At 43.1% G+C, this 72089-nt stretch overlaps 1 protein-coding gene across 2 annotated transcripts; it reads right to left on the bottom strand.

Annotated features, from left to right (window-relative positions):
* Positions 1-29968: 29968 nt before the first annotated feature.
* On the bottom strand, positions 29969-62862 carry LOC147454141 (uncharacterized). 2 transcript variants are annotated; one of them, XM_086516168.1, is made up of 3 exons: positions 62706-62862; positions 30540-31700; positions 29969-30288 (listed from the first exon to the last, which is right to left on the bottom strand). In XM_086516168.1, exons 2-3 carry the CDS (start codon positions 31620-31622, stop codon positions 30208-30210), a joined length of 1164 nt encoding a protein of 387 aa, XP_086372294.1. In that variant the 5' UTR covers positions 31623-31700; positions 62706-62862; the 3' UTR covers positions 29969-30207. The 2 variants fall into 2 exon arrangements, with proteins under 2 accessions (XP_086372294.1, XP_086372295.1); XM_086516169.1 differs by having other exon boundaries at positions 29969-30282.
* Between the last annotated feature and the right edge of the window lie 9227 nt (positions 62863-72089).

The following is a 72089-nucleotide window of genomic DNA, read 5'->3' as shown; positions in this document are numbered from 1 at the left end:
ATTGATAAGTTCAACGGAAAAAACTACCAACATTGGAAGATGCAGATTGAAGACTATCTCTACCAGAAGGACCTCTATTTGCCACTAGGCGGTCTTGCGAAGAAGCCCGCAACGATGGCAGATGAAGCATGGATTGTCCTTGATCGAAAGGCACTGGGAACAATCCGGTTAAGCTTGGCGTCAACGGTGGCCTTCAATGTTTCGGAGATGAAGACCATGGAGGACTTGATGAAGTCACTTGACGACTTCTACGAGAAACCATCGGCATCCAATAAGGTATTTCTTATGAAGCGCTTGTTCAATCTAAAGATGGCAGAGAATGGTTCAGTTGCAAAACACCTAAATGACTTTAACACAAACATAAGTCAACTTCGATCAGTGAAAATCAATTTCGATGACGAAGTGCGAGCTGTCCTTATACTATCATCTCTACCGGATAGTTGGGACAGCCTTGTTATGGCTGTAAGTAATTCTATCTCTGGCACAAATACTCTTAAGTTTGATGATGTTGTGGGTGTTCTCCTAAGCGAGGAAATGCGAAGGAGAAGCACAGGAGAATCATCAAGTGCTGCACTATCAGTGGAAACAAGAGGAAGGCTTAAGGAGAGGTTCAAAAACCAAAAGGGTCGTGATCGCTCAAGGCGGAGCAAGTCACGCACAAAGTCAGTTCTTGAATGTTGGAACTGCGGCAAGAAGGGCCACGTCAAGAAGGATTGCTGGTCCAAGAAGAAGAAGGAGACAGAGTCTCAAGACAACAAGCCAACATCGGAGGCCAATGTGGCAGGTAAAGTAGAGAAAGATGCTCTAATTCTCTCATTAGACAATGTGTCTAATTCCTGGATAGTAGATTCCGGGGCTTCATTCCATGCGACACCACACAAGCAACATTTCCAAGACTACACCAAAGGTAATTTTGGGTATGTATACTTGGGAGATGATGAAGCTTGTGAGATTGTCGGCAAAGGTACAATTTCTGTCAAAACTGCTAACGGAAATGAATGGAAGCTTAAAGATGTTAGGCATGTTCCTTCTCTTCGCAAAAATTTGATCTCTACAGGACAATTGGACGATGAAGGTCACAACATTGCATTCGGAAACAAACGGTGGAAGATCTCAAAGGGATCTTTGATGGTTGCCAAGGGTGAAAAAGTCGGTACACTTTACTTGTGTACTGTTAGCACGCAACCTTCAGCTTGTGCAGCAACTACAGAAGTTGACAGTGCGGTGTGGCACTACCGACTTGGGCATATGAGTGCCGAAGGAATGCAAATCCTTCAAACAAAGAAGCTTCTACCAGGTTTGAAAGAAGTGGACTTAGAGTTCTGTGAAGATTGTGTTTATGGTAAACAAAAGAGGGTAAAATTTCAAAAATCAAGAAATGAAAGAAAAAATAAAAAACTTGAGTTGGTTCATTCTGATGTTTGGGGTCCTGCAAGTACACCATCACTTGGTGGCTCATTGTACTATGTAACATTCATAGACGATGCGACTAGAAAAACATGGGTTTATGTCATGAAGAATAAATCCGATGTATTTTCCATATTTCAAAGGTGGAAAGCCTTTGTGGAGAATGAAACAGGTACCAAGGTTAAATGCCTCAGATCCGACAATGGAGACGAATATTGCAGCCAAGCTTTTAAAAGCTTTTGTGCTAGCAATGGCATTCGGAGGCAAAGGACAACCCCAAGGACACCTCAACAAAATGGGATTTCGGAAAGGATGAACAGGACAATCATGGAACGAGCACGAAGCATGCGGCTACATGCAAGCCTACCGCTTGAGCTTTGGGCGGAAGCTATAAGTACGTCTGTGTACTTAATCAATCGGTCACCCTCAACGGCATTGGATGGGGGAGTTCCAGAAGAGGCATGGACAGGTAAACCGGTGAATTATGCATTTCTTAAAGTGTTTGGGTGTGAGGCTTTCATGCACATAGATAGAAGCCTAAGATCAAAGTTAGATGCAAAGTCCAAAAAGTGTTTCTTCATTGGCTATGGAGAAGGAGACTTTGGGTATCGCCTATGGAATCCTGAAGATGGTAAAATCTTAAGGAGTAGGGATGTAATTTTTAACGAACAAAATATGTACAAAGATTACTTGGAAAGAAAACAAACAAAAGAAACAGGTGATGAGTACATGGAGCTTGAGGACGGTGAAGACTCAAGGACTGCAAACGGTGACAATGTGCAACAACGTCAACCAAATGAGGAGCCTCAACCTATTCTCCGAAGATCTACAAGAGCAAGTAGACCTCCAGAAAGGTTTGTTCCTTCCTTCAACCATCTCTTGATCTCAGATTCTGGAGAGTCGGAATCATATAAAGAAGCTATGCAACATGAATCCAAAGAAGAATGGACGAAGAGCATGCAAGTGGAGATGGACTCACTACATTGCAACCAAACATGGGAGTTGGTTGAGTTGCCTAAAGGTAAGAGGGCACTTCAAAACAAATGGGTGTACAAGCTAAAGGAAGAAGAAGGTGCGAAGAAAAGGTACAAGTCTAGGCTTGTGGTAAAAGGTTTTTCTCAAAAGAAAGGTATTGACTTCAATGAAATATTTTCTCCTGTTGTAAAAATGAACTCAATTAGGCTTGTCTTAAGCCTTGTGGCTGCTCATGATCTAAATCTCGAGCAAATGGATGTAAATACGGCATTCCCTCATGGTGACTTAGAGGAGGAAATCTACATGCTTCAACCAAAGGGGTATGAAGTAAAAGGTAAGGAGAAAATGGTTTACAGATTAAAGAAGAGCTTGTATGGTTTAAAGCAAGCATCAAGACAATGGTACTTGAAGTTTGATCGATGGATGTTGGATCATGGATTCACAAGATGCAACTCGGATCACTGCGTCTACACGAAGAATTTGGGAGATGGGAAATTCATCATCCTAATGTTGTATGTTGATGACATGTTGATTGCAAGTGCTAACATGCAGGACATCAAAGACCTAAAAGAGGAGCTGTCCAAATCTTTTTCAATGAAAGAATTAGGTGCTGCAAAGAGGATCCTTGGTATGAAAATATCAAGGGACAGGACGAAGAAGACAATAAAGCTATCTCAAGAAGATTACATCAAGAAGGTACTAGAAAGGTTTGCAATGCAAAATGCAAAACCAGTTTCTACACCTTTGGCTGGTCATTTTAAACTAACGAAGGATATGTGTCCAAAGACACAAGAGGAGATAGCCTATATGTCTAAAGTTCCATATGCTGCAGCGGTAGGTTCTCTAATGTATGCTATGGTCTGGGCAAGGCCAGACATTGCACATGCAATGGGAGTTGTGATTAGGTTCATGGACAACCCAGGTAAAGAGCATTGACAAGCTGTGAAGTGGATACTTAGGTATCTAAAAGGGACAACAACAAATGCTTTGTATTTTGGAGGAACTGATATTTTTCTAGAAGGGTATGCTGATGCAGATATGGCAGGTGACAAAGATACTCGAAGGAGCACTACTGGCTATGTGTTCACGGTTGGAGGCACAGCAATAAGCTAGGCTTCAAAGCTGCAGAAAGTGGTTTCACTTTTTACCACGGAAGCAGATTATGTAGCAATGACGGAGGCAAGCAAAGAAATTCTGTGGCTTCACAGATTCTTAGAAGAGCTTGGATTCAAACAAGACAATTGTGTCTTGTACAGTGATAGCCAAAGCGCTATCCATCTTGCGAAGAACTCAGCCTTTCATTCAAGGACAAAGCACATTGAGGTGAGATATCACTTCATACGCACTCTTTTGGAAGAGGGACAACTAAAGCTAGGAAAGGTGCATATAAGTAAAAATCCTGCAGACATGTTTACAAAGGTGGTCAACAAGGAGAAGTTGAGCTTTTGCTCATCTTCAATCGGCATTCAAGGATAAGAAGCCAGAATGGAAAGCAGTCACAGGTTTGGTTTGGAGATCAGTCTCCAAGTGGGAGATTGTTAAGTATGGAGCCTGATTTACCCTTGTAATTTTCTGTGGTAAAAACGCACATTTGTAAGGCCCCCATTATGAGGAGAAGCCATCGTGCGTGAAGAAAAATCACTCACCGGAAACCAAAATTTTCACGGACAAGAATCAGAGGCAACTTTAAAGGCCTCGGGGGCGGAGGCCCCCGAGACTTTTTTTTCGCCGGAATATTATGGCCGGACGGCGGCCGGAAAGTGGTCGGAAAACAACCGGTCGGTTGGCCGGTGGCCGGTAGTCAATGGCCGATGGCCGGTGGTCGGAAGTCAATGGCCGGTGGCCGGTGGTCGGAAGTCAATGGCCGGTGGCCGAATTCAATGGCCGGTGGCCGAATTCAAAAGCGGACTTGTCTTCTCAAGGGAGGCCACACATGGGCGGATTGGAGGGTCCGATTTGGACTTATTCGCACAAGGGCGGCTACAAATGGCTGTCTCTCATAAGAGAGGGCAGCCCTTTTGGCCTATAAAAGGAGGCCATTTCTACACACATTTCATAGTGTGAAGTTGATGCAACAAGGTGAGTGTGAGGTGGTGAGAGTGAAGCAAGGAGGGAGCTCCATTAAGGGTATAATCCCTTTTTAAACTACTTCTTGTTTTGAAATACTAAATCCATTGAGTGGCTGCTTTCCCGTGGACGTAGCCCACATTGGGTGAACCACGTATATCGTGTGTACTCTCTCTCTCTCTCTCTCTCTCTCTCTCCCTCTCTCTCTCTCTCTCTCTCTATACTCTATAATCTCGTGTATATAAATCTGTCTCTCTCCATTAAGTAATCTACTCAATTATCTATTTAGCTACGTTTTATTTCCTAACACTTAGTGTGCAATGGAAAGATAAGATAGTGTTCACACACATCACTACCACTTGTAAATGGTAACAAATCCCCCTGGGAGTGATGTGGTGAACAAGAGCTAGCACATAGAGTATAGGGAAGTGCCATGCCCTGAGGACATGATCAATCCACAAAGGGGAGTAAGCCCAAATCTTTGAAGAAAGATTCAAACTTTTCACGAGACAATGCCTTTGTAAAAAAATCTGCAAGGTTGTCCTGTGTTGACACATAAGCCATGTTGATCTCTCTTGCTGAGAGCCTCTCCCTGACAAAGTGGTAATTAACCTCAATGTGCTTTGTCTGAGCATGAAAGATTGGGTTCCTTGCAACTACCAATGCATTCTAGCTGTCAGTGTAGATAGTGTTGGCAATGTCTTGTCCAACACCCAAATCATCCATAAGGCGTCTGAGCCCCTATACTCAGCCTTACAATTGGAAGTGGCCACAGTAGGTTGCTTCTTGCTCAACCATGATATACATGAGCTGCCAAGCATGAAACAAAACCACTTGTGGACACTCGTGTGTAACAACCAGCCCAATGAGTCCAAAAAAGCATGTAAATATGGTGGCAATGATCTCCCCTTGGGATAAAACAAGCCAACATGTAAAGTGCCACTCAAGTAGCGAAAAATCCTCTTGACAGCCTACCAATGCTTAGACCCTGGGCTATGCATGAATCTGCTGACATGTGAGACTGCAAACTAAACATTCGGCCTCGTGTTGCATACATGCATGAGGCACAGCCAACATCAATTTGCTAAAGAGTGACATTGGCAGGATCACCAGCATCATGAAGACTCAATTTCATACATGTTTCCATGGGAGTGGCAATAGGTTTGCAATCCTCAAGTCCAAACTTACATAGCAATGTCTCTATATAACTATTCTGACACAAGGAAATACCATCATCACACTGCTTAAATTGTATACCCAAGTAATGATGCAACAGTCCCAAATCTTTCATCTTGAAAGTAGCATTCAAATCAGCCTTAAATTCATCAATATGTCTCTCATTTGGTCTAGTGATCAGCAAATCATCTACATAGAGAACCACAATGAGAAGTATATCACCCTCACGCTTTACATACAATATGATTTCTGTTGGTGGACTGTTACAAAAGCCTCGTTTGACCAAATGAGTGCCACCCTTCTCATACCAAGCACGAGGAGATTTCTTCAACCCATACAAAGCTTTTTTACATTTGCACACTTTATCCTCATTCCCTTTAATAACAAAACCGCGAGGCTGCGTTACATGAACTTCCTCAAATTTGTCACCATTCAAGAAAGTAGTAACAATGTCTCACTGATGTACATCCCAAGCAAAATGAGTTGCCAATGCACATAGAAAATGCACAATAGTCATATGATAAGTGGGAGCAAAAGTCTCTTCATAATCTATGCCTTCTTGGTTTGCATAACCTTTTACAACAAGTTGAGCCTTATAGCGATCAATCTCACCATCCAGCTTGCATTTCAACTTGTGAACCCACTTTGTACCAATGGTCTTTTTGCCAGGAGGAAAATCACATAAGGCCATGTGTCATTTTATATAAGTTCATCATATTCAGATTGCATGGCAACCATCACATTTTTTGAATTATGTGCTCCATCAAAAGACAGAGATTCTTCAACATCATGTAAGCTAGACACAGCCAAAGCATAACAATCTGATGCATAAGATGCATGGCGAGAACCTGAACGAGTACGACAACAAAGGTGCATCCAATTTATTGTCATGCAAAGTATGCACCAATCATTTAGGCGTACCTCTAGCCTACTCATTCTCAGCCCTTTTCTCATCAAGTACATCATGTAGATCTGTATCAGTAATAGGATGATCTGTAACATAGGTCGTATATTTACCTCATTGGAATTTAGATTCGAACTTCCACCACTGAAAAGAGGCAACAAAGTGTCATAAATGTCTGGTGAGCTTACATTACTGTCTCTAGTACATGACAGCAAGGACTGAACAGAATATTTCACAAACACAACATCTCCTGAGACAAAGGTACACTTTGTTTGCGAATGATACAACCTGTAACCTTTGCTTTCAACACTATAACCAACAAATATACATTTGACAGTTGTGTTTGTGGCACCAAATCATATACCAAACAGCCAAAAACACGCATGTGCTCAATAGAAGGCTTTCTATCATGCCATGCTTCATATGGAGTCATAGACTGAAAACATTTCGTAGGACACCTGTTAAGTACATAAGTGGCACACATGATGGCCTCAATGTTGGAATTAGGGTTGCAGAGAAACGCACACATCTTGGAGAAGATGAAGGAAGCTCAAGGCACACAATAGAGAGTACGTTACTTAGTGTGCAATGGAAAGATAGATAGCCCTAGAGTGATGGGCATATATACAATGCTCGGGGGAGAAAACCTCCTAAAGAGGGAAAAAATGCCCCGGCGGTCCTAGTGTGTTCACACACATCACTACCACATGTATATGGTAACAAATCTCCCCTGGAGTGATGCGGTGAACAAGAGCTGGCACATGAGTGAAGGGAAGTGCCATGCCCTGAGGACATGATCAATCCACAAAGGGGAGTAAGCCCAAAGCTTTGCGGAAAGCTTCAAGCTTCTCACGAGACAATGCCTTTGTGAAAAGTGTTAAGTATGGAGCCTGATTTACCCTTGTAATTTTCTGTGGTAAAAGCGCACATTTGTAAGGCCCCCATTATGAGGAGAAGCCATCGTGCGTGAAGGATCATCACTCACCGGAAACCAAATTTTTCACGGACAAGAATCAAGGGCAACTTTAGAGGCCTCGGGGGCGGAGGCCCCCGAGACTTTTTTTCGCCGGAATATTATGGCCGGACGGCGACCGGAAAGTGGTCGGAAAACAACCGGTCAGTTGGCCAGTGGCCGGTAGTCAATGGCCGATGGCCGGTGGTCGGAAGTCAATGGCCGGTGGCCGGTGGTCGGAAGTCAATGGCCGGTGGCCGGTGGCCGAATTCAAAAGCGGACTTGTCTTCTCAAGGGCGGCCACACATGGGCGGATTGGAGGGTCCGATTTAGACTTATTCGCACAAGGGCGGCTACACATGGCTGTCTCTCATTAGAGAGGGCAACCCTTTTGGCCTATAAAAGGAGGCCATTTCTACACACATTTCATAGTGTGAAGTTGATGCAACAAGGTGAGTGTGAGGTGGTGAGAGTGAAGCAAGGCGGGAGCTCTATCAAGGGTTTAATCCCTTTGTAAACTACTTCTTCTTTTGAAGTGCTAAAGCCATCGAGTGGCTGCTTTCCCGTGGACGTAACCCACATTGGGTGAACCACGTATATCGTGTGTACTCTCTCTCTCTCTCTCTACTCTATAATCTCTTGTGTGTGAAATCTATCTCTCTCCATTAAGTAATCTACTCAAAAATCTATTTAGCTAAGTCTTATTTTCTAACAAAAAGATCTGCAAAATGTCCTGTGTTGGCACATAAGCCAAGCTTATCTCTCCTGTTGAGAGCCTCTCCCTGACATAGTGGTAATGCACCTCAATGAGCTTTGTGCGAGCATGAAAAACTGGGTTCCTTGCAACTGCCAATGAGCTCTGACTGTCATGGTAGATAGTGTTGGCAATGTCCTATTCGACACCCAAATCAGACCATAAGGCGTCTGAGCCATACACACTCAACCGTAGATGTGAAGACTGCCCTGTACTCAGCCTGACAACTCGAAGTGGCCACAGTAGGTTGCTACTTGCTCAACCATGATATACATGAACTGCCAAGCATGAAACAAAAACCACTTGTGAACACTCGCGTGTCAAACAACCAGCCTAATCTTAGTCCGAAAAAGCATGTAAGTATGGCGGCAATGATCCCCCCTTGGGATAAACCAAGCCAAGATGTAAATTGCCACTAAAGTAGCGGAAAATCCTCTTGACAGCCTGTCAATGCTTAGACCCTAGGCTATGCATAAATCTGCTGACCTGTGAGACTTCAAATTGAATATCTGGCCTCGTGTTGCATACATAAATGAGACAACCAACAGCAGTTTGGTAAAGAGTGACATTAGCAGGATCGCTAGCATCATGTAGACTCAACTTCAAACCTGTTTCCATGGGAGTGGAAATAGGTTTGCAATCCTCAAGTCCAAACTTACATAGCAATGTCTCTATGTGACTTTTCTGACACAAGGCAATACCACCATCACACTGCTTAAACTGTATACCCAAGTAAGGATGCAACAGCCCCAAATCTTTCATCTTGAAAGTAGCATTCAAATCAGCCTTAAATTCAGCAATATGTCTCTCATTTGGTCCAGTGATCAGCAAATCATCGACATAAAGAACCACAATGAGAAGTACATCACCCTCACGCTTTACATACAATGTGCTTTCTGTTGGATTGTTACGAAAGCCTCGTTTAACCAAATGAGTGTCAGCTTTCTCATACCAAGCACGAGGAGATTGCTTCAACCCATACAAAGCCTTCTTACATTTGCACACTTTGTCCTCTTGTCCTTTTATGACAAAACCGCGAGGCTGCGTTACATAAACTTCCTCAAATATGTCACCATTCAAGAAAGCAGTAACAATGTCTGATTGATGTACATCCCAACCAAAATGAGTTGTCAATGCACATAGAAAACGCACAGTAGTCATACAACAAGTGGGAGCAAAAGTCTCTTCATAATCTACCCCTTTTTGCTATGCATAACCCTTTGCAACAAGTCGAGCCTTATGGCGATCGATCTCACAATCCGGCTTGCATTTCAACTTGTAAACCCACTTCGTACCAATGGCCTGTTTGTCAGGAGGCAAATCACATAAAGTCCATGTGTCATTTTCTATAAGTGCATCATATTCTGATTACATGGCAGCCATCCAATTTTGTGAATTCTGTGCTTCATCAAAAGACAGAGGCTCCTCAACATCATGTAAGCTAGACACAGCCAAAGCATAATAATCTGATGCATAAGATGCATGGCGAGAGCCTGAACGAGTACGACTAGACAAAGGTGCATCCAATTTACTGTCACACAAAGTGTGCACCAGCCATTTTGGCATACCTCTAGCCTGCTCATTTTCAGCCCTTTCCTCATCAAGTACATCATGTACATCTGCATCAGTAGTAGGCTGATCTATAACATTTTCAGAAACCCCCATAGGCTGTACATTTGCCTCATTGGAATTTACATTCGTATTTCCACTCTGAAAAGAGGCAACAAAGTGTCATAAATGTCCTGTGAGCTTACATTATTGTCTCTAGTACATGACAGTAAGGGCTGAACAGAATCTTCCACAAACACTACATCTCGTGAAACCAGAATACATTTTCTTTGCAGATGCTACAACCTGTAACCTTTGCTTTCAGCACTATAACCAACACAAATACATTTGACAACCTTATCATCCAATTTTCTGCGTTGTGTTTGTGGCACCAAAGCATATGCCAAACATCCAAAAACACGCATGTGCTCAATAGAAGTTTTTCTATCATGCCATGCTTCATATGGAGTAATAGACTGCAAAGCTTTTTTAGGACACCTGTTTAGTACATAAGTGGCACACATGATGGCCTCAAGCCAAAAAGAATGCGACAAAGCTTGACTTTTGACCATACATCATGTCATTTTCATAAGTGACCTGGTTTTCCTCTCACCAACACCATTTTGTTGAGGTGTATAAGGCACTGTACATTGGTATTTTATCCCACGACTAGCCAGAAATGCATTGAATTCATGAGACATATACTCCCCCCCTTGATCGGAATGGAGGGTGCCCATAGTACATTTCGAGACATTTTCATCCATAGCCAGAAATTGTTCGAAGCACATAAAAACTTCGGACTTTGCTTTAAGCAGAAATAACCATGCATGCCTGGAGTAATCATCAATGAAAGTCACGAAGTACGGGTAATTGCCCAAGGACGGAGTTTGCATGGGCCCACAAACATCACTATGCACAAGCTGCAACCTGCATGTGGCCCGAAATGAACCATCCTTTGGAAACTTAGAACGCTGCATCTTACCCAAAATACAGCCTTCACAAACATGTTTGATAGGTGCTTCAAGAGGCGGCAAAGAAGCAACCATATCAAATTTCTGCAAACGTAGCAAACTGACAAAATTCAGATGACCAAAACGTGCATGCCAAAGTTTTGCATCTGAAATAGCCCTTGAATCTGCAACAACATTTGCAAAATTTTGTCCACACTTATCATACAAAGTAATCTTATACAGCCCACAGCACAAAAGGCCAGATGCAACAATTTCATCACCAAAACTGAGATCATGAACTGTACCTCTGTCATCCACAAATTTGACTACAAGTCCAAGTCTAGCAAGTGTTGATACAAAGAAGAGATTCTTCTTGATCCCAGGTACATAAATTGCATCAACAAGTGTGAAGGAACTGCCATTTGCAGTAGTAAGCACAATCTTTCCAACTCCCGAACTGGATAAGAGGCATTGTTGGCACAAGTGACTGAATTCCCATGAGGGACAGACTCGAGAGAGGTGAACAATTCACAATGTGAGGTAATGTGCTTTGTAGCACCACTGTCAAAATACCACACATGTGAATCTGCAGAAAACTGACAATCATGCATCATGGACAACAGGATTGTGAGTGCACTCTACACTAAAAGCCCATTCTGCATCAACATCAGCAACACAGTCTACTTTCACAGAAGACTCAACAATGGCTGCATTTGTAGTGGAACCAGCATTTGCAGTGGAACCACCCTCTTTCTTCTTAGCCTCTTTGGCCTTCAACTTAGGACATAACTTGATCAAGTGATCATTAGCTTTATAATAATGGCAACGCATCTTCTTTTTTCCCTTATCACCAGAATTTCCAGACGAATTGCTGCCAGCAGCAGATGCATTAGGAGCAGAAGTTTTGCCACTCGCAGCAAAACCATAAGAAGTGGCCACATTGCTGTTACTACCCTTTGTTTGAGAAGCAATAAAAGCATGTTCAACTGCACACTGCCTAGTTTTGTTTTTTTTGGAAAGTGACTCTTGCAACAGTAATGTGCATAATGCATCAAACTTGACAACTTCAGGATTTCCTTGGGTCATCAGTCTCCAAGTACTAGCAAAAGTCTGGTAGGAATCTGGTAAGGCATCAAGAAAAATCTACACAAGGGAACTGTCTGAAATGACTTCACCTGCAGAAATAAGTTGCTCATTGATATCCTTGACACTAGCAAGGAAAGTTTCCATATCATCTTCCTCATGCATAATCTTTGACTCCAGCTCTTTACGTAGCAAAGCAATTTTAGCCTCATTGCGACTTGCATAAAGACCAGCCAATATATCCCAAGCCTGTTTTGCAGATTTTGTTGAACAAATGTGGGGAACAATGGTGCGCTTCACAGACAACACAATCAATGCATGAGCCTTTGCATCCTTTACATCCCAACGAGATTGTTCTGCCGTAGGCAAAACAACTCTAATAGCAGCAATCCTTGGAGCAAGACCTGCAACATCCTCAACATCGCCTGCATCCTCAGAACCAGTACGTACATCAATGCCCTACACAATATTCCAGATGCCCTTTTGAAGGAGTACGAGCGGAAGTGCGACACGAGAGAGAGTGCGAGAAGAAGAGCACGACGATATGGTGAACTCGCTCTACTGTAATGTGTAGAGCATAGTGAGTTCTTATTAGGGTTTTTTACAAAAGAATATGTGTACATACCTGGAGGCCCGCCCACTTACCTGGGCGACCACATTGGGCTTTATACCCCAACAACCTCCCACTTAAAGTCCAATGTGGTACTTTAAGTGTGAGAGAAGCTACTATACAAGCTAATATACAAGAGATGTAGAGAAGTGATGTACTACCCTACACCTAACTGCTTGCGAAAATGTGCAAAGCTCTCTGAGGGAAGTCCTTTTGTAAGTAGATCAGCAGGATTTTGTGTGGTGTGAACTTTGACAAGCTGAAGTTGCTTATCCTCGAGCATTTCCCTGATGAAATGATACTTCACATCTACATGCTTTGTCTTTGAGTGATAAACTGGATTGCGAGCCAATTGTATAGCACTTTGACTATCACAATATAACACAGGCATCTCTTCTTTGATTCCCAAATCTGTTACTAGTGGATTAAGCCAAATTGATTCTTTGCATGCCTCTGATGCTGCAACATATTCAGCCTCTATAGTAGACTGAGTAACACAATCTTGTAATCTAGAACGCCATGATACTGCTCCACCAGCCAATGTAAAGACATACCCTGACGTAGATTTTCGGTTGTCTAAGTCACTTGCATAATCTAAGTCTGTAAAACCCTTTACACTTAGCTCCTGACTCCCATAGCATATACGCATACTCTTTGTAGCTTTCAGGTATCTCAATATTCCTTTCACTGCCTCCCAATGTTTCTTGCCTGGGTTTGACATGTATCGACTTACTACTCCCACTACAAATGCAATGTCTGGGCGAGTAGCAATCATTGCATACATTAAACTACCCACTGCAGATGCATATGGAATCTTATCCATTTCAACCTGTTCTTCCTCAGACACAGGACAATATTGTTTGCTAAGTTTCACATATGGTGGCAATGGAACACTCAATGCCTTTCCCTTCTCCATATTGAAACGTTGCAAAACCTTGTCAATATACTCTGTTTGAGATAACCAAATCAACTTCTTTGATCTGTCTCTCTCAATGCACATACCAAGTATATGACTTGCCTCACCCATGTCTTTCATGTCAAACGATTTTTCCATCTTTGACTTCAAAGCTGAAATTTCTTCCAAGTGCTTGCCAGCAATCAACATGTCATCCACATACAAAATAAGGATCAGCCAACTACCATCCTTAGCCTTCTTTGTATATAGACAGTGATCGAACTCACTACGTTTGTAGCCTTGAGAAAGCATAAACTTGTGGAATTTATGGTACCATGCCCTCGGTGATTGTTTTAAGCCATAAAGACTCTTTAACAACTGGCATACCCAATCTTCCTTGCCTTTCTCAACAAACCCTTCTGGCTGCTACATGTAAATTTCCACATCTAAATCACCATGCAAGAACGCTGTCTTGACATCCATTTGGTGCAACACCAAATCTAATATGGCAACCAATGCAAGAAAGCATCTCAATGTAGTCATCTTGACCACCGGAGAGAAGACTTCATCAAAGTCAATGCCTTGTTCTTGCTTAAAGCCCTTGGCAACAAGCCTTGCTTTGTACTTTGGCTGACTATCATGAGCGGTGATCTTATACCTGTAAACCCATTTACAGGGTAGAGCCTTTTTGCCCCGTGGTAATTTAACTAGCTTCCATGTCTGGTTTTTATGCAGAGCTGTCATCTCTGACTGCATGACCAATTGCCAATTCCCGGAGTCCTTCATTTGCACTGCTTCCTTGTAACATGAAGGCTCATTGCAATCAGTCAACATGACATAGTTCATAGATGGAACAAACCTATCAGGAGGTCGCGTGACACGTCCAGATCTACGCACAATAGGTGGCTCAGGCTCAGCCACAACCTGTGGTTCCACTCTATCCTATCGTTGCTCCTCTTGAGCCCTGACATTTTGTCTTGCACGTGCAGGTCCATCTTCTTGGAAGACAACTCTTCTAATCTCCTCAACCCTCTCTGGTTGAGAATGATATTTGGATTCATTAAAGTGAACATCATTGCTGCGGACAACCTTTCTGGATTCGGGATCCCAAAGTCATTACCCCATCTCACCAGAATTACCATAGCCTAGAAAGATGCACTTTCTACTCTTTGGCTCAAGTTTGTTCCTAAATTCCTTTGGAACGTGAGTATATGACTCACAGCCAAAGACTCTGAGATGCTTGTATGAGGGCATTTTGCCTGACCATACCATCTCTGGCACTGAATCCTTCTGCAAAACCTTGCTAGGAGATCTATTTACAAGATGAACAGCTGTTGATACAGCTTCAGCCCAAAACCCATTTGGCAGCTGTGCATTAGACAACATACTTCTGACCTTCTCTTGTATGGTCCTATTCATCCTCTCAGCAACACCATTTTGAGGAGGATTGTAAGGAGCAATAAGTTCACGTTTTATACCTTTTGACTCACAAAAGTCCTGAAAGGCCTTTGAAACATACTCTCCACCATTGTCAGTGCGTAAGCATTTAAGCTTCTTGCCACTCTGATTCTCCACAAGTGTCACAAACGTTTTGAAAACACTAAACGCTTCATCCTTGTGGTTGAGAAAGTAAACCCATACTTTCCTCGAGTAATCATCTATAAATGTCATAAAGTAAGAAGCTCCCCCTAGGGATAGGTTAGGCATAGGTCCACACAAATCACTATGAACAAGTGCCAACTGTGTATCTCTTCTACTGCTTCTATGCTTATGTGGCTGCTGTGTTTTCTTACCATACAGACAATGTTCACAGAATTCAAAATCATTAAATGAAAAGCCAGGCAAATAACCAGAACGAGACAAGATTTCCATTCCCTTCTTGGACATATGTCCTAACCGGCTATGCCACAAAGAAACGTTCGGTTGCTCGGTTACATTGATTACATTTTTAGAGACATTTGATACATAAATCATGTAAAGTCCTCCAGACTTTACTCCATGTGCTACTGTCATAGAACCCTTGCATATCTTCCACATGTTCTGTCCAAAAGAGGTGACATAGCCAGCATCATCAAGTAAACCTGTGCTGATCAAGCTCTTTGTAATTGCGGGAACATGTCTCACATTCTTCAGCGTGAAAGAAGAGCCTTTCTAAAACTTCAATTGAACATCTCCAACACCTAAGATCTCACATGTCTGCCCATTGCCTAGTCGAACATGAGCTTTAGTGGTCACATAAGAGGTAAACCACTCCTTGTTTGGAGACACATGAAGTGATGCCCCTAAGTCTATAATCCAGTCACTCAGTGCATTTCCATCAGATGCTGTAAGAAGAGCTAAGTCCATTGTATTCTTCAAGAAGTAGATGTCTCCTGACACTAGACTGCCATCCTCTGCAACAGTGTTTGTCACATTTATTTCTTGAATCTTCACTGAGGACTTGTTCTTCTCACCATGGTCTTCAGCTTTCTCTTTGCCTTTTTCTGCTTTCCATTCTCTGCAGTCTCTTTTCATGTGACCCTTCTTGCCACAATGGTAGCATTCTATGTCACTCTTGCCTTTAGCACTGCGGGACTTGCTACAAGACTGATTCCTCTTTCCACCTTTGTACTTTTCTTTGGTCCTTCCCCTGACAACTAAGGCTGTTCCTTTGCCTTTGTCCATTGTCTTTCTATTGGTTTCTTCAGTAAGCAGACTTCCTTCTACACCTGCTATGTTCAAACCATCTGGAGGTGCAGAATTACTCAAAGCTGTGCGAAAAGTGTCCCAACTTTCCGGCAATGTGATCAACAGGAATATAGCTCTAACAGGTTCATCAAACTTGATACCTTGAGCTGACAACTGACTATAGATTGTGTTGAATTCATTCAGATGATTGGACATAGGTGTCCCTTCTTTCATCTTCAAGTCAACAAGCTTCTTAAGCCAGTATACCTGTGAAGCTGCACTCTGCTTCTCATAAAGATCACTCAGCTTTAACCATGCTTGATAAGCCGACATCTCGTCTACTACATTGAAGTAAACGCTTTCTGCCAAAGTCAGCATAATGGTAGAAAGTGCCAATTCATCCATTTCGCTCCATTCATCTTCGTCCATATCTTCTGGTTTTATCCCCTTGAGCTTTATAGGTTTTATCTGCTTCTTTTGTACCAAGACGTGCCAAATCTGCTTCTTCCACAATGGGAAATTGGTTCCATCCAGCTTCTTGATATTGTAAAGAGCAGTGTCCTGTGATCCAGCCATAGCTACGCTTCACAGTGGTTTACTTTCCTAGGAAAAATTCGACAGAGTTTCCCCTGTAAACTGACCTCTGAACCAATATCAACCTGTCAAATGAACCAAGAAAGCTTCAGATTCTGCATAAATTTCGGCAAAGTCTCCTTTGTAAAATGGCTCTGGTGTACTCAAAAAACAGACCAAAAAACAGCTCAAAAAACACTGTCTCTCTGACACTGTAAGCTGCGGGTAAACCTGTCGTGCACCTGTACTGTCTCTCATTGTCCTTTCACTGTCCTGTAAGCATAGACTGTGACAATGCCTCAACGGCAGTAAAGCAAAGATGCAATCCCAACTGTCTAACTCACAGTCAATACATCCTAGCTGCCTATCTAAGGGTGCTCGAGGGATCGCTCCAAGACCTGTATCACCGAAAGGATCTCAACATTCGAGAATCCCCCAGCTTAATAAAACCTCACTCGACCCTCAACAAAGGCTGCAGTAAATCTGACAGTACATAGACTTCCCACAAAGTCATACATCCACAAATTTTCCACTGTATGTTTTAACCGCTGCGGCGATTGTTTGCTGCGTGACTCACAGCCAGCAAACCCTCAACAGACATACATCATCTCTGACAATACATCCCATGTGGAAGTACCTGCAATGTCAGGATGAAATCTGGAATATCAAGCAGCAAACACAAGCTACCTGATGAACTAGTGGATGTCGCCTGCAGTCTGTGTGTAGATGCACCCGTGTCGTATGTGACACGCCTCCAAGAAATGTGAGCCGTCCTTCGATGTGTAGACAGCCACAAATCAACACTCTGGGAGTGTCGATATCCTCAGCACCTGCAGTCGTAGGCCGAAAAAACCCAAATTTGCAGAGTCGGATCTGCACCCGTCGAGACCACGTAGTCGAAAATGACCTCAGAATGAAATTCTGAGAACACCAAGCCCTTTGGCCTCTCCCACAGGATTTGGGGCCGTGTCTTTGCCTGTCGAATTTCACTCCAATCGGAGCTGGTGACTCTAGCCTCCTGCAGTGCTGCCCCGAGCCTCGATCTGAGCTCTGATACCAGTTGAAGGAGTACGAGCGGAAGTGCGACGCGAGAGAGAGTGCGAGAAGAAGAGAACGACGATATGGTGAACTCGCTCTACTGTAATGTGTAGAGCATAGTGAGTTCTTATTAGGTTTTTTACAAAAGAATATGTGTACATACCTGGCGGCGCGCCCACTTACCTGGGCGACCACATTGGGCTTTATACCCCAACACCTTTGACACAAGAACGTGTTGCGTCATATAAGCCCACATAGGGTAATTGTCCCCATCCAACGTGTCCTCAGCAGCAGCAAACATCTTGAAGACATCTGTGTTGTTGTCAGCCATGATAAATGATGCACCTGATGTGAAAATTGCCCGAAAATAGGAGAAATGGAGCGAGAACAACACGTGCTATATAGCACAAACCATGTAAGACTATAAGGCACCTGATATGCAGAAAACGGCACTGACAGAAATTCTACAGAAAATGACGAAATTGCCTGTGCAATCCTGTCTGTAGTGGAAACGAAGGCCGAAATGAGCCCAAATCAAAAATCTGAGCAGACTCTGCTCTACGAGCTCACCCGAAATTTTTGTCGACCTACGAATGCTTACCAAAGCTCACTGAAATCAAAGAAAGTGAGCACGCATGTGCTGGAGCAGCTGGCGACTAAGCCCGCGAGTATGCAACCTGCTAGATAGCCCTAGAGTGATAGGCGTATATACAATGCTCGGGGGAAAAAACCTCCTAAAGAGGGAAAAAATGCCCCGGCGGTCCTAGTGTGTTCACACACATCACTACCACATGTATATGGTAACACTCAAGCCAAAATGAATGCGGCAAAGCTTGACTCTTGGCCATACATTGTGCCATTTTTGTAAGTGACTTATTTTTCCTCTGAGCAACACCATTTTGTTAAGACGTATAAGGCATTGTACATTGGTGTTTTATCCCACGACTATCCAAAAATGCATCAAATTCATAAGACATATACTCCCCCCCTCAATCAGAATGGAGGGTGTCCATAGTACATTTCGAGACATTTTTAGCCATAGCCAAAAGTTGTCTGAAGCGCATAAATACTTCGGACTTTGCTTTAAGCTGATATACCCATGCATGCTTGGAGTAATCATCAATGAAAGTCACAAAGTAAAGGTAATTGCCCAAGGACAGAGTTTGCATGGGCCCACAAACATCACTATGCACAATCTGCAACCTGCATGTGGCCCTAACCGAACCATCCTTTGGAAACTTCAAATGTTGCATCTTACCCAAAATATAGCCTTCACACACATGTTTGATAAGTCCTTCAAGAGGCGGCAAAGAAGCAACCATATCAGATTTTAGCAAACGTAGCAAACTGGCAAAATTCAGATGCCCAAAACGTGCATGCCAAAGTTTTGCATCTAAAATAGCCTTTGAATCCACAACTGCATTTGCAAAATTCTGTCCACACTTGTCATATAAAGTTTGCTTATACAACCCATCGCATAAAATGCCAAATGCAACAATTTCATCATCAAAAGTAATATCATGTATTGTACATCTTTCATCCACAAATTTGAATACAAGACCAAGTTTAGCAAGTGCAGATACAGACAAAAGATTCTTATTGATCCCAGGTACATACAATTCATCAACAAGTGCAAACGAACTGCCATTTGCAGTAGTAAGCACAATCTTTCCAACTCTCTTGATCGGATAAGAGGCATTGTTGGCACAAGTGACTGAATTCCCATGAGGGACATCCTCGAGAGAGGGAAACAAGTCACGATGAGAGTTGATGTGTTTTGTAGCACCACTATCAAAGTACCACACTTGAGCATCTGCAGCAACAATTGACAAACATGCATCATGGACAGAAGGATCATAAGTGCACTCTGCACTAAAAGCCCATTCTGCATCAACATCAGCATCACAGTCTCCTTTCACAGAAGACTCAACAATAGCTACATTTGTAGTGGAACCAGCATTAGTAGTGGAACCAACCTCTTTCTTCTTAGCCTCTTTGGCCTTTAACTTAGGACACTGCTTGATCAATTGATCATTAGATTTACAATAATGGCAATGCATCTTCTTGTTTCCCTTATCACCAGAATTCCAGAACAAATTGCTACCAGCAGAAGCATTAGGAACAAGTGATTTACCACTCGTAGAAGAACTATGAGAAGTGGCTACACTGATGTTACCACCTTTTCTTTGAGCAGCAATAAAGGAATGTTCAACTCCACGTTGTCTAGTCCTTTTTTTCTTTGATAGTGACTCTTGCAACAGGAATGTGCATAATGCATCAAACTTCACAAATTTTGGATTTCCTTGGGTCATAAATCTCCAAGTACTAGCAAAATTTTGGTAAGAATCTGCCAAGGCATCAAAACAGTCTGCACAAGGGAATTGTCTTAAATGACTTCACCTACAGAAATAAGTTGCTCATTGATATCCTTGACAAAAGCAAGAAAAGTGTCCATGTCATCTTCCTCATGCATAATCTTCGACTCCAGCTCTTTACGCAACAATGCAATGCTTACCTCATTGAGACTTGCATAAAGACCAGTTAAAATATTCTAAGCTTGTTTTGCAGATTTCGTTGAACGAGTGTGAGGAATAATAGTGCGCTTCACAGACAAAGAAATCAATGCATGAGCCTGCGCATCTTTTACATCCCAACGAGCTTGCTTAGCCGTAGGAAAAATAGCTTTGGCAGCAGCAACCCTGCCACCAAAACGTGCAACATCCTCAACATCGCCTACATCCTCAGAACTAGGACGTATATCAATGCCATGCACAATGTTTCAAGCGCCCTTTGACACAAGGACATGTTGCATCATGGAAGCCCACATAGGGTAATTATGCCCATCCAATCTCTCCTCAGCAGCAAACATCTTGAACACATCTATGTTATTGTCAGCCATGGTAAATGCTACAACTGATGTGAAAACTACCCAAAAAAAGAGAAACAAAGTTGGAACAAAACGTGCTATATAGCACAAACTGTAGAACATTGTAAGGGGCCTATTATGCAAAAAACGGCACTGATAGAATTTTTGCACAAAATAACGAAATAGCCTGCGCAGTACTATCTGTAGTGGAAACGGAGGCCGAAATGAGCCCAAATCAAAAATTTGAGCAGACCAACCTCTATGAGCTTGCCCACAATATTTTTTGACCTGCGAACTTCCATCAAAGCTCACAAAAATTAGACAAAGTGAGCAGGCGTGTGTTGGAGCTGTTGGACAATTGTTGGAATTAGGATTGCAGGAAAACACGCACAGCTTGGAGAAGACAAAGGAAGCTCAAGGAACACAACAGAGAGTGTATTACTTAGTGTGCAATGGAAATATAAGATAGCCCTAGAGTGATGGGCGTATATACAATGTACGGGGGGAAAAACCTCCTAGCGAGGGAAAAAATGCCCCGACGGTCCTAAGTGTGTTCACACACATCACTACCACATGTATATGGTAACACTTGCTAGACTTGGTCTTGTAGTCAAATTTGTGGATGAGAGATGTATAGTACATGATCTTAGTTTTAGTGATGAAATTGTTGCATCTGGAATTTTATGCAGTGGGTTATATAAGCTCACTTTGTACGACAAGTGTGGACAAAACTTTGCAAATGCAATTGTGGATTCTAAGGCTATTTCATATGCAAAACTTTGGCATGCACGTTTTGGGAATCTGTTTGCAGAAATCTGTTATGGTTGCTTCTTTGCCGCCTATTGAAGCACCCGTCAAACATGTTTGTGAAGGCTGTATTTTGGGTAAGATGCATCGTTTGAAGTTTCCAAAGGATGGTTCAGTTAGGGCCACATGCAGGTTGCAACTTGTGTATAGTGATGTTTGTGGGCCCATGCAAACTCCGTCCTTGGGCAATTACCTTTACATCGTGACTTTCATTGATGATTACTCCAGGCATGCACGGGTATATCCACTTAAAGCAAAGTCCGAAGTGTTTATGTGCTCCAAAAAGGATTTATGGATATGGCTGAAAATGTCTAAAATTGTACTATGGGCATCCTCCCTTCAGATGTAGGGGGCAAGTATATGTCTCATGAATCTAATGCATTTCTGGCTAGTCGTGGGATAAAACACCAATGTACAGTGCCTTATACGCCTCAACAAAATGGTGTTGCTGAGAGAAAAAATAGGTCACTTATGGAAATGGCACGATGTATGGTCAAAAGTAGCTTTGCCACTTTTTTTTTTTGCTTGAGGCCATCATGTGTGCCACTTATGTACTTAAAAAGTGTCCTACAAAAGCTTTGTAGTCTATGACTCCTTATGAAGCATGGCATGATAGAAAGCCTTTTGATGAGAACATGCACGTTTTTGGTTGTTTGGCTTATGCTTTGGTGCCACAAACATAGCGCAAAAAGTTAGATGATAAGGCTGTCAAATGCTTTTTTTTTTTGTTATAGTGTTGAAAGCAATGGTTACAGGTTGTATCATCTGCAGACAAAGCATATCTTGGTTTCACGGGATGTTGTGTTTATGGAAGATTTTGTTCAGTCCTTGTTGTCATGTACTAGAGACAGTAATGTAAGCTCACAAGACATTTATGACACTTTATTGCCTCCTTTCAATGGTGGAAGTTCGAATATAAACTCCAATGAGGCAGATGTACATTATGTACTTGATGAGGAAAGGGCTAAGAATGAGAAGGCTACAGGTATGCCAAAATGGCTAGTGCATACTTTGCGTGACAATAAATTGGATGCACCTTTGTCTACTCGTACTCGTTCAGGTTCTCGCCATGCATCTTATGCATCAGATTGTTATGCTTTGGTTGTGTCTAGCTTATGTGATGTTGAGAAACCTCTATCTTTTGATGAAGCACAAAATTTAGAAAATTGGGTGGCTGCCATGCAATTAGAATATATAGAAAATGACACATGGACTTTATGTGATTTGCCTCCTAGCAAAAAGGCCATTGGTACGAAGTGGGTTTACAAGTTGCAATGCAAGCCGGATGGTGAGATTGATCGCTACAAGGCTCAACTTGTTGCAAAGGGTTATGCATAGCAAAAAGGCATAGATTATGAAGAGACTTTTTCTCCCACTTGTCGTATGACTACTGTGCGTTTTCTATGTGCATTCGTAGCTCATTTTTGTTGGGATGTACATAAGTCAGACATTGTTACTGCTTTCTTGCATGGTGATATATTTATGTCAGACATTGTTACTGCTTTCTTTCATGGTGGTAGGTTTTGTCACTAAAGGGCAGGAAGATAAAGTGTGAAAATGTGAGAAAGCTTTGTATAGGTTGAAGCAATCTCCTCGTGCTTGGTATGAGAAGACTGACACTCATTTGATCAAACAAGGCTTTCGTAATAGTCCAACAAAAAGCACATTGTATGTAAAGCATGAGGGTGATGTACTTCTCATGGTCGTTTCTTTCTAGGAGGGAAGGTGCATAGGAGCCAGGAGCTGCTTATTGCAACACAAATCGTCAAATTCTACTACTTCAAACAGGTCTGGAAAGCTAGGAACAACCAGGTTTTTTATAACACCTTGGAAACTGCTAGGCTCATAGAGATAATTCAAGAGAGCAGGGGAAAAACCTTGGCCATTGGGAAATAGAAGATCTCTAAGGAATGGAACAGGATAATTGGCCTCATTTATCAAGGATAAGGGCGCGAGTCGCTAGGGGTGGCTCCCCAAATAGCCGATGTAATTATGGTCTCTCGGTGATATCATGGCTCGACACGAGCATGGTAAGATTTTGTAATTTTTTGGGAGACCAATATAATTCACTCACAACTGTAAGTTTTGCCCAAGAACCAAAAAAACAGAAAAAAAAGTTGTCTAAGGATTGCATAACACATGCTAGAAACTCCAAAGATCGAATTCAAAGGCAAACAAAAGCGGACTTGAGAGATAGATAAATTGTTAATTCCTTTTATCATTATGTTTGCTTTGAGATGCATGCGACTGCAAAGTCACACTCAAGGCTCTATTCTTACATGTAGGGTACTCATCAATAAAGAGATAAGATAATCAAGCTCAATAGCAAAAATCAAAGATACCACCAGCTAGCCCAAGAATTTAGGGTGTACTAAATCTTCTTAATTCAATTTCACTAAGCAAGACATTTCTAAAATCACTCTCTCTCTCTCTCACTCTCTCTCTCTCTCTCTCTCTCTCTCTCTCTCTCTCTCTCTCTCTCTCTCTCACTCACTCAGAATCCACTCTAAGACTACTACCTCCAAAGTGGACGGCCTCTTGATTTCATTACTTGTTCGTGTAGTAATCAAATCCTTGAATAAATATAGACGGTGAGCTTATAAAATGTGAATTATCGTTTGTAGCACCTCATCATGTTCTCTGGCCAAAAGCTTATCGTTTGTTGAACTTAGAAATGTTTTCATTTTTACTTTTTGCTTTTTTGGGCTAGAGTCGGCGAGCCGCGAATGGGAAAAGAGGCTCTAGCTGTTGGCATTCTGGTATGCATGCATATCACTCATTGATGGACCGTATGTATCTCTCTCTTGAATACAAAATTTTGTAGGGTGTTATTTTTTTCATGTTACTAATATCATAATGTTATCGAGTGACCACAATATTGCAAATTTCAATTATATATCACATTATAAATTGCCCTTGTTCACCGATTACCAAACAAAAGTATGGTGGAGAGTTTGCACAATGTCTCTCCAAAGTCGCTAAGAGATGTAAGATTGTCAAATGCACGGTCTACCCTAGTATAAAGACATCGAGATTAGGAACAAGGTAGCCAGCTTGAAATTCGATATGGTGTTGACTTGAATTAAACTTTGCTAAGTTCCTTTTGTTGTTACTTTGGGTTCCAGTTCCAATGATAACTTGAAAGCTTAGAGTTCTTTTGTACGCATTGCGCAAGCTCAAGCAACGTTAAGCTGACATCTATGTATTGTGTCTCCACGTCCAAGCGTTGCCCCAGAGAGCTAACTTTGCCAATTTTGGCCCTACTTAGCTCAATTCTGTCCACTCTGTCTTCTTCACTACACACTCTCTCTCACCTTTCGCTCTGCGTGTTGCACACATCCACCATCCATGCAATTAAAACTCAACTCTCTCTCTCTCTCTCTCTCTCTCTCTCTCACACACACACACACACACACACACACACACACACACAATATGGAGGGTTTTCTAATTTGTCTTTCAATGCACATGATATGGAGGTTTTACATATAGTGAAGCCCCTCAAAATGAGTACACTACAAGCCACAAGAATACAAATGCACCACCATCCTCAAGGGAGGAACAACATAGTATAGAGTTTGAGGGGACCACACCATAGTTTCCACACTACAAGTTGAAGAGAAAGGGAAGTAGCTAACCTTCCAAAAAAGGGATTTTCAAGACATGTAGAAACTATAGGCTTCCACATCACTAACATACCCTAACAGACAACATCAAGAAATGGAAATTCAGCTTGAAAATTAATGGATACAATCATCGGAGCTTGATATTTCAATAGGATTGGTATATTAAAGGCTAGTGTCGAGGTCGAGGTTGATATATGCCCTGTTTCCAAGAGGGACATTGACCAATGATCCCCTCAGATTGGGTGTGATCTCCAACATTCACTAAATTTTACAAACTTGATGTGAATTTCATGAGAACAAACTTTTTGTGAGCTATGTGTGCACCTATGATAGGGCATTTTTCCCCGTTGTATGAAGGTCAAAATTTTCAAGGGTTTGGAGGAGGGCTTGTTTAAAAAGTGCCCCTGTCTTAGGATGAGAAGTAAAAAAAAGGTACTTGTCAATGGAAGGGGAGTATATTAAGATGCCCATCTAATTTAGAGAGCGGGATGGGCATGCTTTAGTATTGGAAATGGGAAAACAGTATGTAAAATAGAAGTCTCTTCTAATCTATATCTATTTCCAACAGTCTGATAGAGAATAGTTCGACCTATAAAAAGGTTTTTTGATTCAAACTCTACTTACATTGTTCACGGAACATGCCTTTTTTTTATAATCTTCACCCGCATATGTCAGTAAGATACAAAAATTGAAATGTAATTTTGTGATATTTTGTCATTAGAAGATTAGAAGGGCAAAATGAAAATGTGCCCTTCCATATATAAAAGGAAGGGTACTACTTTCTATTGCCTACGTTTGAAGAAAAGAGAGTGACCTTCCAATGCCAACGATGGCACTGTGCACTATGAAACATCGTGAACATTATGAGAAGGTGGTCCCTCCAAAAAGGTTAGCAAGTGGAGTTCCTATTTTAATCATGCTAGGCAACTTGTATACCTAGAATTGAAGGCTGAAAAGGCGTTCCTGTTTTGTGGAGGGTGGCTGAAGCACCCCCACCTAAACGATAGCAATCACCACAAAAATTTAGGATAAGGGCCCTTGTAACAAAAGGTAAGGTATGGGGAACTTTTTAATTTTTTGGAGGGCCCCCTACATGCGCCTTTAAAGGGCATGCGGAGCAGCCCTCTAACCCCTCTTCAAAATTCCCCTCTAACCCCCTCGTCAAGATTCTTTGCTCGCTAGTCTCGCAATCGGGGCCCCCAATTTGAAAATGTGGGGTTGGTCCACATTTGAAGGTTGTGATGTCTAATCGCAAGAAGATTTAGAAATTTTCTCAACTCTTTTTCACTGTTTTTCATACAATGCATAACATCATGAGCTTCTGTTCGAGAGGCACCGCATACCTAGCTAGGCACAATTGGGGGCAGGGGACCACCGGCCCCCCCACCGGGCCGGCGGTCCCCTGCCCCCAATCATACCCAGCTAGGTATGCGGTGCCTCCCTCATAGAAGCTCATGATGTTGAGGTAAGTCACAATGTGGGAATTATTGTGAGAATTTGTCCAAAACTTCTTGTAAATCAATCGAAGAGCATTTACATATATGGAGAAATAGTGGCCCATGTATGACTCATTAACATATACAAAGGACAAATAAGAACTTGCAAGTGACACTGAGCAAGGTTTACAACATCCATAGCTTAAATAATAAATTAGTTACTCTAGCCATCTTGTGCTCGACATGTGTACTTTAAGTGATCTACCAAGAATGTTGGTCACTTTTGCTTGCAAAACCCAAAAGACCACTCAAAATCAATATTAGAGGGTAAGGACCAAAGATTAATTTTTCAAAAATTTATTTTAAGGAGGCATGTGTCAATGCAACGATTTTGGATTCGGTGGACAATTGCGGGCCTAAATCTTGTTATATTAATGTAAAGTGCTTTTTTTGGAATTTCCCAGTTGTGTTAATCATTTGTATTTTCTTTTGATATCGAACACTGCCATTTTCATATGGAGGCCTTGTTCCATGTTATCCACTGCTAGGAGTCACAATGCAGCTTCTTGGATTTAAGGCATTTGATTCCTCTACTCCATGTATAGACTTATCAAAGTGTAATATGTCAGTACCTCTGTTGCTACTAACATGCACTAAGGAGGCCGTCAAGAGAAGGCTGATCCAAAATTATATTGCCTACAGTCATTCTTATATTTGTGCTCTAAAATGGGTGAGACGTCCCGAGGTCACTTCCTCTATGTCAATTATCTGTAACACTCTACACAAGTATGTTATATCAATTACTGTACTACTCACTAGTAAGCAAATGTATGCAAAACAAGCATATATGCGAGAAAATTGTACAATACGACTTCCCATTTTTGTAGTGGTTGCAGATATGTCATTCCAAAAGTTCTACTTTGAGCATAGCCTTGCACTCTCATTGCCCCATCCACATGTGCAACCAGCTATGCATCCTCATTTTGGAGCACATGTTGAGGCTTCAAGAAGCAACCACATGGAGGAAAACCAAAAAACTCTAGGTCAATGTAGCTAAGTAAATGGTCAGTGACAAAGTTTGCAATAAACAAGGCTTGCCACACAATATCTCGTAGCCAATCCAGCAGGCCTATGGTCCTCCAATGGAACATCACTAAAATGAGGAGGCTTAAGCATTCCATTAAATGGAGAAAATTTTGGCTCCTAACATGTTAACCATGCTCCTATCTACAATGGAATGCGTTGAAAGTGACCCATGAATGACATTCTTGACACTCAACTTGGAAAAGGCCACATGAGATGTTGAAAGTTACAATACTATCGATAGAGTGATTTTTATATATGTATATATTAAATTAAAAATATGTCAAGTGTGAAGGAGCTCTAAGCAACAGAAAAGGCTGAGTTAAAGGTAGAGAAAAGACGACTAAATAGATTCACATTGCAGACACCCTAGAAAACCCCTTGATAGGAGTACCTTGTCTTTTTACTTCAACATTTCATGAGGCTTTTAATATTCTACACCATCACCCTTCACCTTTGCATTTTAGATGTTGAGAAGATTTATTGTTTTTTTGAGATTCTATCAACCTATTATGATGATGATTTGTCTAAATTTAAACTACAACTACGTCGATGATTGTTTTGACGAATGTGCCAATGTATGAATAAGCCAACAATTCTCTTTTCATGACTTTCTCGCATCCATCACCCTCAAAAAATACATGACCCAGCATGGTCATGATGGGAGGGGCCATATCTCCCAATGATTATATCCAAAGGTGCATGTTGTTGTGTACCACATATGTTCATCCCTTGCACAAATTTGACCACAAACATGGCCTTCACCACTAAGAAGAGGGAGAGGATGTGTCCGAAGAACAATACTCTCTTGAGTTCTACCCACCATCTTGGAAAGAAGAAATTTTATGTCACCCCTTCCCAAAGTATCGGCACCATTTTGTGGAGCCCCCAATCGTGGTGCTCTCTCTTCACCAACCTTACCCACATGGAGCAAGAGCCTTGTGACATTACTACTTAGCTATTCATAGCTGGAAAATTCTTGCAAGAACATGGATGGTTATCAGAGGATAGAGAATAGAGAGAGTAGAGAAGCTTGAGGTATAGAGCATGGATGGTTAGCCACAAGGTAGGGTGTGAATAAAAAAAGGAAGTACATAGCACAGAATACATTCTGATAGCTTTAGCCTTTTAAGCCCTTAAGACCCAGAGAGAGAGAGAGAGAGAGAGAGAGAGAGAGAGAGAGAGAGAGAGAGAGAGAGAGTCCCTTCATATCTCAAGATCACTGTTCCTTTCCTAATTGAGAAGGCTCATTGGCACAAATGCCCTTAGGGAATTGACCTTTTTCCAATTCTAGCTTTGTCTCATGGTTGGACAAGGGCTGTGTTCCAGCTGGTAAAACACTTGCCAAGACCACTAAGAGGACATCCATCATGGCGTGAGCTTGTTTGAATAGCAATGCATCACACTAGCTCCCTCTCCAACAAGCAATTAGCTTTTGGAGGCAAGATTTTTAAAAAAGCACACATCAAATAGACCATGCTATATTCAACTGGCTGTTACCCTCGTTAACGTAACCCGTTAAGACGTGGTGTTTATGTCAAGATCAACATTATTATCCTTTTTTTTTCGCTATACCACAAAACAAAAAGATGGCATCTAGCCTGTTGAATGCCTCCTAGATAAAGCACACCAAACAAGGATGCAAGAAGCTAGAAGCATGACAGAACATGCTCACACAAATGCATATGTGAGCTGATATAACATAGTGAAGGGTCACGTTGGCATTCTAAAACGATACAAATGAAAAGGACCCATATGAGGCTCTTTCGTGAAATGACCCATTTACAAACTATAGCTTGACATGCAAATGTTAAATATATGCCTAACTCTCTTCTTCAGAAGGCTTGTTTTAAAAAGCCAAAGATGCATAAGGCAGTCATGCATAACGTGTAGACGCGTTCTATCATACAAAATCCCCTTCAATAATTACGAGATTTCCTGAACAGTTTACCTGAAGTTTCCAAGGCCACTTGCCCCTTCGATAATTATTCCAGCCAGCAGATAAAACGATTCAATTTACAAAAATATCAAAAACTTATTTTGAGGTACAATCATACTAGTAGAAGCATACATAGCTAGTACAATGCACCCAACCAAAGACTCCATGGAGTAGACACTTTCAGAGAGCATCTAGAAAAAATCAACAGAACATTAGAGCTGTGTTTTTTCTTGTCTCCAACTGTGTGTGCATGTGTGTTCATGAGAGCGAAGGGAGAAAGGATAGACCCAACTTCTACTGCCTACAATAAGGTGAGAGCAGAACGGAGCATTTGTATAAATCAGCAATCCAGTGCAGACAGCAATTTAAGATACAAGAAGTTTGCACCAAATGCACGTTCTGCAGCATCATGTGAAACACATTGTCCAATATCAATCAAAGAAGGCTCTTTTCATCATCATGGAAATTAATACTAAATGCACCTAAAAAATGCTCAAAGGGTATATTGTCTGGTTGCTGCAATCTAACAGGAAATAACTGAATGCTCAAAAAGCGAGTTTTCGCCGATTGGCTTCATGACGTACATACTAAAAAGCATGCTAGATAACCATAAACTAGAAAACCCAAAATACTTAAGTGGCTAAGAAACCACCTGCTCAAACAAAAGTGTTACACAGGTAAAAAGAAGAGTTAGCAGCTTACTTGAAATGACTGTTCCAAAAACAATAGAAATCTGAACTGTTCAACCCACACGATTGACTACTACGCAATTTGATCAGTACCATGACTAATGCATGTGGACTGACTAGATGCCCTGTGATAATACCATAATTCATGTGTAAGTATATTTATTAGTTGCTTAGCCGACGGGCTTTCTTGCCGCTCCCTTTGATTCGACCCCTTCCTCTTTTTTTCCCCTCCGATTCCTGATCCTTGACAAAAGAAAAGAGTCTTATTAACTTCCCAAGATTTGAAACAAGGAGTAGAAGGAAAAAAGACAATCCATCTACAAACATTAACATTCTTGCTTGATGTAGAGACATGCACAACATTTGGCTTATTTTGAATGAAGAATTTGATACTCCCAATGAAAGAAAAAGAGCTCTAAAATAAATGATCAACCTCGGATGATGTACCAACAGCTAATCAAAAAATAGCAATGCTTTCGGCATAAGATTTTAACCTGGCTTTCTGGAGGTGAAAAATCATGGAGAGGGTGCTCATGGTTCTTCCAAAGAACTTCTCGCACTCGACGGGCTAATGTCTCACATTTTCCGACCCATGCTTCACTCCATCTGGACACACGAACGCCCTGCCCTTTTCTTGGATCCCCAGGGTTTAAGGCTAGACGCTTTACCCAGTCTAGGAATGCTGCAAATGACTCAGAGCCCTCGGCAAAGGAAGCTGCACTGTGATCTATGGAAGAATTGTCAATGGTAGACCCATCCTCCAAACTTTTTTTCTTTGCAGAGGTGACACCACGGCTCTTTGATTGACTCTTAACAGACTCTGGCTTTACACTATCTTCATTTTCCCTTTTTAAGGCATTTGGTGAGCTCTGTACAGCTTGATTTGCTACTAATCTTCTATTCTCTACACCCTTCAAGTATTTCACATACACCAGCTTCAGCAACGGGCCGCACTCCTGCCCAAACCCAAGGCTTTTTGATATAGAAGACCACAAGCTAACCTGATCATAGCCACCACATGCTCTAACTTGAAAAGAGAGCTGAACAAGGTCCACCTCTTTCCCTTTAACGAGAACAGGAATTGGTCTAGTCTCAACTAAGTGCCGAACCTCAAAGGCCTCAATGACAGTCTTTATAAGGTCATCCTCCTGAATGTCCATCTCCTCAGGTAACTCGTCTGCTTGAGTAAGATTACCTGCTAAAAGGCCACCATCCCCTTCTTCAGTCTTGTCACCTGTCATTTCTACATCCTTGCCCTCCACAGGGACTGTCATTTGATTGTCATTCGTATCCCCTCCTACTTGTTGACAAATGCGTTCAAGAATAGGTTCTACTCCCTTCAATACAGACCCTTGCTCAGTGTCCCTTGAACTCATGTCTACATCTGAACGATGGTCCATTGTCTGGTCCTCAGCATCAGCAGGACTTTTGCTTGAAGCTGCTCTTCTTGATTGACCTTCCACTATAGCATCAGTATGTGGAGTATGCTCGCCGGGTGCAATTGAAGGAGTAGAACCATCCTCCAGTTGAGATCCCGGATCTCCATCCCGCACGGTCTCTGATACACCCTCTTTCATAGGGTAAGTTTGTCCAGTCAACTGCTCTAGAGCATCTTCTATCTTCTGCTAAGCACCATAAACTTCCAGTCTCAAGAGCTGAAAACAAAAGCAGCTCAACTTAGTTGCACATTCCAACAAATTTCAGAAAAGCGAAACAAACATGTACATACTGAAGGCCTACTTCAAAAGTGTCTCCAAATTCCGTTCTCCACATTCAAAAACATTTGTTACGGTAAGCATGTCACAAAAAATATTGAAAAGTGTAGAGCATGGAAGAGAGAGTAAGCGAAACTTTCACTACTACCAGTTAGTGATGCATCTACAACCATGTGCATAAAAATTTAACTTTTCACGTAGTTGCTGAAGAAGATGCATCTATAGGTGTACCTGTCTATTGCATTTGTGTGGACAACAAGCCCTGAGCTAACAAACGAGCATGGATACAGCCTTGTTTTAAATAAGCATGATGTTGGAAGCAAGCAAGGGCAATGCAATTCCTCTATCCATGAGAAACAATTATCCACCTCCTAACGAAACCTCTCTATAAAGGCACATAGCTTTTAGCTTGTTGCTTTTCTACCCCACAAATAAGACTCCATAACCATGCATTGGACTTCCCCACTTGAGTTAGCAGAATACTCTCATAAAGAGGAGAACTCCATTTCTAATATGTATGCACTCCATTCATTCGGGACGAAGTTGCACAAATTCTGCAAATTTATCGATCAAGACGTCAAATTTATCGATCAAGACGTTAAATTCAATTCATATTGCACCGGTGATCCAATACTAACATACTTATTGTTTTTACCTCAATTGCTTGACTTCTAACTATTGCAAGAAAGTTGCGACTTCTAAATTCCAAGTTTGCATGCTATAAAAGTGTGAAATTTGTATATGTTTCTAAAAATCACTAATCAGAAAATGTGCATCACACACACATACAAAGTCACAAACGTTCCCACACACATACATGTTAAACATAAATCTTGTTTCTAGATTCAAAGTTTGCATGCTATAAAAGTGTGAAACTTGTATATGTTTCTAAATTCAAAGTTTGCATGCTTTGTATATGTTTCTCAAATGTGCATCACGCACACATATAAAGTCACAAGAATACAGACACATACATGTTAAACATAAATCTTGTTCAATACTTACCGTATTTTATGGTTCAAAGTTGTTCTGTACCACAACCATTTTTTCGTAATTTACATATCGTATTTAATGCTTTTGTCCACTTTGATTAGGGAGAAAAAATAGCCAACCGGGTTCTGATATGTATTTCACTCCATCTATTTGTGAAGAAATACCCACCCAGAGGAACACGGCTAATTTAGATTTATGGCATTATAGGTTTGGCCATTTGAACATTGATGCTCTTTGTCGTGCTTTTCGTGAACATCTAGATGATTAAAGGCTTCCAAGATGTTGGGAGGTAAGCATGGAAAATGCATTACTTGCATTCGTGGGAAGCAACATTGAGAGGCTAACGACGAGCTACTGCGGATTTGAAGTTGGTTCACACCAACCTTTGTAGACCTATGTAGACTCCTTTGGACAGAGCCCTTTACTTCATGTTGCTGGTGGTGACTTTCACCGCTTTACTTAGGTATATTCTCTACAGCACAAGTCAAAGGCATTTGATCTTTTCAAGGACTGGCATGTTGTGGAGAAGAAGAGCAATGAAGTGTTAAAGACAACTCGATCAAACAAAGGTGGGGAGTTTACCTCCAAAGCATTCATTCAGTTTTGTGCGGACCATACATCAAACTGGTGTCACGTGCACATGGCTCTGTGTGCCACATGGACAGGCTTCATCGACTTTCAGAGCCAATTTTGTACCTATCTCTAGATAGGTGTCATGAGGCTGTGACAACCACTAACTTTATTTGTTGGTTTCCTTCTCTTGATTTTTATTTAATTTTTGGGACCCTCTTTTTAAAATAAAAAATGCCCAGACATTGCATGGCCAATGTGAAACAGCCGTCGGCCGAGACTTTCACCCGCAGGACAGGCAGCCACGAGATGGTTGTGTAGCAGACTTGGACACTCTAAACGAGAAATCAATAGCAACACACAAATAGAAACTTCAAAATCACTGAACTTTAAGAGAGAGAGAGAGAGAGTCGACATGGCCCGACATAGTTCCGCGCCCAGAGGTATTGGCCCCAAAGTCTGGCGCCCCTTTCCGTATTTCTTCATCATTAATCATTGCAAAGTACAACTCCCAAGGGACCTCTGCTCTCACACTCTGCGTCCAGATGCTCTGCAGAGTGAGGCCCAAGGCTCTTTTAAACAGTACAAGGGATGCCAAAAGCAAAGCCCCAAAAACAATCAGTTCAAAAGCTTCAAGTTCCAAAAGCATATGGTCCAAAAATTGGCGCCAAAAGCTGCCAGCACAAATCGCAAAATTCCGTACAGTGCCGCGTTAGCAGTCAGCGTAAAACGCGGGGCTGTCCGTACGGCTTGCCACGTCAACAACCTTCACGCGATTTCCCCTTTTTTTTTTAATTCTTGTGTCCCCCAAGGCCCCATCAGACGGGACCCTATAAGGTGGACAACTTATAACTTTAAATCTTGTCAGTTTCTGAGCGGACATGCCACATCATCATTTTCTGACATACCCTCCTCTTTGAAAGAATTGTAATCGCCCTCGATTACTCCTGCAAAATCAGACATAAGCCATAAACCAATTCAGTAGACACTGACTCTAAGTACCGATGCACTAGACGACACAAATCGAGCACTTGCACAAAGACGACAGTCACTGAACATCCACATCACATTCAAATCAAATCACATAAAATCCATCAAGATCTAGGACCGTGATCTCTCAGCAACGTGTTTAGCAATCGCATCTAGATCCACACCGGATCTCACTGATGTCGGATTAACTAATTCTTATTGCGATCATGTCCCCATAGAATCTCAAGACCGAAATGTTGCAGCCATTCGTCTTTCAAACCTGCACTCAAACACAATCACATGAGTGAGCACACATAATCAGATTTACTTTCGGGAATTCCCATTTCAAAGTACTTCATAAAGTCATATAGCAGAATACAATGCCGACTAAGAACCGCCGTTCATTTTACCTTTCTCTTTCCTTTCTTAGTGAGCCAGTATTTGTTCCAGAACAAGAATCTCCTCGCTCTCTTCCACTTCAGGTTGCTCCTCAGGCTCTCTGTCGATTGGCACCTCACCCTTGAAAAGTTTCAAAAGACTCGCATGAAAAGCATTGTGAATCTTCTAAGTATCTGGTAACTTCAGTCTGAAGGATACATCATTTATCTTCTCTTTAATATGCTCCTTTCCCTTTCGTTTCCTCAGACATGCCTTCTCAAACCGTAGAAGCACCCAATCATCTTCCTCAACTACAAGTCGTGTCAATTCTTGTCGGCTACCTTCTTATGTCGTGCTTGATACTTCTCAAGAGCCTCGTGCACCTTGGCAAAAGCAATATCCAGATCTAGATCATACTGATATGTAAATCTTATCCTTGATCTGGGGAATTTTCTGATCTGCCAGCTGATTCTTTTTTTTCCTTTCTTTCCTTGTGTCGTGGGACCTGTGGGTAGCTTCGCTAGCTTCCCCTGTCCGTTGGCACATTAGTCTCAATCATCGGAACCCTGAGACGCACTATCATTCGATGTTTTATCCGGAATTCTCTCATGAACTTGCATCTCGTTCCCTTAGTTCGTCGGAACCTTCGGATGTGCTACCATCAAATTCTTCAAAATCCTGTGATAAGTTGTAATCTGATTCTCTTGATTCATTCTTTTCACTGGCAGACTCTTGCCCTGTTAAGGTGGATACTATCCTGGCCGTAGGGTTCATCAATAAATTTAAAGCATTTCCTAAAGGTAAATAAGCCAACCGTGCCATAGACGTAAAAGGCTCAGTAGAAGTATCATTACAGTAGTACCATAACATCAAGTGAATCACACCACACCATTCGGACAGTAGTCCATAAGTCACCTGAGAAGGAGTCGGAGCAACCAACTCCACAATAGCCTGCTTTTCCTTGCCTTTAGCCATATAGCCGATTACTAAATGCTACACCCTTGCGGGTAAAAGCCTCACAATCTCAAAGAGCACAAGTACTCACACGCTCACCAGAGACACACAATACCAATGCTAAGTGAGCATGAAAGCTCACCTTTATAAGGTTGGGAGCCAGTGGCCGTTTTCCCTTTACAGTAGTGTGGCAGGCCAGCTTCAAGAGGAAGACGATACAACAACGCCGCTTCATTAAGTGGCCACATTCTCTCCTAGTAGTGAGGCGGGCCCAGCTTCAACAGCATCGTAATCTCGTACAGAGAATGGGAGGAAGGGAGAGATAGAGAGAGGGGAGGCGAGAGAGAGAAGGGGGAAAGGGAGGGCATTTAGACAGCGCAATAGCGCAAACTGCAGGAGGCCATTGTGGTTTTACACAAAAGAGGGCAAAAAATGACAGAGCCAGGCTGCCCGCCTTTCTTCATAGCTCTTTAGTTAGCTACTAAGGGTTAGGTCTCATTTAAGGCACCTCCTAAAATATCACCTAATGAATTTACTACAATTATTCACCCAAGGCTCCCTAGGCCAAATAGTCCCCAGTTAATAATACCACAAGGATATTAACACACTGGTCCTAGCAATGTGTGTGTGTGTGTGCGCGCGCGCGCAAGTAGTGGGTGCAGGTGATCACAACTTTAATGGAAAGCTTGCCTTCTCCCTTGTGTAGTGCAATGATTTGCTCTCGAGTCTCATGCATCTCTCCCTCCTTTACACATATGGTAATGCCCCACTTGCACTTCTTAGATGACCATGTACAGTTTTGGGAGTTTTACGCGTGTTTGCCAAGGCAAGAGCCTTCTGAACAGGAGCCGGATTAGCTAATTGCTAATCCCCCACAGGTACGCATAGTTCCATCACAAAGAATTGTGAAAATGGAGAGTTTTCTGGCGTGAAAACTTGTCCAATTCACAGGGGAACTGTCCCATTGCGTGCGGAAGCTCTGAGACACGCGTAGACGTGTCTGCTCCGCTCAAAATGATGCAAAACCGGGAATTATAGCCTGCTGTGTTTATTTGCAAGTTTAGGGTTTTGTACCTAAACTGCAAGGTATCACAAGGGGACCCTTGGGAAAGCCTTGGGTGCTTATACAGGACGATTTAGAGAGATTTCTCGCGAGAAATCTCGTCTAAATCAAAGGACAAGTAACCCTATAGGTGCGGGAGCTCGAGGGCTACCCACAGCAATGATCAGCTTGCGAATCGGATCACAAAATAGAGAATTACAGCTTGCTGGAATTTTTTGCAGGTTTAGGGTTTTGGCCAATACATGTCCCAAGAGCTTCCGGGAAGCTAGGAAATCACCAAATAGGTGTTTTGGTGCAAATTGGAGGCCAAAAACAGAGAATTCAGCGTGCTGTAATTTCTCGCTAGGTTTTGTAAAGTGCTCTAAAGTGCCTGGGAAATCACCGTTTACTTGGGATTTTGTCCGTGGAGACTTCTACTATTGTTATGCTGCAAAAATTGGGCTAGAGTAGGGGAATTTCAGCCCAATAATGGTGGGACGGCTTGTAGAAGGTTTTTCTCAAGTGCAATAAGAATAAAGAAATACCGAAAGGGGCACCAACCTTTGGGGCCAATAGGGTGTCACGGTCTACTTGGGAGCGCTCTAGCTACCAAGTCGTGAATTGTTTTGAAGTGGTGAATTCCAATTACATGTTTATTTGTGAAGTTAAAAACATATAGATCGGGTGAAAGCCAAAGTTTACCGCCCTCTAGTGAGGCTATTTGCCGGTTTCATGGTTCCGTTGCCGGGACAGCATCACTTTTTCTTCAAGAAGTGAGCCTTGGTTGGTTTTCGGCGAAGACACACAAAGTACAAGAAATGGAAATTTCATTATGGTTGACACAACGAATGACACCGAGAGAAGAAGAAGAAGAAGAGTATTTTAACGTCGTAGGAAACTATCCCAAGAGACCTTAAAGATCTATCCTACGAGGAATGTTGAACTCAAGACCTGTTATTCAAGAGGGAAATGGCACACAAGCTTTTCGTCCAATGTATGAAGTTTGCAAAATTCACGGCCACCACTGTCTGTACCTTTTGTTGATGTGAATGCGCCACAAGCTCAAGGGATAACGATTGGGCATAGATGAGGATGTATTCACGACACACTTGGTTGCTGATGTGAATGTGTTTACTCCATTGATGCAAAATCCCAGATTTATGGATTTCTTGCAAGCTCCACTAGTGTCCTAGCAGGCAAGGTAACCGAAGTCAGATGGGCAAACTTTTTCTGTCCATGAACAGGTGGCTAGGACGCTACCTCCTCAGGCTATCCCAATTCAGCCAGCCACCTTTCAGAGCCCAAACGTTGGTCTATATGGATAGGGAACAACCTTCCAAGCTATGCATCATGTATTCCGCCACCCACGGTAAATCCTGAGTATTTTGGAGGTGGATCTGTATTTCACAACATGGCTGGTTATGCGCTTGGAAATTAGCGGTACATGCCAGGAACAGTGTTTGGGGGTATGTAAAGTGTTATGCCAAACCCCATGTATGGTAATATCAGCTTACAGTCAGGGTTTCAATGCAGTAAGGGCCAGTTTGGGATGCCACATGGCAATTTTAGATAGCTGGTTTTTCTAATCAGCAGGTAAATATGGCAGCAAGAAGCCAGAATGCTAATGGCCAAGGAGCATAGATCAATGTGGCTTCTTGCAAAAACTTGAAGGAGCACAATCAGAAGTTTTGTAAAGCGCTGCACTTCCTACAGATTTGTGTCATTGACAGAGCATATAGAGAGTGCGCTGCCTAAAGGGCTCAAGAATTATTGTATAAAGAATAGAGTGACCACCCTTACTCACCTTATGGAGGTTGCTCACACTGGTCATGCCTTGTTGAAGGGAGAAGACAGAGATTCCAGGGCAACATGACAGGGGGCCAGTCAAAGAAAAGACCAGCAAAGAAGTCCTTTGCGAAAGCGACTCTTGAAGCTTCCCAGGGGTCAGGAAAAACAAAGAAAGCTAGACTCAACCGAGTCTTCTATAGGACAGGCCAAGAGACAAAAAAAGATTGCAAGACATTATTTGGTGAAGTTCAAAAACTATCCATCCATGGATGCGAAGTGGATGGAAGAAAGTGAACTGATAGAGTTATCAAATGTATTGCAGCTCTAGCTTGAAGCTTTTGGTTTACAACCCATGTATTCCCCAACTCAAATCACTTCAATAGAGCAAAGTTCAAAGGTTTTGACACATGCTCAAAAGAGGAGTGATGTTGGAGTTATCACTTCTCATGTACATACGGACTCAATGCAATAGAAGTGTACATTGCTTGACAAATGTTAAAGGTACAATGCTCACTTCTATGATGGACAGAAATGACAAAAGTGTGAAGGTTTCATTAAGTCATTTGTACATATGTTTGACAGTCCTTGAGGATACATGTGATGATAAAAGGATGCTTATCACACTAAATCATATGTGGCACGTATAGGATGCATGCAATCAAGGACGTTTGCGATTTCAAAAGGGGGGTATGTCACGAGGCTGTGACAACCACTGTCACGTGACACATCCAACCCTATGTGTCCGTGGACAAGCTACAGCATAACAGGGTTCAGTTCAATCAAGTCAGTCTAGATTTAGAAGTGATCTGGCACTTTGTGAGTCTATTCGTAGACCGAGCATGCCCAGTCACTTAGTGTAGATGCATAACCTCTGGTTGCACACAGCATGATCATAAGCGTTCCCATCAGAATCCTTCAGGGGAATTTCCCAGTGCATTTAGCCTATTTTACCTATTTTTCACTTATTAATTTAAGTGACTTTCCAACAAAGTAGATAGGGCAATTTGGGTAAGAAAATATATAAGCAAACCAAAGTTAGCACTAAATGGCAGAAGAGGCAACAGGAGCCAAGCTCAGCAGGCAACTTCTCAACAGGACCTTGGCGGTTTCCCCCTCCAAGCAAGACCCCCATGCTAGCGTTTTCTTCATCAGACATCTCTAGCGTTTTGATCCCAGCCTGGCGTTTTTGCATCAACAAGGATCGCCAACAGAAGACCTTCACTAGTGTTTTGGAAAACCAGCAAGCTGGCGTTTTTGAAACACAACAGTCCAACGTTTTTGGTCCCATCTTCAGCCCTTGCAGATCCAGCATATGCAGCGATTTGCAGCCCTAAAAGACCAGCAAGATCAGCCCTAAAAGGAGTAGCAGATTCAACCCGGATAGACCATTGGTTTTCAGCCTAAAGACACCTCAGTCTTTAGCCCTAATCCTGTAGATTTTCAGCGACAAAGAGCCACAGAAACAGAACCCCAAATCAGCGTTTTTCAATTTTAGCAGATTTCAGCCCATAGCGTTTTTGGACAGCAGTAGAAAGATTGCAGATTTCAGCCCTTAGGTTGGTCTCGTCATCACCATCGTCATCGCCGACATAGCCTAGACTTGCATCAGTCTCATGCATACCGTTTGTACCAAATTGTGCAATCATAAGTAGACCACTCTCGCCAACGAGAGTGGGGCCTTCGGAGGAGGATTTTACGTCTCTGGTGTCGTATCTCTCTTCTCTCTCTATCTCTCAGTCTCATACACTTGCACGCACAGTGTCCATTCACTTTGTTTGTGATCATAGCATTTTCTCACTAAGAACGGAAGGCTCTCCCTTCCATAAGAACAAAAGGAACCTTGAGCACAGTTCGGAGCACTCATCTTGAGCAAAGTGCAAACATTCATTCCGCTGCACCTAACATTGGTATCAGAGCTTTGGCAGTGTTCTGTATCACTCAAGGAAAGAACCACAAGAACCACATAATTTTTTTTGCTTGTTGCGGTCGCACGAACCCAAGTTCACTTGGGCGTGTCGATTCCTAATCGTGTTTTTGAAAAGTGACAGGAATCCCAAGAAAGAAGGGCTTGTCCAGCCTCCCCTTGTGCCTCTTTTCACTCATTGAGAGCGGACCGTGCACTTAGCGGCCGGTCAATCGACGTGAGGTGGGAAAAAGCAACCTTGGTGTGAGCGCAAGGCCGCAAAGGGGTGCGCACGGAAAGGAGTAGAACTCGGGTGAAGAGAAAATCCTTCTCAAACGCGGTTTGCAAGCGAAAGAAAACCTCAAGAACCTCAAGACCCTCAAGAACCCAAGACCCTAGTGCATGGTCATCACCCAAAGCGGAATGGATAGTTCGCATACAGGCGATGAGCATGAGAGAGGCAACGAAGAATTTTCCCCATCAAGAGATTTTTCCGACCCTCCCCCTTCGCCATCTACGCCACGAGTTGTACCAACTTCTATGAAGGAGATGGTCAAGTCGATGTTGGACATGATGGCACAACAACAAGAAACAAATCAAGTTGCATTGGCACATTTAGCAAGAAAAGCAAAACAACAGGAAGCTAAGGACCGCGAGCGCGACGAAAGAAACGAAAGAATTGCCGCACAACAGGCAGCTAAGGACCGCGAGCGCGACGAAAGAAATGAAAGAATTACTGCACAACAAGAATCAAATCGCTTTGCTTTAGAACGCGAGCACGATGGACGAAACGAAAGAAAAACAGAAAGAAAGGCCGAGCGTGAAGCTCAAAGAGTGGCCTTGGAGATCGAGCGTGAGGCTCAAAGAGAACTACTCACTCAAGAATTGATTCGACAAGTACTTGCCTCAAAATCCGAACCAGCCAAAGATCGTAGGAGTTCCTCAAGTGGCGCAAGCCACAATGCGGATTCCAACCATCCAGTCACAGAGAAGTTCACTTTCAGTAAGTATGATGGTAAGATGGATGCTACGGTTATTCATTCTTGGTTGCATCAATTTAATGCTTATTTGCGACAACTAAGAAGACAGGGAATAGCAAAGCTTTGACGGCAGCTATGTACATTGCCGGTGATGCCATCAATTGGTACCACGCATGGCAAGAGGCAAAGCTAGCCGTGCACCTAGAGGAAGCCGACAAATTCATGCCCCTTTCCTTCAATTGGGCTGATTTCCAAGACAAGCTCAAGGCGCGGTTTCTGCCACCTCAGTACCTCGCACGATTGAAGGATGATTGGCGCGCTCTCAAGCAAAATGGTATGCCGGTTATGTCTTTTTCTAATCGTGTTTTGCAGCTAGGTACCCAATTACGCAAGTCGGATGATGAACGCAAAGAGGCATTCCTTTTTGGGTTGGACGACTATATCAAGTTTGAGTAGAAGTCCTCGACCCAATCGATCTCAACAAGGCGGTAGCGGTTGCTCTCGCACAGGAGATGAAGCACAACAAGGAAAAGCCTAAGGAGAAGAAGACTTCCACAAGTCCTTCACAGACTTCTCAGAACCCTCAGAACGGTGAGAACGGTAAGAATGGTAAGAATGGTAACTCTTCTAACCAATCTTCCAACAGTCTCTCAGAAAGAATTCTTCCAATGAATCTAAGGGTAAGGCTAACACAATTGCTAAACCTAAGCTAACTCCAGATAAAAAGGTAGCACAAGGAATTGTAGGAGGATACATCACGTCGGAAGAGCAAAGCACTTATTCTAAGGAAGGTCGTTGTTTTCATTGTCACATTAAGGGTCACATAAAAAGAACATGTCTTAAGCTTGAATCGAATGAATCTAAAGAATCCACAGAACCCACTTCGTCTGTCAATGCAATTAATGATAACACGAGTGTACCCCAAGTTTCTCATGACCCTCCCATTGATGATTCTCTCATTAAATGTTATGGTCATATGACGAGGCAGCGTTTTGTCATATTGTTTGACCCAGGTAGTATGCATGATATAATCAGTCCCTCTCTTGTTGAGAGAGCTCGCCTAGAAGTTAGTCAAAGATCTCCTATCGAGGTCTCTGGCTTTGTTCCCGGTATGGACGTTGTTTGTAATTCAACAAGCTGCCTTCACTAGAAGATTTATTGTCTCTCCTCTCTCAGGATGTGATATGATTTTGGGCATTCGATGGTTTCGTGATGCTAACCCTCTCATTGATTGGGAGGCTAACACTTTCACTCTCAATGCCAAAAGTGATTCTCCCATTGTCATTCATGGAGAGGACATTGTTCATTCTCCATCTCACATTGCTAATATGCAGGACAAGATTGAACGGATTCATGAGAAGGAGACTCTCTCCGTCTCTTTTTCTCCAAAGCATGACACACAGGATTTGCATGATGATAAGCATGATGATTTGGATGATAATGATGAGCATGATGATTTGCATGATCAAGATGTGATTTCTCACCAACATGATGATTTGCATGAAGATGATGTGATTGTTCACTAGGATAATGTGTTAGTGGATGCTTTTTCTAGCGAAGCTAACCTCGTTGTAGATTCGGTCAATCACGAAGAACCAATCTTGGCTTTCAAGTCGAAGTCCAAAGAACCCCCACAAGACGATTCGATCATTCAGGAAGAACCGATCTTGGCTCTCGAGCCTAGGTCCAAAGAACCCTCACAGGAAGTATTATGTGTTCGCATGATTGATACACACGCATTGTTCGAGTGTTTCATTCGTGATCGTTTCCTATATTTTAGTCAGCGTCTTTATGTGATCCCTTCTCCTAGGCATGACATATTGTACATTGAGCACGTTTCACTCATGAATGAGCACGAATGTATGCGGATTGTTCATGAAAAGCTGAAAAGTATGCATTCAAGGAAGTCGCATTCCATGTCTCTTCCTTGGCATGACACATTTGTAGAAAGAGCACATGAAAGTATGAGCACCAAGCATGGGCATTTCCATTGTGAATTGCCAAAGTTGATTGCTTTAGATCAGAAAAGAACGATTCGATCTCATTGTTTGCGTGTGTGGGGTGAACGGTTTGGCACTCCATCTCTTTGTTCATCTACATTGCATGCACAGTCTATTAGAACGACAAGATTTTTTCCACTCACTTTACATGGAATGGGTATGTTCATGGTTTTGTGTTGGAAATGGTTTCATGAATTTTCAGCCATGGAGATTCTTGAAGAAGAAAGAAGCACAACTCTCGACGAAGTTGAAGCATCGAAGGAGCCACACAAGACTTTGTGTCGCTTTCGGCGCGGCCCAAAGAAGAAGGCATTGCAAACCTTTATAAAGTTCAAGTACCGCACGACCCACACATCAGAGTGGGCCGGCGAAAAGTCCCTTCCAGGATTCTGGATGCTATTGGCGATCTCCCTCGACGCCATACAGTTCGGTACTAGTACCTCACTTTAAAAAGGAGGGGATGTCATGAGACACATCCAACCCTATGTGTCCGTGGACAAGCTACAGCATAACAGGGTTCAGTTCAGTCAAGTCAATCTAGATTTAGAAGTGATCTGGCACTTTTGTGAGTCTATTCGTAGACCGTGCATGCCCAGTCACTTAGTGTCAGTGTGACATGAAACGTTTCTTGGTTTCGATCGTTTTGGGGTTTCGAGGTTTTGAAACGTTTCCTTTCATAACGACAAAAACATGAAACAGATTTCATAAACGACATTAAATTATATATTAATAAAATATGATAAATATGTATACAATGTAGCACACATGACTCTAGACTTTAATGTCCACAAGCGAGAGAGAGAGAGAGAGAGAGACGTGCTCACTGCTCAGTGCTCACTGCTTAGAAGCGACTTCAAGCAAGCACGATCAAAGAGATGTTCAGTATTGATGAAAGTTAAAACACAACCACTAGTTTCATAAATCACACTTTCTATATACCACACGCAGGCTGCAGCGCGTACCCAATTCGTCCGGAATCGTCCCCCAATTTCCGTTCAATAATTTCGCTGGAGTCAGAATTCGCAAGCGGCAACAATACACACTTCGCTACGGGCAGCGTTGAGTTTCTAGTAAAAAAGCCCCAAATTTAAACGTTTCATAAAAAATGCATGTCCGTTTCATGCGTTTCGTCAAAACGTTTCATAGGTTTCGGGGTTTCGGGGTTTCGCCTGCATGAAACGCGTTTTTATGTCACACTGCTTAGTGTAGATGCATATCCTCTGGTAGCACACAGCATTCCCATCACAATCCTTAGGGGAATTTTCCAGTGCATTTAGCCTATTTTACCTATTTTTGACATTTTTCACTTATTAATTGAAGTGACTTTCCAACAAAAGTAGATAGGGCAATTTGGGTAAGAAAATATATAAGCAAACCAAAGTTAGCACTAAATGGCAGAAGAGGCAACAGGAGCCAAGCTCAACAGTCAACTTCTCAAAAGGACCTTGGCGGTTTCCCCTCCAAGCAAGACCCCCATGCTAGCGTTTTGATCCCAGCCTGGTGTTTTTGCATCAACAAGGATCGCCAGCAGAAGACCTTCACTAGCGTTTTGGAAAACCAGCAAGCTGGCGTTTTTGGAACACAACAGTCCAGTGTTTTTGGTCCCATCTTCAACCCTTGCAGATCCATCATATGCAGCGATTTGCAGCCCTAAAAGACCAGCAAGATCAGCCCTAAAAGGAGTAGCAGATTCAGCCCGCATAGACCATCGGTTTTCAGCCTAGAGACACCTCGGTCTTCAGCCCTAATCCTGCAGATTTTCAGCGACAAAGACCCACAGAAACAGACCCCCAAATCAGCGTTTTTGGATTGTAGCAGATTTCAGCCCATAGCGTTTTTGGACAGCAGTAGAAAGATTGCAGATTTCAGCCCTTAGGTCGGTCTCATCGTCACCGCCGTCATCGCAAACATAGCCTAGACTTGCATCAGTCTCATGCATACCGTTTGTACCAGATTGTGCAACCATAAGTAGACCACTCTCGCCGACGAGAGTGGGGCCTTCGGAGGAGGGTTTTACAACGTCTCTGGTGTCGTATCTCTCTTCTCTCTCTATCTCTCACTCTCATACACTTGCACATGCAGTGTCCATTCACTTTGTTTGTGATCATAGCATTTTCTCACTAAGAACGGAAGGCTCTCCCTTCCATAAGAACAAAAGGAACCTTGAGCACAGTTCGGAGCACTCATCTTGAGCAAAGCGTAAACATTCATTCCGCTGCACCTAACCACCACTAACTTTATTTGTTTGTTTCCTTCCCTTGATTTTTAATCCCACAAAAGAGCAGACAGAGCAAACCAGCGACTTCTGGAATTTACTCGAGGTAACTTCGCCCTCCAACCCGATCCCACAAAAGAGCAGACAGAGCAAACCATAGACTTCTGGAATTTATTCGAGGTATCTTCGCCCTCCAACCCGGACCGGACTTTACTGGAATTTATTCAAGGTATCTTCGCCCTCCAACCCGGGATTATTAGCCACTCCCATCCTTACTTCATCGCGCATCGGGCGCGCTCCCGTCTTCACCGCTCATGTCTTAGAGGGCATAAGCCATTAAGATCACTTGCAAGAGAAGGATCCAAGATTTGTTTCAAGCTATTGTTTTTCTCAGAGACAGTACCATGTAGATGACTATAGCTACCAAGCCGCACACTTCCAAGGACTTGGCAAGCTTTCAAGAAAAAAAAAATTTGCCCGAAGTTATATGGTTTCTGACATCTTCCTTCGGAGTGCAACTTCTGGCAGAGTGGGGTATCCTGAAATGCTTGCCATGGAAACCCTAATAGATTATAACTTGAAGCTTCTCGACATCTCCCAGTAGATGTCTCTTCACGATCAGATGACCTTGGAGGTCCAGTGCGATTGCTATCTTGGGACTACCATCGCCGCCAAAGAAACATTGTTTGTCCAAGAGCTGATGGACCATGCTGTGCTCGGCTACGATCCTATGGAATGAACCTAACCCTATATTTTTTATGCAGGTTTCAAGTTGGAAAGTCAGTCGACTTTTCGAGCTCGACTGATGTCGAGATTGCTTTTTAAGTTTGAAATCTGTTTGAGAACTTGTTTGGTGATCCTGTTTGTAATTTGTTTGAAATGGATCGTATCTGTTTTGAACCTGTCTTGGTGCCGATTTGAATTATTTGACTCTGGTTGTAATACTGGTTTCAATGATTGGTGAGTTTACTCCCGGGTGGAGTAGTGAGAAATGATGTTTGAGAATGCTTGTTCATACTCATGGCCCGGATCCTTGTGGTTATTTACTGGGGGAGTATTGTTGTTGTGACACCCGGCCCGGACCTGGATGGTTACGCGGGAGGAGTATTAAGAAGTCTGAGCACTGGTTACTCTCAGCACCTCCAAACGACGCAGCCTGCGGTCTGGGGGGCGTTTGGTTGTAAAAGGCCTCTATATCTCCCGCCGGCCCGGACCTTTTTAGGTTATGCGGGAGGAGTGATGAGGGAGTCGTTGAATATCTCTCGGCCCGGACCTTGTTAGGTTATGCGGGAGGAGTGCTCATCGATGGCTTTATGTTTCTATGTCTTGTAACATGCATATGTAAGCATTTCTGTTGCATTGTGATGTGCCAATTCCTGAACATTCCTAATTGGATGAGATTGACTGGGTATGTAATTTTAGTGCATCAAGACACCCGTGGAAGATCAGTACGGTCTGGGTGTGATGGCTAATTTTACTACACCGAATATCAAGAGTTCCTATCTGGACGAAAGGAGAAGCTAACTCCTTGATCAAAAGAGCCGAAAGGAGAAGCTAACTTCTTAACAAAAAGAGCAAACTGATTCTCACTCGGAACGTCCCTCGGAATGACCCTCGGAAATTTTTGAGCTAACTTGAGTTGTTTTGCAGATATGTTGTAATCCGCGGACGATTACTCTCTTTCAAGAAGGGGAGATGTCACAAACTACTGACGTGTCAAAGCCCTAAAGAAGGGAGCCAACTAGCAGATGCCGGCCGAGGGGCCTAAACCCTAAGAAGAACAAGTAACAGAAGAAGAAGTCCTACCAACTTATGGGGACCCCGTCCGATGGGGCCCCAAGTGACATAAAGGAAATAAAGTAGGACTCACACACACACACAAGAACTTGCAAAGCAGGCTGATAACGTGGCAGATTTCCGAAAATCACGTGGCTGATGACGTGGCAAAATTGTATGGATTTTCGCTTTTCACGCTGGCGGTGCCGAAGTGGCAGGACTGTACGGATTTTTGTAAATTGCGCTGGCAGCTTTTTGGCTTTGCTTTTGGACCAAATGCTTTTGAGTTTGAAGGCTTTTCACTGTAATTTCTTTTTAGGCCAAGGGCCTTAAATATGAGGATAGGGCTCATTCTCTCGCATGCTTCCTAGAGAAGGTGCAGAGTCTGGAGTATCGGCTTGTACTGAGTTGATGCAATATAAAGAAATACCGAAAGGGGTGCCAAGGTTTGGGGCCAATACTCTCTGGGGTGGAATTCCGCCACTCCGTGTCACCTGTCGTCTCTCTCTTTCAGTTCGGTTGTTATTGAAGTGCTAAAAGTTTGTTTAGTCTGTTCTTTTCTATTGGCACGTGGTGCCCATCTTGTGACAAAACCACCTGCAGGCCAACACACTCCAGAATCACTCATCCCAAGAGGGAGCACCCAAAACTGAGAGAGGAGGCTGATATTTATTGATTGTGCTCTATTGTGTGTGTGTGTGTGTGTGTGAGTAGTGGGTGCACGTGATCGCACCTTTAATGAAAAGCTTGCCTTCTTCATTGTCTCATGCAGCGCGATGATTTGCTCTCGTGCATCTCTCTCTCTCCCCCCTTTGCGCATATGGTAATGTGCTCGTCATCTCTCTCTCCCCCCTTTGCACAAATGGTAATGCCCCACTAGTTGGGCTTCTCAGATAACCATGTACAGTTCTGGGGGTTTTATGCGCGTTAACCAAGGCAAGAGCATTCTAAACAGGAACCAGATTAGCTGATTGCTAATCCCCACACATACGCACAGTTCCATCGCGAAGGACTGCGAAAACGGAGAGTTTTCTCGCGTGAAAACTCATCCGATTCACAGAGGATGAAACCGGCCCATAGGGCGGTAGACTTAAGCTTTCACCCGATTCTTTACTTGAAAAGCTTTACTTGACTTTATGACACAGAGGAAAGCTTCACAAATAAACCTGACTGAATTAACCCTTCAAACAAACCACGGCTTGGCAGCTAAAGTGCTCGAGCACATAGCGACACCATATAGGCCCCAAAGACTCGCGCCCCTTTCGGTATTTCTTTATTATTATAAAACTTGGGAGAAAACCTGCAAATTCCTATGAGCTGCCCCGCTTTCACTGGGCCGAAAATGGCCTACTCTAGCCCGATTTCGGCAGCATACCCACAGCAAGAGGTTTTCCCGATGCATACAGACACTTTCCCAAACCTGGCAAGAATTTGCAGCACGCTGAATTCTCTGTTTTCTGCCCCGAAAATGCACCAAAACACTTGTATAGCGATCCCCTCGCTTCCCCAAAGCTCCTGAAAGTATTAGAGATCAATTAGGGTCAAAACCCTGAACCTGCAAAAATACCCAGCAGGCTGTAATTCACAGTTTCGGGCTCCATTTTGTGAGTGCGCGCGTGTGCGGAAGCATGAGAGAGAGAGAGAGAGAGAGAGAGAGAGAGAGAGAGAGAGAGAGACGCTGGATATGGTGACGAGGGGGCGATCAGCCCATGAGCAAAAAACCCGTACAATGATCAGATGATCTCTGTGAGATGAGTGTGGAAGTGGTTACTCCCCTGCCCCTATAAAAAGGTGCCCAAGGGGAGGTAGAGCAAGGCCTGATAAAAATCCCCACGACCCAACAGAAAAATGATATACGGAAATATATGAGGGCGCCCGGGAAAAGAGGGCGCCCGGCCCCAAACTCGGGCCACCAAACCAGGAGCAACCTAGACTATGGGTGGCCAGCCAAGAGACATACTAGCAGTACATGTATGCCCTAAACCTGTGAAGCAACAGAGTGGTGTAAGTCTAACACCCCCTCTCAGCACCATATGCTCAAGAAACCGCATGAAGCCGAAGATGTGAGGCAAATGATGAAGATGTCTACTGCAATGTCTGCAACAGTCTCGGGTGTCCCAGCCGCCGAGAAATCTCCATGGTAAAGTGCCGTCACGAGCAGTGTAGCAAACTACTGTACTCCGCCGATACAAGGTGAAGATACTGCGTGAAGGTCCCAAACTGAGTGTGAGAACGACTCCTTGTCGTAAAAGAAGTGCAATAGACCTGCAAGTGTCCTGCCCAATAGGATCTGTGGGTGTCTGTAGTCAAACCGTCTGGAGAAAATGGAGAAGCCCAAGAACCGTCATGAGTATGACCGGAAGCCTGTCAATGCATGAACCCAGTGTGGCCAAGTGTGTAAGGTGCAGCGGAATGAATGTTGTATTTTCTCAAGATTAGTGATCTATATTTACTCAAGGTTCCTTTTAGTTCTTAGGGAAGGAGAGAGCCTTCCGTCTTTATGGAGAGTGCTATGATCACGAACAAAGTGAGTGGAGATTGTGCGTGCAAGTGTATGAGACTGAGAGAAGGAGAGAGAAGAGATACGACACCCGAGAGGTTGTAAAACCCTCCTCCGAAGGCCCCACTCTCGTCGGCGAGAATGGTCTACTTTTGATTGCACAAAGGTGTACAATGACGATGCAATTGGACTATGCCGATGACGACGATGGTGGTGACGACGACGACTTGATGGCTGAAATCTGTGGTCTTCTATCTGCTGAATTTCGGGGTTGTCTTGGTGGCTGAAAAGGACTGTTTTACTGCTGTCTTTATGGCTGAAAATGACGGGTTCGTCGAGGTTCCTATAAGGATGAAAAACACTGAAGTCTGGCACTTTCTGGCTGCGTTTTTGGGTCACTGTCGCAGGCTGAAAACGCTGGAATTTGCAGGTTTTCCAATGCTGAAAATGGCAGGTTTACTAGCGTTAGTAACTTGCTGAATTTGGCTGATTTTTTGCTGAGTCCAAGAACGCTAAATTAGCTGAAGTGGCTGAGTCCAAAAACGCTATTGGCTGAAGTGGCTGTAGGGGGGAAAAACGCCACGATGCTGACTTTGCTGGCGAGGGTTTGCTATGGAAGAAAACGCCAAAGGGGGGCAGTGGATGGCGATGCTAAATGCTGGGGATGGCTCACCAAGGGATGACTTGGGGAGGTCTTGTTGAGAGAGGGAGGGAGCACCTGCTGCTTGGGGAAGCCTGTTGTGCTCTTGGCTCATCTGCCCTATTGTGCTAACTTGGGTCTGCTTATATATTAACTTACCCAATTTGCCCTACTGAGTACCCAACAAAAGTCACTTAATAAATAAGTGAAAAATGTCAAAAATAGGGAAAAATAGGATAAAGTCACTTGAAAATTTCCCAAACTGACTCTGATGGAATCTGATGGAAATGTTGATGATCATGCTGTGTGCAACCAAAGGATATGCATCTATGCTAAGTGACTGGGCATGCACAGTCTACGAATAGACTCACAAAAGTGCCAGATCACTGCTAATCTAGACTCGACTGGACTGACTGAACCCTGATCATGCTGTAGCTTGTCCACGGACACATACGTTTGGATGTGTCACGTGACAAAGTGGCTAAACTGTGTAAAACTCCAAGAAGGCCAAATGTAGCAATCTGCGCCGTAAACTCCTCTGAATCAAGGAGAGCCAGACTAAACAGTCTGCAATGTAGAAGCTACCGTAAGCTGCAACAGTCATCGGGAGACCGCACATACCACCTCCGAATCAAGGAAAGCCAGACTCAACAGTCTGCGCTATGAAGGGCCTCTGAGAAGAGGTGTGGTCAGACCAAGCTGTTTGCATCGTAATCATCCTGTATGAAGAAGGGAAGCCAGATTGAGAAGTCTGCGCTGTGAAGATCCTTTGAGAAGAGGAAAGGCCAGACTAATCTGTCTGCACCATCTTGCTTGTATCTCCTGCCTCCAATCCTCCGGTGTCAACCAAAACAGAATCCACGCCAACAACGCCACCAAACCACATCTCGGTGTGACTCAATGTAAATGAGTTGGGAGTGGCCTACTGCCCAGGTCGGGGGATAAGTCTGCTGGAAGGTTACAGAGGGTGATTGTAAGCAACTCTGAAGGTAGAAATCCAAATGATGAGGAGTGTAGAAGAGCAACTGTACTACCATCCAAGCCAAGCTCCGGGTGACTCCGGATGTAGTCACGTAATGATGGCTGACCTCCCGCATCTCGCGGGTAACTCTCCAAGAGAGTCCAAAGCACTAAAGTCCCGCTCCAGTCTGTAGATCCAAGCAATGAACCTGTCCAAGAAGAGATCCAAGATCCTCTCCTAAGTCCATGTAGATGCTCCTATGTAAGCAAGTGATCTGATGTGTCTGATGAGCGCCCGGCGGTGTGTGCAAGTGAAAGAGCACGCGAGGAAGTGCAGTGTGTGTGCAGAGAGGGGAGGCGAAGAGCAGCAGGAGAGGAAGCGCTAGCAGAAGAAGAGGGAGAGAGAGAGAGCTCACGTTTTTGGAGAAAACTCAATAAGTGAGTTTTGGGTTTCCCACTTTTATTATAAGTGACCTTTAAAAAATGTGTCCAAGTTCAAAAGTATAAAAATGTACAAAAAGGGGTTATTTAGGCCTTTAACCCAACAACCTCACACTTAAAGGCATAAATGGCGCCTTTAAGCTACGTGACTCCCACCATCTCTATGCATAGATGATGTTGTGCTTTGGGTAAGCACTTAGTAAGAGCATCGGCTGGATTTTGTGATGTATGGACCTTAACCAATGTAATAAGGCCATCCTCAAGCACTTCTCGTATGAAGTGATACCGCACATCAATATGCTTTGTGCGTGCATGAAACATGGCGTTCTTTGCCAGACATATGGCACTCTGGCTATCACAACCAAGCATAGGTGCCTTGGCAGGCAAACAAAACTCACTACATAGGCGTGCTAACCAAATAGCTTCTTTGGAAGCTTCAGTGGCTGAAATATATTCACCCTCCGTCGTAGACAATGCAACAAATCTTTGCAATCTAGAACACCATGAAACAGCACCTCCCGCAAGAGTAAATACATAGCCACTTGTGGATTTCCGTGTATCCACATCACCAGCCATGTCAGAGTCACAAAATCCTTTCAATTCCATTGGTCCTTTACCATAGCAGAGGCATTTGTTTTTAGTCCCTTTCAAGTATCTCATAATGGACTTCACTGCATCCCAATGCAACCTGCCTAGATTAGCCATAAACCGGCTCACAACTCCATTGCATGGGCTATGTCAGGCCTAGTAGCAACCATAGCATACATAAGTGAACCACAACCTGAAGCATCAGGCACACTTTGCATGTCATTGGCTTCTTCCTTTGACTGGGACAATCATCCTTGGAGATCTTGACATATGGCTGTAGTGGCACACCAAGAGGCTTTGCTTCAGCCATGTTAAATCTGTCCAGCACCTTTTCAATGTACTTTTCTTACGACAAATACAATAGGCGCTTGTCTCTTTGCCGTGTAACACGCACTCCAAGTATATGTTCAACTGCCCCAAGGTCTTTCATTGAAAACGCAGATTTCAGCTGCCCTTTAAGAGCATCAACAGTGCTTCTTTTCTTTGCAGCTATCAACATATCGTCTACATAGAGCACAAGAATGATAGGGCTGCCATCCTCATCACGTTTGGTATACAAACAATGGTCTGCATGGCTTCTTTTGTAACCATGTTTAAGCATGAAGCGATCAAACTTCTTGTACCACTGTCTACATGATTGTTTCAGCCCATACAAGCTTCTATTGAGCATACATACCAAATGTTCCTTGCCAGGGATGACAAAACCCTCGGGTTGCTTCATGTAAAGCTCTTCTTCCACATCACCATGCAAGAAAGCGGTACGTACATCCATTTGGTCCATTTCCAAATCAAGAGCAGCCACAATGGCAAACAATACACGCAAAGTGGTCATCTTCACAACAGGAGAGAACACTTCCTGAAAGTCTATGCCCTTGGTTTGAACATATCGGGGTCATATCGACTCACAGGCTGTCTTTGACGAGTAGACCGCCTCACCCAATGATCCACATTATCAGGCAATGGGTTTACATCAGGTGGCACGACAAAATCATCAACAATGGGCTGCTGTACATCATTTTCAGAATTGTTTCTTGGCTGCAAATGCCCTTCAGGAGCCTCAATTTGCTGTCCAACATCATCTGGCTCAAACACCACTGGATCATCTACATTTTCAGCCATTTGTGGTGCATCCTGAGGGTCAAAAATAGGCCTAACAGGTGGCTGGTCATGCTGAAATTTCACCCTTTTATGGTCTTGCTTTGAGGCACAATTGTTTTGAAGCAGCCTTGCCTCATTAAAAACAACATCCCGACTGCGCACAACCCTTTTGAGCTGAGGTAACCAAATCCTGTAACCCATTTTGCCTTCTTCACCATATCCCATGAAGAGACCTTTAATGGACTTCGCATCTAGTTTACTCCTCAACTCTAGTCTTACATGCACAAAAGCTTCGCAACCAAAAATGCGTAAGTGATCATATGAAGCAGGCTTGCCAGACCAAACCTCTTCAGGGATGTCACCTTTCAAAGACATGTGAGGGGATCGATTGCATATATGCACTGCAGTTTTCAAAGCTCCTCCCCAAAATCCATGAGAGAGATTAGCTGTGGACAGCATGCATCTCACCCTCTCACAAAGTGTCCTATTGAATCTTTCAGCCACACCATTAGAAGAGGGGCTGTATGGCACAGTAAGCTCCCTCTTAATGCCCAAATTTTGACAAAACTTGTTAAATTCAACACTTGTGTACTCCCCCCCATTGTCTGTACGCAAGCATTTTAGCTTTCTACCTGTTTGGGTGGTGACAAATGTATGAAATCTCTTAAACGCAGCAAAGGCTTCATCCTTAGACTTAAGCAAATAAACCCAAATTTTTCTAGAATGATCATCAACAAAGGAGACAAAATAACATGCACCACCCATAGACTTAGTAGGCATGCTACATATATCAAAATGTACAAGATCAAGCACACAAGATTTACGAGAGACACCAGAGTAATAAGAACGCTTTACTTGCTTGCCATATTGGCATTCATTACAAAAATCAAGCTTTGTGCCTTTAGCATCAAGCTTGTTCAAAGTACAAAGCTTAGAAAGGCCCTTTTGGCTCATATGGCCAAGCCTCTTGTGCCACAATTCCATGTGAGAGTTAATTTCAGCCAATGCAATAAACTTACCCAACACGGCCTTTCCATGCATGCAGTAAAGTGTCCCTTTCTTTGTGCCCTTTACAATCAGCATTGAGCCTTTAGTCATTTTCCATGACCCTCTCTCAAACAAGATGCTGTAACCATGCATATCCATCTAACGCAGACAGCAGACTCTTCTTGATTCCCGGCACATATCGAACATCATGCAAGACAAGCTCATTTGTGCCATCTATGGAGAGATGCACAATGCCAATACCCCTCAATGGAACATACATGATTGTTTCCAAGGTATACATGGCCACGCTTGCCTGCATCAAAAGTAGAGAAACACTCCTTGATAGGAGTCACATGAAATGAAGCACCGGAATCAACAATCCAAGTCTGGGACAATGCATCATTGACAGTCAACAAAGCATCAATAAGATCACTCTTGGTGATTTGCATGTCCTGTGAATGAACATTTAGAGAGGCATCAAAGTCATAAGCATCATCATCTAACAAAGTGGCACACAAGATGTCCTCTACATCTGACAGCTCCTCAATCACGACACTAGAAGCCACATTGGCCTTCTCTTTGTCCTTTGAGCTATCCTGTGCATCTGCCTTGACTTCTTTCTTCTCTTTCTTTTTGTCTCCACCATTCTTTTTCCTTTCTAACTCAGCTTTATAGTACCTACAATCGGGTTTCTTGTGACCCTTCCTGCCACATTGATAGCAAGTCACATCACCCTTGACTTTGCTTGCATTTCCCCTTTCTTTACTCTTACTCTTACTCCTTTGTGCATAAGCATTCTTCTTTTCTGTCCTGCCTCTAACCATGTTGGCAGAGCTGTATCCCTCTCCACTTACTTTCCTCCTGATTTCTTCATTCAAAATAGAACCCCTAACACCATCAAAGGTCAAATTGGGGTTATTAGACAACGAAACCACCAAAGTTTCCCATGACTCAGGTAAGGTCATAAGCAAGAAGATAGCTTTTAGCTTATCATCAAAAGGGGGCAAGCCAGAATCCTGTAACTGCGACAAAGTACCTGCGAACAATGACAAGTGCTCTGCCGCGCTCTTGGACTCATCTAGTTGCATGCCAACAAGCTTTCGCATCAAGTGCACCTGGTTGACAGGCGTTGTATTTTCATACATTCCCTTTAACTTCTCCCACACATCAAAAGCAGTCGTGAGACCTTTTACATCAATGACGGTCTCATCTGTCATGGCCATTTTAATGTATGTAATGGCCTTCCTGTTCATACTAACCCATGCTTCATCCGTCATATTATGTGGCTTCACCTGTTCAAGTGCCCCTTTGCAATCCTTAAGAAATAGGATTCCTTGAATCCTGTCTTTCCAAAGATCAAAATCTGTAGCATCGAACCTCCTAATCTCGAAGAGGTTCTTCACATCCGGAGAAGATGAGGCCATAGTTGCACGAAATAAGAGGGATAATACGCTGAATTTTTGGGCAAAATGCACAAAAATCGGAGTATAGCCTCACAGAGATGTGCACTACAACTCCAAATGGTCACAAGAGCAATTTGGGGCTTAATAGGTCGATTTGGGCACAAAATTCAATTTCTGAAATTTACGCATAGGAAATTTCAGCGAGCGAATTTGTGCTCCAAAACAACAAATTTAGTTGTTTTTAGCCTCAGAAGACATACATAAGGCTAATACACAGCCTTTAGAAGCATGTAAGCACAAAAGCCCCAATTTGTAGCATCAAAATTGCATGAAATTGAGCCACAAATGGTCATACATCGACAAAATTTATCAAATGTGCGTAGATTGCATCAATTTGCACTTTCCCCAATGTAATCGCACCATGAAAAATCTGAAATCTGCTTAAAACACCTATTTTAGGGCTTATTTTTCAGCAATTTCAGGGTTTTCGGGTAGCGGGGACTTAGCAAAAGTATTCCCACACCTTAATACATCATTTGCAAAACCTGCATTTTCGCTGTCATAACCTGTAATTTCCTGTTTTTGACCTAATTTCAGCCTGTTTTAGGTCAATTTGGGTTGCCGAGAGCTCTCTAGTGTCCGGGGACGAGTCCTTTGGCGACGAAATTGCAAAATCTCGCGAGAAAGTTGACCTTCTTGGCTGAAATTCAGCGTTTGCAGGTTTGTGGGCAAACCCTAATCGGGCTCTGATACCAATTGATGAGCGCGCGGCGGTGTGTGCAAGTGAAAGCACGCGAGGAAGTGCAGTGTGTGTGCAGAGAGGGAAGGCGAAGAGCGGCAGGAGAGGAAGCGCTAGCAGAAGAAGAGGGAGAGAGAGAGAGAGAGCTCACGTTTTTGGGGAAAACTCAATAAGTGAGTTTTGGGTTTTCTCACTTTTATTATAAGTGACCTTTAAAAAATGTGTCAAAGCATAAAAATGTACAAAAAGGGGTTATTTAGGCCTTTAACCCAATAGTGTCGAGGTCAAGTGGTAAGTGTCTATCCACCCAAGATGGTGGTGTCTTCTCTGGGAATGTCAGAATCCCATATGCCATGAGCATGGCCATATCTCGTGTGAGCTCCTTTGATGAGTGCATATAGCAAACCACAAGTCACCACCCCCTCTAGACTACGAAACCACCGAATGATGGCTGGAATGAATGGATCTCCCAAGGATCGTACGCCCGTAGATGATCAAGCCGATGTCGAAGATATCGTGTATTGCAGTAGTCACTTAGAGACCCCATTGACCACCACCGGATGGTGTCCTAGCAGGTGGTAACTTTATCCTTTGTGAAAAACACAAACCATGTGGCTGTTGTCCACCCAAAAACGCAATTGTGAGGTGATGGGCTGAAAACAGAGAAAAAACAGCAAGGTATAATGGCTAAAATCTGATGGAAACGAAGAGGATTGTTGCTAGCAAAGCACCGGATGCCAAGCCGGGTAGGATGCAAGATCTGTGGGTTAGGCCCAGCGCCCCAAACCTGTCCTGTGCTGAAAACGCAGCAGCAATCAAAAATCGCAGCAAGGTCCAAAAACGCAGATCTGGCCTAAAAAACGCTAGGCAGATTCGGTGCCGATCTGGGTGCAATTTGTTGCCAGGAGGGTGGCGCTTGCAATGGGAGATGCAAATCTGGGCTTGCAGAGCAAAAACGCCAACAGCATGCAAAAACGCTAGATCTGCAAAAAACGCTGGCTGATGTGATCCCTTGGGAGGAAGAACCTGATGCGGAGATGCGCCTTGGATCACCGAGAGCCTGAAGCTACTGATACCATGTGAGTGCACGAGTGCGGAAGAGAGAGAGAGAGAGAGAGAGAGAGAGAGAGAGAGAGATGCTGGATATGGTGAAGAGAGGGCGATCAGCCCCCCTTGACTACCATGAGCAGAAGACCCGTACAATGATCAGATGATCTCTATGAGATGAGATGTGTGGAAGTGGTTACCCCCCTCGCCCTATAAATAGGTGCCCCGAGGGGAGGTAGGGCAAGGCCTAATAAAAATCCCCGCGACCCAACAGAAAAATGATATATGGAAATATATGAGGGCGCCCCTACAAAGAGGGCGGCCGGCCCCAGACTCGGACAGCCAGACCAAGAGCAACCTAGACTATGGGCGGCCAGCCCGGAGACATACTAGCCGTACATGTATGCCCTAGATTTGTGAAGCAGCAGAGTGGTGTAAGTCTTAACACGTTTCGCGTGCCGGTCGCATCCGTAGCAAGCCCTCGAGCTCCCGCACCTGTAGGGCTACTTGCCCTTTGAATCGGACTAGATTTCTCGCGTGAAATCTCTTCGAATTCACCTGTACCTGCGAGGATTAGCAACTAGCTAATCCAGTACTTTTGCAAGAGGCTCTTGCCTCGGCAATCGCGCATGAACCCACACAACTGTACATACAAATGAAAAGCCCTCGAGCAAGGCATCACGTTTTTGTATTCAAAGGGGGAGAGAGATGCAAGAGAGTGGAATCATCACCCTACATTAGACAAGGGAGAAGGCAAGCTTTCCATTAAAGCTATGATTACCTGCACCCACTACTCACACACGGTAGTTTTCTTATTTGCAAAATCAGCCTCTTCTCTCAGTTTGGGCACCCCCTCTTCATGCAAGAGTGGCAAATTCATCTGGAGCCGCCATGTGTCCAGTTTGCCTCTTTGAGTTAATTTCCTAGTATCCACCGACTTATAAGTGTAGCGAGGGGCCTAAATGACTTTTAAGTAAGCCTAGACACCCTTTTACTACTCGGATTCCAGTGCTGACTGGCCCGACCATCTTGTGGTGACCTACCCTTCTCGACCGCGGGTGAAACTCTCGACCGTCGACCGTTTCACACTGGCCACACAATGTCCAACCATTTGTGACTTCAAAAAGAGGGTCCCAAAAATTAAATAAAAATTAAACCAGCAACTAAGGTTAGTGGTTGCCACGACCTCGTGACATACCCCCCTCTTGAAATCGCAAACGTCCTCAATTGCATGCCAAATATACATGCCATAGATGATTTAGTGTGATTAGCACCCTTTTCATCATCACATGTATCCGCAGGAAAGGTCATGAAACATAGATACAAATGACTTAATGAGACCATACTTTTGTCATCTCGCCTACGATAGAAGTGAGCATAATACCTTTAGCATTTATAGAGCAGTGTCCACTTCTATTGCACTGAATCCGTATGTACATTTGATGTGCTAGCTTTATCATTACCCCTCCTTTGAGCACGTTGAGTTGGGGCATACGTAGGCTGTAACCCAAAGGCCTCAAGATAAAGTTGCAATACATTTGGTGACTCTACCAGTTCACACTCTTCCATCCACTTTACATCCATAGGTGGATAGTTCATGAACTTCACCAAATAGCGTCTTGCAACCTGTCTCTTAACTTTTCTTTCCTTATGTGCCAAAACTGCTCAGGTACCAAGATCTCATCAAGTTCCTCAACTTCTAGTTGATCCTCATCTGGCATATCTTCTGGCACACTCAAAAGGTGCCTTGCATGTTAACGAATGCACCGTAGCATACTCAAGCATGGGTAGATATTGTTCCCACTTGCCCTTATTATCTGAGACATAACACTTTAGCAGATCCAAGACATTAGAATTAGCCTCCTCGGATTGCCCATCAGTTTGTGGATGAAATGAGAATAAAAACTTGAGCGTGGTGCCTATGTTTTCAAACAAGCCTCTCCAAAACAGGCTCGTCATACGAGGATCACAATCACTAACAATAGATTGTGGCATACCATGGTACTTTAAAACATTGTACATAAACAACCGTGCCATCTGATCAGCTTTTATCTCAGGAATAAAATGGGTCTGCTTGCTAAACCTGCAAATAATGGTCCATATACCATCATTCCCTGTTCGCATTCTTGGAAGATCAAAGATAAAATCCATAGCACTGCTTTTCCATGGCTTATCTGGAATAGGCAGTGGTTGTAATAACCCTGGTGCCTTTTGCCTGTCAAACTTGACCTTTTGGCAAATCACGCATGCTCGCACAAAGGCATCCAAAGAATGTCTCAACCGCTTTCATTGTTGCTTCTATACCACGATGCCCTACATACAGTGGGACATGGCTTTCTACATAACTTTATGTCACAATGGCCTAGTGACACATAGTCTACCATGCATCATCATAAAACCATCCTTGAGGAGTAGTGCTTATGGCGTTGCCCATCTTGCAAGTGTTCAAAGATCCTTGCAAAATCTTCATCAATAGCATATTGTTCCTTCATGTCATCGAGCTCATGATGATAAGGAATTGACACAATTGAAATTTGTTGTCAGGTGTAGCGGAAGAGAATAAGGATTTGTCGGATCTAGTACCCCGCACACAAACACAAGGGACACTTCACTTCACTTGAAAGAACTGAACTGAACTGAAAGAAAGAGAGAGAAACGAGACGACACAGGGATGTCGGGTCCCAACCTTCAAGGTCCCCTTTGCTCTGTTGCCAAAGCAAGTACTTTCTTTATTATTGCACAATGCTTATACAATGACTAAATGTTGAGATGTTGATGCTAAGGGGTACTGACGATACTGAAGTTGGGTACTGAATTCATACTACTGGTGCTGGGAAACTGAGAGGTTCTATGCCAACGACACTAATGTCGACGACGGGTATTGCGGGTTCTATGTCGAAGACGGGGAGGTCGACGACGAGGTCTATGTCGACGGAGATGAAGTCGACGACGAGGTACTAAGTTGTCTTTGTCGACGACGATGAAGTCGACGACAATACTGTGTCGAAGACGGTGAAGTCGACGAACGGAAACTGTGGGTTCTATGTCGACGACGAGGAGGTCGACGACGAGGTGTATGTCGAAGACGATGAAGTCGACGACGATTCTGTGTCGAAGACAATGAAGTCGACAACGGTTCTGTGCCGAAAACGGGGCTATGGCTGGAACCTAAACACACACGTTGGCTTGCTGATTTGAAAACGCTGGTTGATATGATCTAAAAACGCTGACTGGTCTGATCTAAAAACGTTGGTTTGAACTGCTGAGAAAACGCTAGGGAGCCTGAGGGTGCTTGCCGGTCAGCTGCGGTGCCTGCCCAAATAAGAGGATATTCTTGTCAAGCTTTTTCGCGATCAATGTTTTTTGGGTAAGATTTCATGGAAAATCGAGTAGCCTCACCTCGAATAGAGCCCGAACATGTGTACCTCTCATTGAGTTTGCAAGCAACATAATTGTAACGAGAATTCGGATGGTATTTCTCATTTCGTTTTGTCGAGCAAAAAGTAATCGAAATGTAGGGTAGAAGAGCCAGTATAGAGACGATGAACTTCTAAGCCTTTAATCTGTAGTTATACTACAAGATTTTGAGCACTGCTTGGTATTACAAGGTGAGGTGGAGTGAAGCACCTCTCCTGTGTCGTTTGTGAAGCAACTTCCTCTGCATATTGCGCAGTTCATCGTCTCTATGACTCTTCTACCCTACATTTCGATTACCTTTTGCTCGACAAAACGAAATGAGAAATACCATCCGAATTCTTGTTACAATTATATTGCTTGCAAACTCAATGAGAGGTACACATGTTTGGGCTCTATTCGAGGTGAGGCTACTCAATTTTCCATGAAAAACATTAATCGCAGAAAAACTTGACAAGAATATCCTCTTATTTACTTTTCTAAGAGGAGCAATGAGTAAGGGGTACCCACTTGTACAAGTGAGATCTTAAGGAGAAGAATCTCGAGAGATACTCTCTATTTCTCTCTCGATGACTCCCTAGCTACATGGCTTCCCCTTGAAGGCCTTTTGCCTTATGCAAGATGTTGATATGGGTCAAAGAACTCACAATGTAAGGGCTAAGAGAAATCAGCCCAATCCATATACTGCCACGTCAACATCCGTATAGTCTAGCCCACAATTTGGAAGATCGGGCTATGTGTCTCCACAGTTGAGAGCTTAGACTCTCAAGACTCAATTTTAGGGAGAGGGATCTCCCAAGTTCCATCAAGACAAAGATCAAAATGGAGTGCTGGAATATAGCCCCACCTTCCGGTTCATGTGCTTCACCCCCTCCCCTACATCAATAGCTACATGGTGGGATAGCCCGCATTTTGGCATATTTTTTCTCTCCTTCTCCTCTAACATGTACAATCTCCCTCATCCACCTCACCACGTGCAATCTTCCCTCTTCCACCTTCCTTGTTGCAGGTGACCCTCTGAGGGGTCCCTAGGTAGGACACCGTGGGAGGACAGAGAAAGAGAGGCCTTCTTTTGTGAGAGCCTGCCCCTATGTAGCTAGTCCCTAGTATTGGCTCCACTTTTGTGCATGAGTAGGTGAGTTGTGAGAGAATTTGTGACAGGGTGAGAGAGGTGTTGCACTATCTCATTACAGGTTTTCAGGTCACCCAGGTGTCTTCTTGTCAGCTGCAAGCCGATGGGCTGCAAAATGAGCACTTGTCATGCTCATGTTATGATGGCAAGCTGAATGAGCTTTAAAAATATCTGTTTTTATAAAAATGAACTCCTTTACCATTTTGTTGAGCACTCGATGCATGTATGAGAGCATGCGGAGTGCTTCTGTTTGCTCTGTTAAAATGCCTTCCGAACGAACAATCGAGCAGACCTCTCTCTCTCTCTCTCTCTCTCTCTCTCTCTCTCTCTCTCTGTGTGTGTGTGTGTGTGTGTGCGCGCGCGCGCGAAATCTTCCTCATGCCCGTACAATCCATGTGGACCTCTCTGCGTGCATTGAGTAAACGTACCTCAAAGCCCTGCATGGAGAACCCCTGCAAATTGCTTCGTCTACTCCAGTTGCACAATGTAACGTTGCCCGTGCGTGTAGGTAGACAGTAGAAAATTATAATACTTCGGATGTATGTTCCATGTTTGTAGGAGCATTGTGGGCTAGCGGCTAGCCTATTGGACAATCGCGATAAAATAATTTAGGAAAGGACTCGGAGTCACTATATCGAAGTCCACTCTTAACAAATTTCACTCCAATACTATGGAATATTCTCCTCCCCGACTCCCTTACTTCATATATGCGCCCTCTGATCTTCGGTGTGCTCCGTCTAACTGTCCTAGCTCCTTGAGTCATGCCGTATTGCACTGCCCTCCTCCTACTACTACCCTTGCCCTAACAAATACAAGCCCTCCTCAGGACAACGCCCCTTGCTCCACACTCTCTTTCCCTCTCTAGCCGTCACAAGCAAAGAATTCTCTCCATGCAGGCTTTCCCTAACGTAGGTCGTGATTCCCCTCTCAGGCAAGCCTTCCCTCACACATGCCATGGTTTCCTCTCACAAGCCTTCCCATTCGCGGCTTGTGAAGCAACACAGCGCCGCAGACTCAATTTGCATGGCACACACACACACACACACAGAATTCGCATTGCATTTTGAGAGAGATAACCGGCATTTCATTTTGAAAATGCAAAATGAAACAAGAATCTTCCCTAATTTGCTTCAATTTGCATTTCTAAACATTGGTATCACCTACTTAACACTTGCAAGATGTGTCAACAAGAAACCGTTTTACGGAGCATTTTCAACAATTGGGGGCCGGGGGGGAGGCAATTGGTTGTGTGGATTCATTATAAGGACATGGTGATCTTCTCTTTTGAGTAAAGATTGTGTGATCTATAATACAAAGAGCATGTCCAATCATGAGAAGGTATAAGCCCTGAGTATTTTGTGCATGCAAAATTTTGTCTTTGTGGTGTGAGCATGACTTGTGAATATTCATAACAATAGTGGTTTCTAAAGCAAATAATTCTTTTGACAATGAGCAATCCTAGCCATCTTTTGTCACACCTTTTAAATTGACACACGATAATACAATCAAGTTTCCATATCATTGTCTTCTTTCACAATGCTTGTCTAAAAGAAGTGGCACAATTGAACATTGCAGACCATATAAACATATCAAAAACTGGGTTGCATTTGTACAACCGTATAATGAAAATTATATGTATTATTTTGAGTAGGTGCTACGATTTTTGATAAACAAAAGAAGAGGAGAATCAAGACAAATTCTCCTCAAACTTTGAGGAAGTCTCGATTGCAGGCGCACACAGAGAGAGAGAGAGAGAGAGAGAGAGAGAGAGAGAGAGAGTGCTTGAGGAGTTTCCTGTCCAGGGCGTCATCTCTTGGAGTTGAAGGCAAGGTGGCGTGCGAAGCGGAAGGGTGGGCGAGGAGGCTACGAGCGTAAACTTTTTTTTTTATGCAATGGGATGAAGCGAGGCCTGCGGCTCTAGTGGTTAGACGAGAGCTCATAGGGTCGGAAACTTCTGCTTGAGTGAGTTTGAGTTCTCCCATCTTATTCATTTTACTAGGTAAGGGTAATAAGATTCCCTTGAGATGTAAGAAGGGAATCTGTGAGATAAATGAATATAATAAGAAGAGAACCAGTAGGCTTATCTCATTTTCAGTGTAAAACCTATAATCGAAAGAATTCTCCGATCAAAGAACCGTATAATATATAGCCTCTTCGATCGGAAGAAGCGAATGTAGATTGTCAGAGATAGAGGAGACAAAGCAAGCAGGTATAATTCATTTTTCTTTTTCTTTTTTTCTTTTTTGCTAATTCGTGTTGTACTAGATGTTCACCATACATAATTAGTTTGCAGGTGCGTAGGACTATTCCGAGGTTGTGTCGACATAGTCACACTCCTGGAATAGATGGACATTAGAGCTTTGTCTATTAGTTGTGTAGACCAATCGGTCACACTCCAGAGAGAGCCATAGGGAGTTTAGAATCCCACTCGTGTTGTGTAGAGGTTCCTTCCTCACACTTCAAAGATTGGGTAGGAGTTTGTCACTTCTTGTTGTGTATGAGAATACTCACACTTCAAAAGTTGGCAAAATATACAAACATATCTAGAATCTTGCTATCCAATATAGTTTACTTTACATGCTAGAGACAAAGCTAAACTATAGTATAAATGAAGTATACACATTGCCACATTTGAAGAGTGAATAATTAAGTTTAACTTTCTCTTCATCTACAAATGTACCAATGTTTATATTTTGTTTGCAATATTGTTTATGGATTCTTTTTACATATTCAACTCACCTAAGCAATAGTACCAAATAGTGAGTGCTAAGTTGAAGCTTTGCTTCTCTTTTCATCATTATCTGCTACTTGCAATAGGTGAGTAAAGATATACTCTTTATGTGTTTTTGTAACTATGATATGTAGCTTTTTTCCAGATGTGATGATTAATGGTTTGACCGATGCGTTGTGTTAGAGATTTTTCCACACTTCAATAGTGACCAGATTGATTATTTAATCTTTCAATGTAATAACTAAGGATGCTAGAACATAGGATCCTCCTCCCAACCCCCCATTATATAGGCGGGCTCCTAGCCCCTTGCCCTATACGGATCCCCTGTCCACACTGTCTAGCCCGGCCCTTAGCCATAGTCCATGACCGCCCTAGTCCTTAGGTTTGGGCCTTGCCCCTACAGAACCCTTGTCCTGACATTACTCTCCCTTCAAGGAAGAGTTTTCGTCTTTGAAAACACAGGTAGTAATATCTTCTTAAGAACACTAATGTTTTCTTTATTGACTTCCCATACGTGGGCCAGTTGTCTGTATGACCAATAATTGGTGGAGGGAGGAGGTTCAATGAAACCAAGAGCAACGTCTTTATTTTCAACATTGTTGTCCTTTGGCAACCACTTGTATCGGATTGGCAACTCAATTTTTAACTCACTTGAGTACTTTAACGGAGTAACCACAACTAAAAGATGTCTAAAGACATAACCAGTTTTCAGACTTTTGAAAGAGACTGAAAAAATGCAAGAAAACCTTGGCACAACTATCCATGAATTTGTGAGCTAGATTTACAACTCACGTGAGTATTTTGAAAAGCTCATATCTATTGAGGGACATAATAGGGGGTGTCCTCATGTTAGACTTCTGAACATTTTGGACACAAAGAACTACATGTTCACTCCTAATGAAGGTTACCTGCCAACGTACTTTGTCAGCACACCTATTAAGTCCTTGACTTATGAAACTATCGAAATAGTATCCAACCCCACCACAACATGTGTTCAAAGTTGAAAACCTTACCTAAGCAAATTCTAGAATAGGAAGAGAATCACCCATTCAGAATGCGTTATGCTGACATATGCTCTTAGCAGATCCTTTAGCAAAAAATACTTGTAAGCTACCCATCCAACATAGGATGAAAAGCAACAGTAAGAGTGAGGTGCTTTCCCCCAACCACTTACAAACAGTCTTCCACGACTGATGATAAACTATGACTGAACTATTGAGTATCCAACCATATATTTGATATGGAGTGAAGACAACCAACTAGGTTTAAAGCAGTTGGAGTGGAGTAAACTCTTAGAGTTTAGACCAAGCAACCACAAATACCCATACTGAGCCATTACCTTGTATGGCAGGGTGTAAACTCATCATAACTCTGCATTAGAAATTGCACTTGTAGTGCAAAAAGGTGCAGAGAGAATAAAGTCCATGAATTGGCATGCCACTCCAAATAAATCAGTGTTAAACACCAGGGCCCATAACAGCTAGTGTGCATGCATTTAACACAAATTTATCCAAACCGCAATTCCATGACGAGACTTTCCACGGTACGTACGCGAAAGCCTTTCAACAAGAGTTGGACCATAACCGAATGTGAAAGCTCAGTCACACCTAGGTACCAACCATGAGACATTCTCAGTAACTTAGCATACTCGGTTATATGTAGAAATGACCCTCCGTTAAGGTGGTTTCACAGCACTTGTCATCGCAACAAGTCTGTACTAAGTACCCGACAATTTCTGGCCACTAAAATAGTTCCTGGTATGTTGTGCTCCAAATGGTCTAATAAACGGATGCGACCAGCACGTAGGGACGTCGTCGTGACACATCATTAGGAATTAGGCGCCAGTGTCAGTCCTAGAGACTTATATTCTCCACATGTGGAATATGTCTCAAATAAGGATGTCTGTAAAGAGAACATCCTTTAAGTACGAGATGTACTTGTGTGTGGAGGTAACTACAAACACTCTGCAATGCGAGTGAGAGGGACCCTCATTATCATTGCTTCACAATGGCTAAACCAAACTCCTTGAGTTCCTAGACCATGTTGTATCCCATGTGACAACATGTGCCAAATAGAACCCTACAAAGGGGTTCGTAATAGCATAATGCAGAAATGTATATTGGACACTACGGCCCAAAATACTTTGTTCCGACATGTCCTTGGCATGTTTGTGAAACATTCAATCGTATTTATATGAGTTGAAAAAATCAAACAAAGCATACTAAAAAATGGAATAACACCAAATCAATAGATGCGTACCTGGAGATTTGAACTGAATGTTCACTGACCCATATTCAAATGCACAGGAGCACCTCGTCCACCTGTGGAAAAACAAGCAACATTGCACTGGAAACCCTGGGTGTTGCTTTCGTAATCCAAACCCGTTGGTTAGAATGTACGTAGTCAAACCCCTTGGTGGGACCCTTTGTAGGAACTGCTCCGTCGAGCAGGTAACGGTAATCAACATAGTCAACCGTGTACCGAATGATTGGATCAACTTAAAAAGTTGAATTTGTCCACTACCTCGTGGTAGATGACGGGCTTCTTTCCTTGAAAGTAGAACTGGGATAGATCAAAATGTGATCCTCAATGCCCATGGGGAGATTTAGCAATCACCCGTCGAGTCTTACCCCAAAACAGTATGTCCATAGACAATCCATAGTGCTATAAAGGGAGCCAGAGATCCACACAAGTGAAATGTCTAGCTCTTATGGACAGCCATGCTGTCTCAACTGATTGTGGCATCTATACTCCGTGGTAGAGATCAGCTAATGGGAGTTTAAGGCTATCAAAAACTCAACTCGTGCGTCGCACTGAAAACATATAGTGCAAAATGACCCTCTAAACATCCGTACTAACAAGACTCTTGCTTGTCCACTAACGTCGAAGTGTACTCCACTGGGTAGATCTGTTCGATCTTGAAAACAATTCCCCAAGGAATACCAACAATTGGGTCTTACCCTAGATTTAACAATTGCTCTTAGCCAGTGTGTGTGGATCATAGCCCTCATGGCAATTAGTGTTCAATCGTCGAACCGATGAAGACTAATTTGGATGGCATCTTGCCCAATTTCTAGCTGAGAGTTAGAGCACCTTGGCTCATGCTGACTCACCAATGAAACATGTATCAAAAGCTTCTTAAAAAGTTTTCATTATCTTTAGAGAGAAAAAAGAAAGAGATATAAGAAGAGCATGTTGGGATGAGGAGCTTTCCTTAAATTTATAGAGTGTGTGCCCAATCTGTGTGTTACGCATCTTATGCCTGACTTGTATGAGAATGACTTAGAATTGGCCCTTTGCCTATGAATGAAGTCCAAATTTGAGGTTCCTTTTAGTGTTGTTGTGTGTTTTTCAGCAACCAACAAGCATTTTAAACAATCCAGAACTTATCTTGTCCTTGACAAAGTGTCTGGTGTTATAGCGTAAGCGTGTTTCATGAGGCGGTGAAAATCCACCTAATTAGCATGACGTGCATACATAATTTTATGCCCTTGGAAAAAGTGATGGACTCAAACGTGAGAACCAAAACCAACAGTGCCTTGCACAATCTAAACTGGTAGGAAACTCCCTATTTTGCCAGTTTTTTCAAACTTCTGTGCCACTGCCCTTGATGGGCAGTACCTTGGCACAAGGGAGAAGCCGTGCTTCATGTAAAATTGTCAAAGCACATTGTTGGTCGTTGTTGTAACCGGTTGTCTTGAACTTTTGAAGCAAAAACTCGCTCAAATTTCGTCCATAGCCGTATCAGGTGCACGAAAGAGAGTTGACGTGTGTATCATATACACCCTCTTTGCGTGGAATGAAAACAGGCACATTGACAAATTTCCCTAAGTTTGTATGCGAGTATCATATTCCAAACTTTGGAAATGTGTATGCCAGATGCTAAAATTGAAGCTTTGCTTCACATAAGTACTGATGGATTTTCTGTGCTCATAGCTAATGGATACTCCTACTAACATATAGCAAAAGAAATTCGACCTTGTCGATCAATTTCAATTGAATTTGCCAGTACTGTGGGGGAAAGCATCTTCTATCAGCTTCTAGAAACAGTGACAAGGAGTCGGCCATGCCCAACAACTTGCCTCCTGCATCTAGTCAAGCAGTAGGATGTTCCAATCTCCTTGAGATTCCAAAACATTGGAAATTTGCTATGCTTTTGCAGCAAAATTGAACCGCTGAGAAGTCGTGCTTCAGAGCCAAGTGGTTGGGAGTCAAGCCGTGATTGGTTCAAGTTTGCAAGCTTATCTTTAGGCTTTTACCAACAATGTATGCAACAAAATTTAATGCTTCAAATAACTGTCACAAGCCGTGCTTGTGCTTGGAGTGCAGAAGATGCACTTTCTTTTATGCATGTAGAGATATGCAATAGAGATGCACTGTCCTCTGATGCATGCGAGAGCTATGCAATAGAGGTGATACTTCCACTATCTAAAGAATACGCTTCCTAAGGAATGCACAGCCTTGTTGTTGCAGAATTAAGTTGTACTTGCGTAAGGAAAAATGTTGCAACGAACATTAACCATTTAGAAACATCATAACCATGTCATACTCAAGCCATGCTTGATGCTTGTCATCAACACAATCAATGGTCTTTGGGCAATCAAAGTTTTCGAAACCCATACCTTGCTGGGTGTAGACACCTTGGACAACCCATACGTGCACGCGAGTATGAGAACCACACGATTGGCACAAGCCGTACGTCGGGCGGGATGCAACATGTGCTTGAGGAAAATAACAAAGAAAATTGAAATTTATTGTTTACCGCATAAATGTCCGAATGCAACTTGCCTTGGCGAATGCATGTCGGAAATATTCAAGCTTGCGTGATCATGCGAGTCTCCAACATGACTGAAATTGTTTGCCGTTGCAGAAAAAATGTAGTGCAAACCCTCATTAACCAAATACAACCAGCCTAACTTCCAAGACATGCCGTGCATGTCGGATGGCGCTGATGATCGACTAACTTTCGCGCTTGTCATGCTTGCGCGTTTCGGAATGTCTGCATTCTGTATTTGTAATTTCTCCTCCATACAATCGCCATGGTCCCTCCATGCTTGCCCATGACTATCGACATGCAGGCCATGCAAGCCTTTAATGGGAGGGGCAGCCGTGGGACGGCCCTCTAGGGGGTGCCCATGGGCGCCCAAGCGGCCTTGGCCAATTATTTAAAAAAAAAGTGAAAAATAACTACCTCAGCGATGGCGGGCAAAGCAAACCGTCCTGCGCAGGAATAGGTTAAGCCACCGTGGGCGCGAAGCTGCGTTTTAGGCTCAGCTGAAGAAGAAAAAAACATTGTGCAGGCCTGCGTGCATCGCCCGAGCCTCATAACTCACCGTTTTGTGCAGGTAGAGAGCAAGGCATGCCTTCCATGCAAGGGTCTGTTCCCGCCGTTCCTTAGCCTCTGTCGAGCCCGCCTTGGGAGGAGCGGCATGCAAATTCCACGAGCTTCTTTAGCCATGCATGCATGCTTGCATTCAATTCCATCCGCCTTGGCTGCGTGTCAATCCAAGCTCGCCATGAAAGGGAGTCCATCCTTCACGAGAGAGATCGAGAGAGATTGAGATTGAGAGAGAGAGAGAGAGAGAGAGAGAGAGAGAGAGAGAGAGAGAGAGAGAGAGAGAGAGAGAGAGAGAGAACAAGAGGGAGAGAGGAGACCATGCTTGCAATCCCTCCTCCATCGCTGCTTTCCTCCCCTGAGCTCTGATACCAATATAAGAACTAGGGATGCTAGAACATAGGATAGGCGGGCTCCTAGCCCCTTGCCCTAGACGGATCCCCTGTCCACACTGTCTAGCCCGGCCCTTGGCCGTAGTCCATGACCGCCCTAGTCCTTAGGTTTAGGCCTTGCCCCTACAGAACCCTTGTCCTGACAGTCAATCAATTAGATAGTAGTGACCACTCTTATGTTAGAGCTATTAGCTCACACAGTTGGGCTATTAGTGCATAACGTACATTTTTCGTAGTCTAATAGACTACTTTCGTGTGATGTAAACTTCTAGTGTTCTGTGTTTAGTAGTGTCCACACTTGTGTTAGAGTTTTTAACTCATACAAGTAGACTACTTTTTCATAAGGTTAACTTTTAGTGATCTTTTTCTAAAATTTTATCTTCCATTGCATTATAGTTAAATCGATTGTACATTTATTCAATTACTATTCTAAAATCATAATCATTAAAAATTGTATATATTTCATTTTTTGTAACAAATCGTTCACATTAAAAGTCGGTCTAAATATTGAACATTGATATTAAACATTTTCATATTTCAACATGTTTGAAATTTTAATTATTATCTTGGTGTTAATATATTATTGTTTGTTTTAATAGCCATGTCAGAGATGAAGGTATCACGACCACGTCGAAAAACCGTCATTGTAGCTGTTGGTTGCTATCTACATGGTGTGGACAAGAAGGAGTTACGTCAATGTTTTGAAACTACAGAGCCTTCTAGTTTTAATGATTTTGTCAATACATTGACAAAACATTGCTTTGAGCGCTTACAACAATCATTCTCCGCAATATCATTTGATATTGCAGTTTTCAATGGCAATCAATTGCGAGGGCTTGTCAAACAAGTCTTGGGCCAAATCTTGGTTGCTTTTGATGCTCTGCAAAACCATGAAGTTCGCTCTCTCCCTCTAGTACACGAAAGAATGCAATTGGTTCATCAATTGCATGTAAAAATGAAATGAAAGAGCAATCTAGAAGGCCCTAGTAAAAGACCAAGAGTGGGTGATTCTACCGAGCCAATCACTGAGATAGAAGTGACAACTCCGGCTCAACCTTTGAATGTAGAAGCAGTAGCCCAAGGCAATGATCCACTAGTGTTGCACCTCCTACAGGACCAACATGTTTTCCACTTGCAAGCTCCCCAACTCTGAGAAGGCAGATGGGCATACGTCAAGCAAGTTCGTATACTACATCATCCTGCCTTCTCAGACCTTGTGTATGTTTCTAAAATATTCAAGATCCAGCCACATGGACCAATTGCTGCACAACAAGCCATGGAAGAAGCCACCACTTTAAATATCCAACACCAAGGTATAATCCTCCCGCTTGGCATCGTGCGTCACTCCCACGGC

This window comes from Adiantum capillus-veneris, chromosome 7 (genome assembly GCF_014529385.1).
Source record: "Adiantum capillus-veneris isolate H3 chromosome 7, ASM1452938v2, whole genome shotgun sequence".
NCBI lineage: Eukaryota > Viridiplantae > Streptophyta > Polypodiopsida > Polypodiales > Pteridaceae > Adiantum > Adiantum capillus-veneris.
Note: the sequence above shows the minus strand (reverse complement) of the source record. Positions and strands in the feature narration are given on the sequence as shown.

Excerpts from the sequence above, each read along its gene's own strand:
- LOC147454141 (XM_086516168.1), bottom strand. The coding sequence starts at position 31,622 with ATGAAAGAGGGTGTATCAGAGACCGTGCGGGATGGAGATCCGGGATCT. Across the intron at positions 30,289-30,539 it reads TTTCACCTCCAGAAAGCCAG|GATCAGGAATCGGAGGGGAA; the intron begins GTTAAAATCTTA and ends TCTTTTGTCAAG.